Source organism: Mastacembelus armatus, chromosome 6 (genome assembly GCF_900324485.2).
Source record: "Mastacembelus armatus chromosome 6, fMasArm1.2, whole genome shotgun sequence".
NCBI classification, from domain to species: domain Eukaryota; kingdom Metazoa; phylum Chordata; class Actinopteri; order Synbranchiformes; family Mastacembelidae; genus Mastacembelus; species Mastacembelus armatus.
Genome location: NC_046638.1, coordinates 18,618,620 through 18,681,092, shown reverse-complemented (window position 1 = coordinate 18,681,092; position 62,473 = coordinate 18,618,620). Strand labels below are relative to the sequence as shown.

At 41.7% G+C, this 62,473-nt stretch overlaps 6 protein-coding genes, 2 long non-coding RNA genes and 1 pseudogene across 11 annotated transcripts; 2 read left to right on the top strand and 7 right to left on the bottom strand.

Annotated features, from left to right (window-relative positions):
- Positions 1–1,752: 1,752 nt before the first annotated feature.
- Positions 1,753–15,708, bottom strand: LOC113133615 (probable polypeptide N-acetylgalactosaminyltransferase 8). The gene is made up of 11 exons (XM_026312546.1): positions 15,482–15,708; positions 14,972–15,308; positions 6,903–7,069; positions 6,039–6,225; positions 4,319–4,516; positions 4,027–4,141; positions 3,689–3,874; positions 3,383–3,520; positions 3,205–3,297; positions 2,929–3,099; positions 1,753–2,705 (listed from the first exon to the last, which is right to left on the bottom strand). The coding sequence occupies exons 1-11, from the start codon at positions 15,663–15,665 to the stop codon at positions 2,586–2,588; spliced, it is 1,896 nt and encodes a 631-aa protein (XP_026168331.1). The 5' UTR covers positions 15,666–15,708; the 3' UTR covers positions 1,753–2,585.
- A 616-nt stretch (positions 15,709–16,324) lies between these two features.
- On the bottom strand, positions 16,325–32,276 carry LOC113132844 (probable polypeptide N-acetylgalactosaminyltransferase 8). The gene is made up of 12 exons (XM_026311220.1): positions 32,098–32,276; positions 30,772–31,123; positions 30,514–30,680; positions 29,650–29,836; positions 28,997–29,194; positions 28,731–28,809; positions 26,871–27,041; positions 20,021–20,164; positions 18,318–18,455; positions 17,966–18,061; positions 17,719–17,886; positions 16,325–17,560 (listed from the first exon to the last, which is right to left on the bottom strand). Exons 1-12 carry the CDS (start codon positions 32,273–32,275, stop codon positions 17,426–17,428), a joined length of 2,013 nt encoding a protein of 670 aa, XP_026167005.1. The 5' UTR covers position 32,276; the 3' UTR covers positions 16,325–17,425.
- LOC113133150 (adenosine deaminase 2-A-like) lies at positions 19,019–21,752 on the top strand. Its single transcript, XM_026311748.2, has 6 exons — positions 19,019–19,807; positions 19,927–20,146; positions 20,557–20,770; positions 20,852–20,979; positions 21,079–21,169; positions 21,623–21,752. Exons 1-6 carry the CDS (start codon positions 19,504–19,506, stop codon positions 21,749–21,751), a joined length of 1,086 nt encoding a protein of 361 aa, XP_026167533.1. The 5' UTR covers positions 19,019–19,503; the 3' UTR covers position 21,752.
- Positions 21,022–23,578, bottom strand: LOC113133152 (uncharacterized). 2 transcript variants are annotated; one of them, XR_004463096.1, is made up of 3 exons: positions 23,393–23,578; positions 23,081–23,137; positions 21,022–21,752 (listed from the first exon to the last, which is right to left on the bottom strand). It is a non-coding gene; the product is annotated as an uncharacterized LOC113133152 (long non-coding RNA). The 2 variants fall into 2 exon arrangements; XR_004463095.1 differs by lacking the exon at positions 23,081–23,137.
- LOC113133151 (probable polypeptide N-acetylgalactosaminyltransferase 8) lies at positions 26,410–28,815 on the bottom strand. The gene is made up of 3 exons (XM_026311749.1): positions 28,038–28,815; positions 26,871–27,041; positions 26,410–26,660 (listed from the first exon to the last, which is right to left on the bottom strand). Exons 1-3 carry the CDS (start codon positions 28,041–28,043, stop codon positions 26,541–26,543), a joined length of 297 nt encoding a protein of 98 aa, XP_026167534.1. The 5' UTR covers positions 28,044–28,815; the 3' UTR covers positions 26,410–26,540.
- A 2,979-nt stretch (positions 32,277–35,255) lies between the features above and the next one.
- LOC113133149 (probable polypeptide N-acetylgalactosaminyltransferase 8) lies at positions 35,256–42,672 on the bottom strand. 2 transcript variants are annotated; one of them, XM_026311747.1, is made up of 12 exons: positions 42,446–42,672; positions 41,936–42,272; positions 40,592–40,758; positions 39,728–39,914; positions 37,951–38,148; positions 37,659–37,773; positions 37,321–37,506; positions 37,014–37,151; positions 36,836–36,928; positions 36,560–36,730; positions 36,174–36,336; positions 35,256–35,356 (listed from the first exon to the last, which is right to left on the bottom strand). In XM_026311747.1, the coding sequence occupies exons 1-11, from the start codon at positions 42,627–42,629 to the stop codon at positions 36,217–36,219; spliced, it is 1,896 nt and encodes a 631-aa protein (XP_026167532.1). In that variant the 5' UTR covers positions 42,630–42,672; the 3' UTR covers positions 35,256–35,356; positions 36,174–36,216. The 2 variants fall into 2 exon arrangements, with proteins under 2 accessions (XP_026167532.1, XP_026167531.1); XM_026311746.1 differs by lacking the exon at positions 35,256–35,356 and having other exon boundaries at positions 35,590–36,336.
- A 1,940-nt stretch (positions 42,673–44,612) lies between these two features.
- On the bottom strand, positions 44,613–46,300 carry LOC113132843 (probable polypeptide N-acetylgalactosaminyltransferase 8). Its single transcript, XM_026311218.1, has 5 exons — positions 46,289–46,300; positions 45,640–45,777; positions 45,288–45,383; positions 45,041–45,208; positions 44,613–44,699 (listed from the first exon to the last, which is right to left on the bottom strand). The coding sequence occupies exons 1-5, from the start codon at positions 46,298–46,300 to the stop codon at positions 44,613–44,615; spliced, it is 501 nt and encodes a 166-aa protein (XP_026167003.1).
- A 452-nt stretch (positions 46,301–46,752) lies between these two features.
- LOC113133341 (adenosine deaminase 2-A-like) lies at positions 46,753–49,491 on the top strand (annotated as a pseudogene).
- LOC117152667 (uncharacterized) lies at positions 48,761–54,584 on the bottom strand. 2 transcript variants are annotated; one of them, XR_004463099.1, is made up of 3 exons: positions 54,399–54,584; positions 54,087–54,143; positions 48,761–49,491 (listed from the first exon to the last, which is right to left on the bottom strand). It is a non-coding gene; the product is annotated as an uncharacterized LOC117152667 (long non-coding RNA). The 2 variants fall into 2 exon arrangements; XR_004463100.1 differs by lacking the exon at positions 54,087–54,143.
- Between the last annotated feature and the right edge of the window lie 7,889 nt (positions 54,585–62,473).

Sequence of the window (62,473 nt, the reverse complement as noted above, 5' to 3'; positions counted from 1 at the left end):
CGGGTGAAAAACTCTCATACATGCACCACAAAGCCCAGTCGAAAGCATGTGCTGCTGGACTGTACTTAAAAACCCTGAGGTCATCAAAGTTGACTCTGTCAAATACAGGGGACACCACCACTGTTCTGTCGCCTTTAATCTGTGTAAGCAGTGGTTCAGCCCTGCATAAAGGCAAAAGAAGAGAAGCATCATTGCAACAACTTCTTTGATCTGAAACTCCACACAGTGCTTTTCTGTGTGTCATTTTCTTTGTTGAATAAATAATGATGAGACCGTTCATTTAAAATTTCCATCCCTTTGTGCAACATGACTTATGACCACACATCTGCTGTTTCTTTGTAAAGTGCCTTGAGATGATTTCTATTGTGATTTAGTTTGGTTGGTTTGGTTTGATTTGCAAATGAAGTGCTGCAAATTCAATGACTACGTATCTTAAGCTCTTCATTGCATGAGAATTTAAAGCTAGTTTATGTTCTTGCCTAATTGCTAAGTAACTGTAAATAGTCCTTCACTTTTATTACCATTTTACTTATTGTAGCTTCTAGTGGTGCTAATGAGAGATCAACAAGCTACACTTGGTTGGACTAAGCTTCAGTTGGAGGTGGACTGATTGATTGATTGATGATAGGTATCACGTAAGGAGTTTTTACAGAGGATAGACAGTATTCACAGAGAGGCAACACTATAACAACAGATTGGCCATGAAAGACATTTAGACCACTTTTATATTTTGAAAAGCTGTCTGAGAAAATGCTATTTTTGTGGAAATAATGAGAAATTGTAACTTTTGTAAACATATTTATATTTAGGCACCCACAGTAGGTATTTAATGACAAAATCCTGGATAAGCAGAGATCTGTTTTCTTGTTGGCTCAGACTTAGCCCCCGACCAGAAAAGGAAGAGATGGATGAAATGGTGGAATCGATTAAGGAGTCAGTCAGTCAGTGATGGAAGTGGTGGAGGAGACAGTGAAGGAAGCAGTGGAGGAAAGATTTGAGGAGTCAGTAAAGGAGACTGTTAAAAAGTAAAGTGCATTAAGTGGAGCAGCTACCTATAAGTGTAACTCTAAAAGTGAATAGCAATAACCAAACAGCCATTCTTCACTGTAGGCACCACCAGGTCCACCAGTACTGCCATGGTAAACATTTAAAAACACATATGGGATATTAATGGGTTTTTGTACTGCAGCCTACTTTTAATTATTGTTTTTAATCACTGGTATTAACTGCATGCTATATATTCATGTGTTGATTCTGTAATTATTTTACAAATTCTATATTCAGTATGTTTTTTGTTTATATTTCCAATCATGACCAGCTGGTGGTAGCTGAATTGTGTATTAGAAAAGCTGGAATAATGTAAAACATTACTCTCACTTGGAGTAAGTTAACCGAAGTTAAATTGTAAGTTGGATAAATGCAAACCCCAAACCGAGAAGTACTGAAGTTATTTATTGTTATTTATCTTCTACTCATACAAAAATTTAGAACTTGCAAATAGACAATGAGATTTTACTAAATGTTCTTCCTTATGTGACTTTTTTTGCTTTAAATTCAATTCAATTCAATTCAATTCAATTCAATTTTATTTGTATACTGCCAAATTACAATACAATCATCTCAAGGCACTTTACAAAAAAACCCCAACAAATCCCTTATGAGAAAGCACTTGGTGACAGTGGAGAGGAAAAACCTCCAGAAGAACCAGGCTCCGTTTTGTGGCAATCTGCCTCAACCGGTTGGGGTGAGTGAATAGAGGAGAGACAAAAGAACAGCATGTTAAAGTCGTGTAAATGTTAAAGTCCTTTGACTTGATGGTTTGATATGAACTGCAAGTATGAGGAAATGAACCAGCTGTCTGACAGCTTCTGCAAACTCAACAGGAAGGGAGAAACAGAAACTCAGTCTAAAAACAGTCTAACTCAGGTTAGTTTCAAAGTGTAAGTTACAATGGTGACTGATTACAAGTTTAAATGATTTCTGTTTCTGAAACAGTTTCCTTCAACTCAGAGTTAAACTACTCTGAGTTTTCACTAAACCTTCTTTCTGGAATACCCCCCAGGTAAAAATACACTAACTAAATGAACACAGGTGAAAACAGTCAGATATTTATTTATTTTTGACAAATCATTCCAGCACATTATTTAAAAGACAGTGGACATTTTTGGTCTTGACCCAGGCTTCCCTGATGTTGACAGCTCTGCTCCACATGCTCAGTTAATGGACATTCAGATGCCAAAAGAACATTTACCATCAGTTTAGGCTTAAGTATTCATATTTTTCACTTAATGTAATAAATGTTTAATAAGGTAAGCAGTTGATCGAAAATGTCATAATAAAAATTATTTATAGCTTTAATTTGACAAATAAGAAGATTTGCAAAATGTTTTAAAGGAGTCCCTTTCACTTAAGAATTAAAAAATTCAGTTATTTGTTTTTTCACCCAAAGTAACAGAAGAATCAAATAATTAAAATACTCATATAACAGTTGTCACACTTGACTGACTACATTTCCCATATTGTGGTATGGTTAACCACTGACCTATGAGCTGAGAAGTGCACTTGTTGTTGCCCACACAGATGTTTTAAAAGGCTTTGATTATGTTTTGGATTTCCCATCTTTGGCCAGAGCATTCCTGTATTAGAAGTTTTCCCTTTATAATCTCCAGACATCTTTTTGTCTGTCTGTTCTTCAGTTCTTTACCCTAGAAAAGAGAAAGGTGTCAAAAATACTGTGGTGCAGTATTTGATCTTTTCATACTGACACAGCCACAGTAAAGACTTTTAAGCTATATGGTCAACTACACCTAAACTAAACTATGCTCTAATTGCAGAGAGGCAACAGACACTTTGTTGACCCTTTTATTAACGTACATATTTCTTCAGCATTTTCTGTGACATCAATATACGACTTGTATTTTATATTACCTGAGTGAAGTCCCAGTATATCCCCATTCCTTTCTGCAAAGCCTCTTTGCAATTGTAAAGGCCCGGCTCAGTTTCTTTATTGCCGGGGTCACTTAGACACCTGTTGTCACTGTTCTTGTGGGACTTGATGCCGCCGATGTAGAGCTCACCGTTTGCACGATAATAAGTAAACTAAAAAGAGAAAAAGGTCAGAAGGTAGATTGCGCAGTAGAAAGACAAGGATTCTGATGATCTAATATAATCATCTTAAGAAAACCCCTTAGCTACATAACTTACCTGAGGTCCATAATAGTGGCAAGGGTAGGCGATGGGTGTGTGACCTGGTACTGGACCTTGGTCTAAACACATGCTGGCATTAAGATTCTTCATCTGTCAGTGGGGTAATGAGGCTTGTTGTCAGTGAAACTTGTCATGAACACCCACCCCCCAGTACCAGCACTTTAACTCAACTTACTCCTCCATAGGCAAGCAGGTTGTCCCAGGGATCTAACTTAGGATACACATTTTCCAGGTACCATTTAAAAGGTTTACATTTTAACCTCTCTCTGAGTTTTTTCCTCTCAGAGATATCTCCTATGTCAATTCCATGATTCTGCAGAGGCAAAGATTTTTACTATTATTTTACTTAAATTTAAGTTATTATTTACAGTCAGTCATAAGTATCTACTTACAAGAAAAGCTTTTAATTATTTATCTCTTGACTATCATGCAGTGTGTAAGTTTCATGTCATAAGAGGATATCATCATTTTTGCTCAGTACCTCAAATGGCAATTTCCAAGCCAAGTTGACGTTGTGTTTGTACTCATCCATCCAGACTTCTGCTACTCTCAGAGCATTTCTCTTCATGGCATGAGTCAGATCTCGCATGTAGGGTTTGTGGAGTCTTTCAATGTGAGCGATCTTGGAGCATGGGACTACTTCAATACTGCCTCCACATGTCCACACCTATTTGAGTTACAATGTACTCTTTTCACTTTATCCTATTCATTAAAATGGACTACACATAAGAGCACATAACCCTCTGTAAAACCATAACACACTGGGACTCTTCAGATTTTGTTAGTGAATTTAGTATTAAATATGCAACGTTAACTTACACGAATTCCCAGCTCAACATTTTCTCCACCATACACCTTCATTCCTTCATCAAGGACTCCAATTTCCCCGAGAAACTTCCTATCAGCAACCATTATTCCCATGACAGATGGGCTCCTGAGGAGACAGATGAAAACTGTTACCACTGTGCCATTTAAAAACATTCATCCATTTCCTATACCTGCCTATGCCTATTTAGACTCACAGGGATCTGCTGGAGCCTATCATTTCAAAACAATTAATAAGACCATGACATTATATTTATTCATAAATCAGAAGACTGATTTAACTTACTTCCCAGGCAGTGACCCATCGTTGACCTTGTAGTACTCGGGTGAAAAACTCTCATACATGCACCACAAAGCCCAGTCGAAAGCATGTGCTGCTGGACTGTACTTAAAAACCCTGAGGTCATCAAAGTTGACTCTGTCAAATACAGGGGACACCACCACTGTTCTGTCGCCTTTAATCTGTGTAAGCAGTGGTTCAGCCCTGCATAAAGGCAAAAGAAGAGAAGCATCATTGCAACAAACTTCTTTGATCTGAAACTCCACACAGTGCTTTTCTGTGTGTCATTTTCTTTGTTGAATAAATAATGATGAGACCGTTCATTTAAAATTTCCATCCCTTTGTGCAACATGACTTATGACCACAACAAACTGGTCTGTGTGACCCTTCCATGCACTTGGTGGACCATTGTGCAGAAAGTGTTTGCTTGAGACTGAAAAATGTTGAATACTGATACAGATAGTGTTCAACAATTTGAATTATTTAACCTGGTCACTACTTTACAAATGAGTCTGTAACTAGACAGTTGGCAGTTTGAAGAGCACCCACCCTCATTATTACCACTGCAGTGCTCCAACTGTCACAACAGAGCTGCTCAGTGGCCAGTCGATCAGACTGGTTGTTTTGGCATCAGACAGTGGCTGTACTGGGTAGTCACAAATGTGTATATCTGTGTGAGTGTAAACAGGGTGTGAACTCCTACTAAAACTATTCTGGTTAAGGAAAAGCAAAAATGTGAGAAAGAGCATCATCTCACTAGAGGTTGTTTCCAGGGGAAGTGCGTCTAATTCCCAGTAAAAATAACTGTGTAGATGTAATAAACCTGTCAGTGCTTGTAATCAGTTGTGGTATGTCAGGATCCTGCCTTGGACTTCCTGTTATGGACTTTTATTTTGAAAGACTCTGCAGGATCCAGGATTGCTTCACCTGTGTCTTGTTTTCCCTTTTAGTTTAAATACCCCTCCTTTTCCCTTTGTTCTTTGTCAATTGCCGTTTGTGGTTTCGTTTCCCGTCAGAAAATTCATGATCCGTTTTAAATAGCACACAGTTTTGGTTTCCAGCCCTGCCTGATTTTTTCCATCTGGATTTTGTCTGTGGAGCCTTGTGTGTGTTAAGTAATCTTTTTCATGTTTCTTTGAGTTTTCCGTCCATGTCTTGTGTTGTGCTCCGTGCGTATGTCTGTGTAGCCTGACGTGTCCCCAGTGTGTGCGTGACCCAGGCAGCTCCAAGTTCTGTGTTTAGTAGTTCTCCGTGAGTGAATCTGTGTCCCCGTGAGTATGTGTGACCAGACCCTCCTATGAGTTCAGCATTTTGAGTCTGTGTCCCCATTGGTGTGTGCGACCAGACCGAATTCTTAGTTTTCCCCGTTTTTCTGTGTTCGTCCGAGTTCTGTGTCCGTGTGTCTGTATTCTGTGCTTCGTCTTGCTTGGTCTTTACCCTTTGTTTTCTCAAAGCCTTTGTTCCTGTGTTGATTGATTTCTGTTAATAAAATTCCCCTGCCCTGAGTACCAGTTCTCTGTGAGTGTATTTGGTCTTTTCAAACTAAAACCGCAAATCGTGACATGGTAAGCTTGAAAACATTAAGCAAATCTCAATATAAAATATATATTTTTTATAATTACAAAGTTCTTTAGGAAGACAAGTTAGCATGATAGAACTTATATAAAAATTCTTACATGTAATCCAGTGTATACAAGTACATGCAGTAGTTTAGCCATATTCTCACCACATCTCATGGACTTCGATGTGTGCATCCAGGATGGCCACCACGTCAGCAGTAGCAGCCCTCCACCCAGAGGCTCTGGCATGAGCGAGCCCTCGCTGCTCAGTGTGCCTCACTCGAGCAATGCGAAGAGATGGGTTCTGCTCCTCAAGCGACTTCACGTATATGTCAAGTTCCCCCTTCAGGTTTTCTGAGTTGAAGGAGAATATGGACCTACATTAGGGAGAAAGAGTTTAACAGAGGGGAAAGCACAGTGGATGAGTGGTTAGCACTGTTGCCTCACAGCAAGAAGGGTCTGGGTTCACGACCCATTAGGGGTCTTATGTTGGGTTCTGACGAGATGAAGATTTTGGGAAAATATGCTTACTTTCTCTCTTGCTGAGAGGCAGATGATTAAGATCACTACCACTCTCATATGTGTCTTGTAAAATAAGGCTATTGCCAGAAACCAGTTAGCTTAGCAAAACAATTAGAAGCAGTTGGAAACAAGCAGTGGGTAATAATCACCTACAAGAACCACATGAGGCCGATTATGTGCTGAAGAATTCCAGGCTGTGAAAGTGCAGGCAGGTGTTTTTTTTCTTTCACTTTGGACAGAACCAGGTTAGCTGTTTACTCTGTATGTCATGTATAGTGTGTTCGTATTCGACCTGAAATCTAATATTAGAGTGCTGTATGCTCCTTTAAATGGCTGATTACTGTCAATGGTTGTTTGCAAAAACTGCATAGGAAAATCAGTAGCAGTGACATTTGCACAATAAAACTGTTTTTCAACATCTCCTGCCTCTGTCTATAAACACTACATGAGCTTGTCTTTAGCTAATGTGTGTTTACACAATCTGATCCGTTTGCAACCAACTAACTAACCATTAGAGCTGTTGTCATCCACCATTATTATCTCCTTGAGTAGGTTTTTAGGAGTGCGGTCAATGATGCTGCGCAGGGCTCTTTGGATGACAGACAGGGCTTCATTCAGGTAGATCAACACCACTGCGAGACTTGGCAGGTCCTTTGGATAGCTCTTTTTCAAACACCTGAAACATCAACAGGAAGGTGAAAGATATAATCAAGGAACCGCGTTTTGGTGAATCAATATCCTCCTGTGAGTCAGCAATTCATATTTGTTATCCTCCTGTGAGTCAGCAATTCATATTTGTTATCCTCCTGTGAGTCAGCAATTCATATTTGTTATCCTCCTGTGAGTCAGCAATTCATATTTGTCTGTTGACAAGAGGACATCCTGGGCTTTCTAGTCGCTTAAATTGAAGTGAGGCCAAAAGAGCATGTGTTTTGGCTTTTTAAAATGGTGCCAATTGCTGTGCTAATTGTTTTATAATTATAATGACGTATTTTTCATATTTATGAAAGTCTTAACCGTATTTTATTACATTTTTAGAAATGCATCTTAAGGTTAAACCTGACAATACACATTTATTCCAGGGAAGTGTTGAGTTCGCATTTAACTTACCCAGGTCCGTTTGATGAGGAAGTACACAAAGACGTCTGGAGTGGTTCAGCTGATCATAGGTTTTATTTAAAACTATACAGAGCGCTCTGGAGATCAACCCTCATGGGACACACGGAGAGATCTGAGCTATAGGGGGAAACTATAGAATAGATACCGCCCCAAATACCAGTACTTTTCCAGAAAAGGAATTTGGACTATTACCATATATGGAGTTGTCATTCCCTTTACCTTCCCTCATGGTAAAGACATAGTGAAGAGCGGTGACCTTGTCACGTGTCTAAAACATACAGGAGTACACTTTACACACTATGCTGCATACTAGTCACACAAAGTGTGTCTGCATTCCCACAATTCCCCCTTTTGGGCTCTCCTAAGAGCCCACCCCCACTATGTAAATGTCAAAATTTGATATCCCCCTTTTGATCTCCCCTAGGAGATCACACATCAATAGGCCTCAGTATGGCAACACCACTATTGAGATCATCAGGATCAGTAGCCAATAAAGGCATGAGGACCTTCAGGTCCTGCTTCTCTAATGCGGATGAAATTACCCGAAGCGCCAGGGATCTCATACAGGGAATGCAGCAACACCCACATGTGACCAGTATGCCTACAAATACAAAAATCGAAACTCATAGTGAACCAAACACAAAACAACAATCATTACAGTCAGGGTCGTAAAGACCCCCAATACCTTCCCAAATCCAAACATCTCCTTTTATTTCCCCACTCGTTGACTAAATTATCTGGCAATAACTAAACATACACTATAAACTAAATAGATCTACAGCTGAAACCACCGCTCAAAATCACAACCAACAATCCCTCGACGCTGCCTCCCTCGGTGCTCTTATTCGTCGGCTGGAGGCTTGGCACGGCCCTTGTCGGAGAGGGGCGCTCTTTCTTACCCCCTTCCTTTTCGGACGGCTTCTTCTTTCTTCGGACTGAGGGTGGACTACCTCAATACCTGACTCACTCCCCAGGGATTATTCTGCCCCTTTCTGAGGAGGGTCCTTCTCTGCCTCAGCCGAGACAGAGGTATGTTGTTACAGGTCCTCCTGGACCTTAGTCAAGGATCTGGATGGCGGTTGTCCTAGTACACACTGCGACCAGTGGTACCAGGTATCGCCTTTCCCTGCAGCCTCACTGCGTGAGATGTTCTCTCCGTGACCTTATAAGGTCCTGTCCAATGTGGTTCGGACCACGTCCTTTTGATGACCATCAGAAGCACCCAGTCGGCTTCTGGGACCGTCTGTTGTCCGGAGACCCCCTTGTTCGCCACCTGTTGAGGAAAAGCTGAAACGAGATCTTGCAAAAGGTTAAAATATGCTTTGGTTGACAGACCCTCATTCTCTACTGTGGTTATTGGGCTAATGGTATAGGACCCTGGAAAAGGTCTCCCTGTTTGGAGTTCGAAAGGTGTAAACCCAGTGGATTGGTTAACAGAAGAGCAGATGGACATAAGTGCCAATGGCAATGCATCAATCCAATTCAATTTGGTCTGTGCACAGATTTTTGCCAATTTGATTTTTACAATTCAATTCATCCTTTCCACCTTTCCTTAAGACTGTGGATGATACACCGTTCCAAACCCATGTTTCAACCCCATCATGGCCTCCACTTTCTACAAATCCTAATTCTTAAAATGCGTCCCATTATCTGACCTAATTTTCTCTGGGAAGCCATGGTTGGGGATATAATAATTTATCAGGCATTTGATTACCGTATTACTGTCTTCCCTCTTGGTGGGCCACGCTTCTGGCCACCCTGAATACACCTCCACACACATCAGTACGTACCTGTACCCTCGAACGGTGGTTCCCATATCTGTGAAATCAATAACAATCTCTCATCCAGGCCTGGTGATAAGTGGATACCTACCGATCTCTGGTTTCACTGTTGGTCTGGTGTTGTACTTGGTGCAGATGTCACATTCCCTGACCAACTCTCTGGCCATATCTTTGGGATATGGATGCCACCATTGCTCTAAGTTCTTCCACATTTGGGCTGCCTTTTTTTTTTCTGGTACAGGACGCCATTGGCCACGGCATCTGTGACAGACACATCCAAAAAGAATGGGAGTGAATAGTCCGGAATGGCCAACTCAGCTGCTGTAGCCAGTTCTTGTTTAAGGCGGATGAAGTTTTGCTCTGCCTCCGTCGTCCAAACAAGGTGGGCGGAGAGGTTCCTCAGACCTTGGTCTTTCACCATCCATCGGAGGGGGCTCGTGAGGTTCGTGAAATCCGGGACGTAGGAGCAGCTGTACCCTGTAAGGCCAAGGAAGGAGAGCATGTCCTTTACCAGCAGGGGCTTGGGGTGGTGCAGTATGGTGGATCTGTGGGCAGGGGACAATCCTGCCCCCTTTTGAGAGATCTAACGCCCCAGAAAGGAGACTTGTCTTCTACAGGTTTGGAGTTTCTGTTTACTAACCTTGAAACCCCTCTCTGCCAGAAGCATCAAGACTATCTTAGTGGCCTGTATACAGGCAGTCGCAGATGGTGCCGCCAGTACATAAAAGTCTGTATAGTGGGAGCGTATGAGACCTGCGATATTGAGGTGGGCTTCCAGTCTGAGTGAGCCAATGCCCTCTTAACGATACCTCCCAATTCTTTGGCCTCACGACTCGGGTGTAGTGCGAGAGACACATGGGGTGTAGAATCCTCCTCCATTTGATACCACGGTTGTTGTTCCGGAAGCAGCTTCACCGCTGCCGCCACACCTTCTGGTGCCACATAAATATTTTCCGTATTGATGCTCCAAGAATCTCCTACGACCTGATCGAACTCTCCCCTGTACCAATCGGTTTGGAGCCTGTCATAGAAGAGGGTGACACGGAGAGAGTCCGGGGGAGGGACCTAGGGGTCAAGGAGCGAGATCCAGGGGCGCCACCTTTGATATGCTGACCAGATGCCTCCCTGGTCTGGTGGTTCAGGGCAAAGTTTAGCCCAGTAAATATCTGCTCCCTCTTCCTCTGAGGGTCTAAGTAGGAACTGTGCACATTCCCCGGTAGAATACCGGGTACAAGGCAAGCATGTGCCATCTGGTAGAGTCACACTCAGTCCTTCAAGGGAGCAGAGAATAGTCGCCCCCAGTTTGATCAGTAAGTCCCTGCCCAGGAGGTTGACAGGAGTGCCCGGAGAGTAGATGTAAGTGTGGCGGACGCACTGGTGGCCCAATTGTGTGAGTAGTGGCAGTGTCACCGGCAGAGTCTGTTTCTTCCCCGAGAAGCCCATAACTGTGGTAGTCTGGGTCGACAGCGTAGATTCTGAGGTGGTGTTCAAAGTGGAGCATTTTGCCCCAGTGTCGACCAAAAACGACAACTTCATGTAATTGACCATCACGGGCAGCAGCGGATCCGCCGTAGTTTTACTGCTGTCCGGGCCTCTCGATGGGGTGTATCATTCTTGGTAGGGATCATCCCAGGTCACGGTAGATCCCCAGTTCATCACTGGCATGTTGCAGGATGGAGGGCCACCTCGTCCACGATACGAACCGGCACCCTGTCCCCCCTGGGCTCTTCCTCGGGCGAAGTAACCTCTGTGAGGACAGTCTTTTACCCAATGTTCTGTGTCCCCACATAGGAAGCATACATTTCGAGGTGGGCCCCCACGCCCCCCGCATCCTCTCCATCCATTTCCCCCCTCGGAGCTCCCCTGTACCCCCTTCTGTTCACCGGTAAACGGCGATTCGGCTCCCAGGGCGGTATGGGAAACAGGTCCGGGGATTCTGGAGCATCCATTCCCCATTGCCACATCAATTTCTTTGGTTCCTCGTTGTTCTCCTTCTTTTTTCTGAATTAACCCTTTCCCGGGCCTCTGACAGCTGTATTTTTTTAAAAGCTGAGTTTGGAGGCCCTTATTCTGCTCGTCTTCCTTTTGCAGTTGTTGCTGAACACGAGTCAGATGGTGCACCAGATGTCTCTCCCACACTACAGAGTCAGCCCCCTGTAAATCAGAATTGTCACACATAGCAGTTTTTACCTTCTCCGGTACTCCCTCCAACACCGCCTGTCTATAAACCACTCCCTCTGGGGCCCTGGTTTGCCAGGATGACACCCAGTATGACGCACCCACAGTTCCTTAGTCTGATCCAAGAAGATCCTTGGATTTTCTTTCGAATTCCATGCCAGTTTGGGCACGGCGGATGAAGTGGGTAATGGATATTTTTCTCTAATCACCCTGCTCAGGTCACCAGCCCATTGCGCAAACGGCTTCTCATCCTGCTGGCGCAAAGTCCCTGCTGCCCTCTCAAGGTCTCGTGCATCTATACTGGTCAGGCACCTCTGACTAACCGCCCTAAAGTCTCCCAATGCCAATCTCTGCCCTGCGATCAGCTTGTCCAATTTGCCAAGCCACAAACCTCCTCCCTCTGCCACTGGGGGAAGTTGATCCACCAACACCTGCACATCCCCGAGCCCATACGGCCGATACTTCACACTTCCTTCCGAAGCCAACAAGGGTGGTTTTAAAGAATGATGCTGATTTACCTCCCCGTCCTCCAGTCGGTCCTTTTCATCCTCGCTGCTCTCAATGGATTGGGTGGACTGATTGGGGAAAGGTGGGGGACCCTTGGGGGGTCCCCATGATCTGAGCTTTTGGCAATTAGTTCTCACTAGGACCTGGATCCTCTAGTTTACCAGTCACCTTTCCAGCTGAGCCGTTCATTTCTTCTTCCTCAGCCTCCTTCATCTCTGGACCTCATGTTCCTTCCGCCCAGAGGACTATCTGTCCTGTCTTTGGGTGTCTTTGTGGGGTGAACTTCAGCAAAACTTCCCGGTCTAATATCTGTGGGTCTGTCCACCTATCAGTACTTACCTTCGTCTCAGGAGGTGTTTGAATATGAACGTTCCTGGGGCCTCCCTCTCTATGTGCTCTGTCTGCAAAAGGAACAGGTTCTGCCGCGTGATCCGGGGAGCTTCATCCACTTCCAGAGGGAGTTAACTTCAAAGTTTCCCAATCGATGTACTCTTTATAGCCTGATTTCTGTGTGTGGACCTGTGGACTAGGCTGAGGCAGATCAGGCACTTGCAATTCTCCTTTTTTGATCTCTATTACAGGATATAGAGTAGGAACCGAGGGTGCAGATGGACTACTTACGAAATAAGGTGGCGGCAATTTCTCATCAGTTCCCTCTTTGGCCTTCCATGTCTTATCCTTGTGTAGATGCTGGTTACTCTGCCACAGCAGGGCTATATTAATCCAGGTACTGGCCTCTGCCTCCTCTTCCTGTTTTCTCTGTCTGAACTTACCTTTACTAAGGATGGAAGCTTTTTCTCCTTCCATTCCTGCTTCCTTGGCCCGTTTCTCGTGTCCATGTGCCTTCTCCCATATCCATGGGATCAGGGCAGCTCGATCCTGTGGGTTTCTTCCTTTTTCCTTAATCAAACCATTAACTTCTTCCTATATTGTTCTTCCATTTCTTCTTTTGTATTCTTCTGCCCCTGCTTCAGCCGACCTGCCGCCAGGGTTGATGGCACCTGAGTTTCCAGTTTCACCCATTTTTCAGACGGGCCCCATTCCTCATCACTTACCTGTTGGTCCAGGTGTCTTTCCATTGTTATATTCAAGTCTGCCTTCCAAATTAATGCATGGTCTATCTTTATTTTGTATATTGTTGCTATTGTTATTCTTTATTATTCTTCTTATATTTATTTATTATCATTTATTCTTGTATTATATATTTATTTTATTTTTATTTATTTGTTTATTATTATTGTTATTATTATTTATTTATTTTATTCTATCTTATTTTATTTATTTATTTATTTATTTTATTTTATTAATTTATCCCCTCCTCACCAGAGGGGGCTCTATCTATAGTTATTATTATCCCTAGTTGTTTCAGGAGAGGGAGCCAAATAAATTATAATAGAATTCCCTCTTCCTCCAGTAGAGGGAACCAAATATAGGCGGAGCCTTACTTACCTTACCTTCTCTCACTTCCGCGTTTCTCTCTGTCTTCACAAACCCCGCGCCCCTACACTTCCTGTCTCTCTCTATCTCTGGCGCTTTCCACACACACACACTTACTGTCCTCACTCCCCACTCCTTAATTCACACTGACATAGATTCACTCAAACTTCCTCGAGATCCACACAAATGCACAATATTTAAAACCTAAAATTCTACACAACCTATCTAACACAGCGTCCTTTGTTTATGAGTCAATCCGACATGACTTATTATTTCGGGGTTCCCCAGTTCCCCGGGTCTTGCAACCCAGCTCTGCCAGTCCCCCGTCGGGAACTGGTGGGTCCGCCACAACCGGGAATAAAAGCTTAAAGCCCACCGATCCAACACGGTTTTTCTATTATTACCTATCCAACAAGGTTTATTTCTATTACCGATCCAACACGGTTTTATTTCTTTTTTTCGTCAATCGATCCAACACGAAATGACGACCTACCACCCCAAACCGTCCAAATTTATAACTATCCCGATTCACACATTGACAATTGTAATTTTAGAATATGCCAATTATGCAGAATTCATGAAAAGGTTTCTGCTAACCTGTCTGTGGCGCCAAGTATATTGTCAATGCGTTCCTCAGGTAGTCAGTCCAATTTTCCTCGTCCCCGTACGGGCCACCAAATTGTTGAGTTCGCATTTAACTTACCCAGGTCCGTTTGATGAGGAAGTACACAAAGACGTCTGGAGTGGTTCAGCTGATCATAGGTTTTATTTAAAACTATACAGAGCGCTCTGGAGATCAACCCTCATGGGACACACGGAGAGATCTGAGCTATAGGGGGAAACTATAGAATAGATATAGCTGATGGCCACCGCCCCAAATACCAGTACTTTTCCAGAAAAGGAATTTGGACTATTACCATATATGGAGTTGTCATTCCCTTTACCTTCCCTCATGGTAAAGACATAGTGAAGAGCGGTGACCCTGTCACGTGTCTAAAACATACAGGAGTACACTTTACACACTATGCTGCATACTAGTCACACAAAGTGTGTCTGCATTCCCACAGAAGAAAGATTGTTTCTTCTCATTTTCAACTTCTTTCCTACTTCAGGAGGAAAAAAACCAAAAACAAAAAAACTGATGATGAAACTTTGTGAATTGTGTAAAGTGCAAAATGTTTCTTTGTGTCTCAGAGACAAGAACTGCAACAATCAAGCCAGGACAGAAAATACTTGGCAAGTATCTTTGGCGTCTCAAATAGAAAGTAAATAATTTCTTTGGCACCGCTATGAGATGCCAGTACAAAGTCTGTGTGGTTAAACAGACATGTTTAGGTTTAGTAACAATAACTACATGATTAAATTTAGTCACACAACCTACATTGTTACGTTTAGGCAGAAAAACTGTATATGGTTGAATTTATAAAAGAACTGATATGTTAAAGAAATCAAAACCTTAAACCGTGCTCCTTTGGGTCTTAGGAAGTGTTACTTTCATCTTTCTTAGCGTATGAAGTAGAAAGTCAGGTCTGCCATCTTAGGAAATGATCATGTACCTTGGATCCCTGGTATCTGGAAGAGGTCGATCTAAAGGAAGGCGATCACTTAGAAAAACGTTGTATCCAAAGTTCTCAAAGAGAGCCTCTGCCTCTCTCTGGTCGTCCTCGGACAGATTGTGCCCCCAGTGCTTGAACAGGGCAGAGTTGGGGCGCAGTTTCTTTTGGGGGGCTTCATTTTTCTCCTGGATGTTTGCTTTGGGTTGCTCTTTCTGCTCTGGCTGCTTTTGGACTGGTGCCTCTTTGACCTCTGCAGCTTTCATCTTTCCGTCTCTGCCATCTTCAAGCATTTTCTTTATGGCATCCTGCCTCTCCTGGAAACCTCGGAGCGCGATGCCTTGACACGTGGGAGATGGAGGCGAAAGGAACAAAAAGAGAAAGGGGCATTACTCATTTTTGCTTATTAACAAATGCAGTGCGCATAATTGCCTGTTTCCCACCACAATCAAGAGCTAGTTAAAGTTCAGAGCAGCGTTCAGAGCATTGTAACCACTATAATCACTGACTCACTGAAATTGTTGATGCTTGCCTGCATGACAGAAAACCCCGCGGCCACGCGTAATGTGTCCGCTTCTTTGGACAGTCTGTCAGTCCTCGTTACACGTTTATATTCATTTATTAGAAAAATGCCCACCAAGACCAAAAGGAAAATCCCACCCAAAATGCAGATTTTCCGCTTCAACGTTGCTCTCATGTTGACAGAGCGCAGAGCAAGGCAACAGCCCTGACGCCAAATACGCACAAATAAATCCCCTACCTGACTCGTTCAGGATGCTCGGGATGCTTAGCGCAGGTGTGGGCTCGTTCTTCCATTCACCGAGGTGGGACCTATCACGTTTCCGCCGATTGTCCCAAATTACTGATGACGTCACTCTGACAAGGGTTGGACAGGTAAGTCTCAACGTCCAACAACAACAGATTCTCTCTGCGCCCGCATGAGGACAATATGAGTCTCAGTGTTTGTTATGTAGCAGCAGTACTGAATGTAGGATGACATACTGTTCAGTTTGATAATGATATCGAAACTAGTGTAAAACACACTGTGATTACCTTCAAAATGTTATTTATTCATTAGGCACCGACCGTTGACCCGCACCCCGCCATGCTCGTTATTACGCCGTTAATTACGCCATACATTCATTCTGAGCTTGGAGGAAGTGAATGGATCTGGTCAGTCAACTATCTACACCTCTTGTGGCAGACACTTTATCTGGTTCACTAAGGTTGCAATTGCGGAGTGTGCTTTGGTTAGAATGCCTGTATGACCCCCAGCAATGATGAGCCAGATTATGATTGTTTAATGTTCCTTTAATTTGAAATATTCATGTGTGTGTGTGTGTGTTTCTGCAAAAACAGAACAAACAAGCAGCATATCAGTCACAAACCCAAAGCACAGAACACAAAATGATGATATGAGTATACAACATATTACAGCCATATTCTGTCTCCAAACTTGCTTGCTGCAAGGCCTTCACTTATTAACATTAATAATTAAAATACCCAAACAACAACAGAAAGCAACTAAACATAAGTCACTCACTCTAGCAATCTTAGCTTAGTTTAGCTGCTAATAAGTACAATAAGCTTCACAACAAATGTCCAGAGCTACAGTACTCACTGAAAAGGCATCATCACTAACAGGAAACAACTCATCTGTCGCACACTTTAAGGAACAAACTATAAAAGACTGTTTCTAACACTTCTAATGTCAGAGTTCATGGAAGAAAACTATGTTTTTCTTGTCCTACTGAAAACAACAGCCATGGCCAACCAGTCCATCACAGTCCTGCCTTTAGAACAGCCCTTACATCATTTTGCTCATATAATACAAAGTCTCAGTACAAAGAAGCCCACAATCCATTACTGACAACCTTATGACTTCACCATTACTGGTGATCAGTTTCACAGCACATACTGTATATGTTGCTATATGTCAAACACTGTGTGACAAATTCCAAGATGTACACACCTTGCCAGGACCTTTGTTCTATGAAAATATGTTGATCTTCTTCTTATACGTACATGAAATGGTAACATATGTAGACATACATACCTGTACCTATAAGATTTTCCAGGACATGATGTAACAAACAGTGACTATAGCACAACGGGCTGATATGATGAAATGTGTATTTGTGTGTGTGTGTTTCTCGAAACTTGCTTGCTGCCAGTTGTTCTTGTGTTTCAAATACATGGGCCATGCGTAGTGATCAAACAGGCTGGGGGGGTCTGGCATCCCATATGAAGAATGCAAAAAGAGGAGGTGCTCTAGGAACTACACGGTGCCGCAGGCAATACAAAAGATGTAAACCTAATGCATTAGTTGAAAAGTCTTTCCACTGTGTCTGCCTGGACTTGGCATATTTGATTCCAAATGTCCATCCTTAAGCTGTACCCCTGTATCTGCTGAAGAGATGAGCAGAACAATAAAGGGTTATTACATCAAGTGCTTTCCTAAAAACTTGTGACGAGATGCTCAATCCTCCAGCCCTGTCCAGTGCATTGCTGAATGACGAGCTCATAGTAAGAGCTTTCTCCCTGGGCAACCTCAAGACATCTTTTTGTTGCTTTGTTTATGATTGCTTGGCCCTGCAAAAGTTTGATGGACACATATTTATTACATGGCAGCATGAAGTAAGAACTTCTCAAACATTAAGATATTAAAGTACTTATGTGTAGGACTGGAACATTTTCTACTTTGCCACCTTCTGTTGGTAGGATTCAAACAGATGCTTTATTGGTCTTACTTGTTTAAAGTCCCAGTGCATGTGTAGTTGCTTTAGTTTTGCCAGGTGACACTCGTGCAAGGTGGGAGCACTGCCAGAGCCTGGATCAACTAGGCAGCGGTTATTGTTATACTTGTGGGATTTAATCTCCCCAATGATAATTTCACCATCTGTATTGTAGTAGCAAAGCTGTTGAGAAGGATAAGTCAGGATTTATTATATGTGTTATTATATATCATTTCAGTATCAGTGTGTCTTTCTAGATTACCTGTGGTTGTTCAAAATGGCACTCATACAGAATGGGGATGCTTCCTGGGACAGCTCCCTGGTCCACACAATACTGCTGAAGAAGGGTGTTCTGCAGCTGTACAGTCAGGGTGGGGGGAGTGGGAGGTATTTGGACAACTATATGAATCTCATGAATTGTGTTTTGAGTTCAGCTGCAGCATGGCTACATTTGAAGGTGTCCCATTAGCATATAATTGTCTGCATTTAATTTAAATGAAGATAGAAATCATTAACTTCTATTTATCACCAGATCTCTGACTTGAATTCACTGTGTAAATACTTCAGGCTCACCAAAATAAGCTCAGCAAACTATTAAATAAGCTACACCTTACCACACCGTATCCCAGGATGTTATCTAGTGTTTCCAGACTTGGATAAACATTGTCCAGGTACCACTTGAAAGGTTTACATTGGAGCTTTTCTCTTAGCTTCTTTCTCTTGGACACGTCGCCAATATCGATTCCATGATTCTGTGTGTTACACCAGAAAATGCACGGACAACAAACTGTTTTAACTAAAATGTATATATATGAGTTTCAAAAGGCTTCATATAAATGTGGAAACATTTATGCGTTAATGACAGCATTAAATGTAAGCACTTCATTGAGTGAATGAACAGTAAAGAGATACAACATTGATTAAAAAAATTATAGTACTTCCTGTAGGCCTTTTCAGAGCATCAACCTTTAGACTTGTTAAAATATTCCATGAAAAGGCCTTTTATAGCTTCTCCATTAGGGAAATGTATTGCTGAGCAGCCAAATTTAGGTCAAAGTATAAGTGTTTTAAATAAAATGAGCACATAGATGATTTGTGAAGCCGTGACTTCATTTAATGATGATCCCAATGTGACAAGTAGTTATGACTGGAATATCATCAAAGTAGATATGATAGATATGAACAGAGTGTAGAGTGTAGAATGAGGTTTGGACAAATAATAGTTGTCTTAGTTACCTTGCTTTTTTACAGCAACTGTTTGTTTACAAGGTGGTCGTGGTCAGCTGTCGATGTGACCCATTGTGCTTTTACTCGTTACAGCGTTACTGTTAAAAGAGTAGCGTTATTTCGCCTATATTGACTTAACCTTCATAACCTCTAAACTCATTTTCAAAGTAAATGCTAATGTAGTTTAAGACTGTGTGTCGAGGTCTGTTTAGCTTGTTGACACGCTGCGTTTCTCGCTTTTTATTTATTGAACTATGAGTCTCCAGGTTTGGACATGACGTTAGATGTTTTCATCCCTGTGATTGGGGGCTTTAATATATGAACAATGATCCATAGTTCATCAGGGCACGTGTAACCATGGCAGAAACACACAACAGCACGTGGCACTTTGTGACGTTATTCCAGCGTATGTTGGACTAGTCACGTGTGTTTTTACCTCACTTACTGTTGTCAAAACCAGCTTTCCTGACTTCTCTGTGGAGGCTAATCCCTGTGATTGTGTTTTTTTCTCATAGCCAGTTCCACACGAACACACACACACACACACACACACACACACACACTCCCCGCACCATGTCAGTCCACCTACAGCGCCACCAGGCAGCTGTGGTCTTGTTGTTGCTGGCCTTCCTGCCCAGTGGCCTGACCATCCCAGACCCCAGGCAGAGAGAGGCTCTAATGCAGCTGGAGGCCTCCATGCAGACAGGTGGGCAGACGGTGCTGACTGATGCTGAGCTGCAGCTGGACACTCTTCTGTTTAAAATGAAGCAGGAGGAGATGCTGAGAGCAGACTTCCCTCCTGCCATGCACTTCTTCAAGGCCAGGCACCTCATCAGGACCAGTCCCATCTTCAGTCTGCTGCAGAAGATGCCGAAAGGTATGTTCAGTTAAGGGTATTTCTTGCTGTTTTGTCAGCGTTGTGGAAACACCTCTGTGTATATAATGAGAAGTTTGTTAAATTTCAAAGTGAATCTATTCAATAATTCACTGTTTTAGGGGGAGCTCTCCATGTCCATGACTTCTCCATGGTTGATGTAGAGTGGCTGGTAAAGAACGCGACCTATCGGCCACACTGCTACATGTGCCTTACTGACAACCAGTCCATCAGATTCATCTTCTCGTCTAGAAGGCCCAGGCCTCTGTCACATTGCTCTCCCTGGAACCTGCTGGAGACGGTCAGAGCCAAAATGGTCAACACCACAGAGCTAGACAACAGGTGACTTACTCTTTGATGCTGTTCAGAGAGCACAAAGATTTTATTCAGATAATATTGTAGAAATTAGAACAACCTAACACTATGTTTATCACATCCTGACATTGGGTTGTTTTGGAAGCTGCACATGGGAAATAGCTTATGCTTGTCTGCATTGCATATTCTGCGTGTGTTACGGCCACATTTAACAGCACAGACCAATTTTTTTGTAATGTGACATTGGCCAGTAAACACTTTACCAACGCTCGTTCCAGTGACATTTTGGATTACTTGGTTACCCACAAGTAACAAGATGGACTCTCTATTGAGAAATGTTGAGTAATATAATACACATATCACATCAACCTCAGTGAAGTGTAGGTGAGATCGTATAACGGTGCTAAATAACATCGACTTCCTGTCTGCACACTCAGCATCATGGCCAACCTGACACTCTTCACTCATCAGGATCCAGCAACAGTGTACCCCAGCCAGGATGTGGTATGGGACAGGTTTGAACAGATCTTCTTAGCACTGTGGGGTCTGGTCACCTATGCTCCTGTGTTCAGAGACTATTACTACCAAGGCCTCACCGAGATCTACACTGACAATGCCATGTATCTGGAACTGCGAGCTTTACTCCCAGAGGTAACTATATGTCATGTGTAGTGCACAGTCACTGGTCTGTTAACTTATCCCAGCTGTAATGTTGTAGTTTTCTCCTCTCAGATATATGAGTTGGATGGCAGCACTCATGATACAGCCTGGACTCTGAAGACCTACCAGGAGGTCACTAGGCAGTTCAGAGCAGACCACCCAGACTTCTTTGGAGCAAGAATCATCTTCACTGTCCATAGGTGACTACTTAGAAAGCCTTTGAAATGGATGTTGCACATTAGTCTGAAATGCACATCTTTATTTAGCTCACCAATAGACAAAAACATTGTTTTCTTCAGGGGAGTAAATATATCTGTGATGACTGACGCTGTGGAAGAGGCAATGAAGCTGCGGAGAGACTTCCCAGAGTTCCTAGCTGGCTTTGACCTGGTGAGAGGTCATTAGACTGATAACTGCCTGTGGTGCTAAATGTTGTTTGACTTGACTGTGTTGCTCATGACAGCGCAACTCATTAAATCTGTTAAACCAATTTGTGAAACATATAACTATATAGTTTCTGCCATGTACTTTATTTTAACACAATATTATAAAAAAAAGATAAAATTTATCTAGATATATTTAAATGTTGTGAACTGAATAAAGTGGGCGTACAGTCAATCAACAGCTGCTGACCAAATGTCAGACTGTGGTGCAGTTTATTCCACATTCTTCTCATGTAGCATCATTCTCAGGTCACAGTTGGCACAGTTTGTACTGATGAATTTCTGTTTCACTTAGGATGCACAGAAAGGAATTTAACACAAATTACGGACAACTTGCTGAAAGAGCACTTAAATGTGACAGTAATTTGTTGACAAAAGCTTTTACTTTCTGTCTGTACAGGTGGGCCGTGAGGACAAAGGCAGACCCCTGTGGTACTTCAGAGATGCCTTGTCACTGCCAGTTGAGAGAGGAGTCACGCTTCCTTTCTTTTTCCATGCTGGAGAGACAGGTGAGCTCAACACCACCTGATCTGTAGAGTCAGTTAAAAAAAAAACAAAAAAACAAAAAAGTCATTTCTCATACAAAAAAAATGTAAGTTTACTTGCACTTAATAACTTTGTTTAAACTTTATTGCCTAATGATGGTCTACAAGGGGTTTCAAGGGGTTTATTTATGAAAAGTGAATTTTATAGTCAGTGAATTGGGAATTGAATAACAGCCTTGAAATATGGACGTTTACTGGCCTCTTTATTCAACTGGCAATTTATTTTACAATTGGGAATTTAATACAACATATTTTGAACAGAATAAAGAAAATGAATACATGCAATTAATTTTGCTTTCATTTAAATTTTTAATTAAAATTATTTTCTAAGTTTTCATATTGAATTGTCAAACTTTACCTTATTTATTTTGTGCCTTGTGGCTGCTGGTTTCTGTGAGAGCTAAGACAAGTTTCAGTGACAATAATCTAATATCTTATATCTTCTTTTATTTTATCTTATACCATCTTATCTTGGTGTCATGGTGTCCTCACTTTTAATAGTAGGACTACTGGGGGGAGACTGACTTACTGTGAAAGGGGACGGTAGACTTTCAGGACCGTGGACAGAGACCCAGGCCTGCACCAGCAGGAGGCCAACTCTCCTTTCATCAGTTTCATCATCTGTTCATTTATCACTGTAATATCATTGACCTTCTCAATAAACCCTGTGTAATAAATCGTCTTCTCTGAGGACTGTTTCCTCTTCACAGCCACTTTGTCGGTGATCCTTTACCTCTCTCTAATGTTTTGACTCAGCGCAGTGTCTCTGCTATCTAACCTCTGGCCTCTAAACAGGTCAAAGAGTCTTAAGATATAATCAGCATCACAACTCCTCCATCTTAAAGGAAATCCCTTAGAGCCCCTCAACAATCACACTGAGCCACCAACAGCTCATACTGTAACTTAAGGAGGGCTCAATGATTCAGTTCATGTCATGAGTCTCTCTGGGAACTTCCTGCCAGAGGACTCTTATTTTGTGTGGCTTTCCTGTTTCCCCTGTTCTGGTCTCTGGCAGCTTTATGTTGGTAATTTGTGTTTATGAGCTTCACCTGTCCCCGTTATGTTCACCTGTGTTCTATCACCTTTTGTGTTCTCCCTATTTATACCTCCCTTGTTCCTTTGTTTAGTTGCAGAAGCATTAGTTGCCTTCAGTTGGTGGTCGCCAGCAGAAGTGCGTTTTGTGATGACCGTCTCACCCGGTCTCTCTTAGTTTTTTACCGTTTGATCCGGTTCTCTAGTTTTTGCATTGTCTTGAGCCCTGGATGTTCCAGGAGAGAATAAACGCTTCTGTTGTCCTGCATTTGGGTCCTCACCTTCTTCACACCACACCACCCACACCTCGCCCCTTGACAGTTCAACTTTATACGAGTCTAGGTCCAACACAGCAGAGAGATAAAGAACAAGGACAGGACAATACACACAATGAAATGATAAAAATACCAAGTTGGTGTAAGTTTCTCTTATAACAGATAATTATTGACCGAGCTTGGTTGTGCTTTTAACTAATTCGTCTGATCGAGCTCCGCGTCGTGTTTTGTGTTGCAGGTCAATGCGGAAGGCTGACGTTACACTACGATAGAACTTAGCATCCTTTGCTAGCGTTAACCTAAGCTGCGGACACTCACCCCAATGCTCCGGACTTTGTCATTAAAGATCCGTCCTTGTCTCTCAGTCTCCGTGTGTCGACGCCTCCGCAGAGTGGCCCTGTTGTTACAGTCTGAGGCTAGTTCAGCGTTAAGCATTTTGACGTAAACACTGAATAAACCGCGTTAACGCTGCAAAAGGACTCGTCCTTCCCGAGACACGACTAAACTAAAATTTCAAACACACTGGTTGCTAAGAGACCAGACTTTCGTGAACCCTCGGACGCTGTCGGCTTTTCCCGCTTTATTCGACGTCACATCTCGGATTGGACGAGTCCCATTGTCCATCAGGACCTCTCAGCAGTTATCTTTTATTTTTATTTTTATTTATTATTAATAATAAATTGTCATTTTTTAAATATCGCAATGTTCCTATGTACCACAAGAGGGAGCCCGCGTACCACAATTTGAACATCTGGGACATAAACGATAATGTTTGCATTGAGTTCTTGTCATTCATCTTAAGGAGCAAATAAATTTGCACATTGTCCACATCGCAGTGAAAAGAAAGATTACATTTGTCAATAACTGGTCCTGAAGATAGATAGATAGAAAAGAAAAGGAGAGGGCCAAAAATAGAACTTTGTGGTACCCCACAAGAGGGAGGGAGAGAGCCAACTGACCTCCACTGGAGAGAGGAGCACGTGAGGTAGCAACATCACTAAGCATAACGAAGTGTACCATTGCAAAACACTGCCCTAAACATCTAATCAAAGTCTTAAGAAAGAATGACATGGTACACAATGTCAAAAGCAGCTCTAAGGTCCAGAAGAACTCATAAAACCGGTTTCTTTGTGTTGACTGATAATACAAAATGATTATTCACTTTCAGTAGTGCTGTGGTGACATCTAAAACCTAACTGGAAATTCTCTAAAAGCGAATTTTTTAAAAATGACGACAACAGATTCAAAAATCATTTCTAAAACTTTTGATAAAATGGCAAAAATTTGCATTGTTGAATAAAACTGAAGGGTCAGTATGTTTTTTTTAAATTTTTTTTAAAGCATGAGCATGTTTTAAGAAAGTGAGTATCTGGAACCACTAAAAAAACTGCAGGCAAAGTTGAATAGAAGGGTTAGGATGCACAGGATAGGAACAGGAAAGACATCTTAAATTAAAATTGGATTTATATCTTTATATCAGTGTTATTTTAAATTGTCTGAGTTGTAGCTCAGTTTTAGTTTTTAATATTAACATTGTTTTGGCCTTCTTCTGTTTGTAAATTACTTTGTTTATTTGTGTGTGTATTGGAATATATATATATTTTCTGAAACTTGTATAGCTGCTGTCTTGGCCAAATCGTCAATGTAACAGAAATTCTTAGCCTCAATTGATGTCTACCTGGTTAAATCAAGATATATAGAGCTATTAAATTTAACAGGATTAATGTCCACAATAACTGCTGCACATTTCCTAGTTTGGGTGTCACCTTCTGATACCCAGATCGAATAATGAACAGAATATATTTGTTTTAAAAATACCATCTGTTAAGACAAATATATTCTGTAGGCTACATTATTTTCTCTGTAAAACACCTTTTGTACTATCCACCTTTCATTTGCAACTTTCTGACAGAAAGTTGCAAATGAAATATATTATATATATTATATTATATATATATAAATATATTATATATATAAAATATATATTATATATATATTTTAGAGGTCCTGACCATTGTATGACCCAATAAAGCTTTTGGCTCTTATTTTCTGTTAGAATTAAAACATCAGCCAGTTTTATAAATCCATTTTATTTCCAACTTGATAAAGAAAAAAACAATTGTTTGAAAACATTTGCTGGCCCACACTGAGCAGGGCTGAAAATAAATTTTTTTGAGAAAACAACCTGAATATCCCCATGGAGAAACAAAGGCTATTCGTTACTTTGGTGCAGCAAGCTCGCAGAAAACACCAAGATCCATTATATACTCAAAATAATATGCAATATACTGCACACTCAAGTCTTTATGCAGTACCTCAAGTACTGTTAATTCTACACAAGTGGAGCATTTATTTTGTTTCCTTTAACCACCCACACCATGTTTCAAAGCAAATAATCCAGATCCATGAGAAACACAACACTTTCACACACATGAAAATTCTATCTGACACATAAAATGTGTCATATCAATAAACCATTAAAATACAGTTGGGTTTTAAACAACTAAATGTTATTATATTGTATAAAAGTAACTGGTCAGTTATGAGATGGCTTACTGTAACAAAGCTAAGGACAAGGGGATTTTATATTTAATAGGTACTGATAATTACTATACAAGTAAATTCAATTTAACCATCTATCATGACTCTTACAAATATTCTCACAAGCACAAGCCTGAAAAGCCTGTTTAAATAACAGGTTATGAAAAGTGTTAAATTAAAATAGTTTACTAATTTATCCAGGTCTTCATGGGAAGGGTGAATTCTATGGCCTTCCCTGGTTACACCTCTATACTGATGAATTTCATATTGGGAATTCATGCTCAAATTTCAGAAAAAAACCCATTTTATTTTCTCTCAAGCCACATAACTTATAACTTCACTGGCCTTTCCTTTATTTTCAGAATGTATTGCTGGCCTGGATTTATGTGATAATGTAATCTGTAAAAGACAAAGTTGTGTTAATTATCTGTCATTGTCATAGTGTTAGACATAAACAACAAACTGTTGTCCTATTTAATCTGATCAGCACACCTGGTAAAAACACACATACATCTAATCATTGGTTATAATTTTGAACCCAGAAACATGAACAGAATCAAACCCAACACTATGGGATTTATTTTCACTTCTCCCAATTTACATATTGTAAAATGAAGACATATGGAATTTTTATTATTGGAGCAAAAGACCATTTAACATCAGTTTAGGCTTAATGTAATCACTTAATGTATTAATTGTTTAATAAAGTAAGCAGTTAATCAAAAATGTCATAATAAATAATTATTTATAGCTTTATTTTGATAAATAAGGTTTACAAAATGTTTTAAGGGAAATGTCAGTCAAATAATTAAAATACTTATATAACGGTTGTCACACTTGACTGACTACATTTCCCATATTGTGGTATGGTTAACCACTGACCTATGAGCTGAGAAGTGCACTTGTTGTTGCCCACACAGATGTTTTAAAAGGCTTTGATTATGTTTTGGATTTCCCATCTTTGGCCAGAGCATTCCTGTATTAGAAGTTTTCCCTTTATAATCTCCAGACATCTTTTTGTCTGTCTGTTCTTCAGTTCTTTACCCTAGAAAAGAGAAAGGTGTCAAAAATACTGTGGTGCAGTATTTGATCTTTTCATACTGACACAGCCACAGTAGAGACTTTTAAGCTATATGGTCAACTACACCTAAACTAAACTATGCTCTAATTGCAGAGAGGCAACAGACACTTTGTTGACCCTTTTATTAACGTACATATTTCATAACATCAATATACAACTTGTATTTTATATTACCTGAGTGAAGTCCCAGTATATCCCCATTCCTTTCTGCAAAGTCTCTTTGCAGTTGTAAAGGCCCGGCTCAGTTTCTTTATTGCCGGGGTCACTTAGACACCTGTTGTCACTGTTCTTGTGGGACTTGATGCTGCCGATGTAGAGCTCACCGTTTGCACGATAATAAGTAAACTAAAAAGAGAAAAAGGTCAGAAGGTAGATTGCGCAGTAGAAAGACAAGGATTCTGATGATCTAATATAATCAACTTAAGAAAACCCCTTAGCTACATAACTTATTTGAGTGCGAAGTGTGAGTAAAAATGAAGCTACTTAGACATTTACAATCAGTGTGCAGTACTGCCAATTCATATTTGCATTTAACACACTATTTGTAAGGCGCAGTTTAGGAGACCTTTGCTGCTGCCCCTAAATGATTTAAAACAAATTGTTAATCCCTAAACCATGACACATGGCAGCCATGAGACTACAAGGAGTTACCGTTCCAAGTACAATAAAAAACACAAAATATAACCACAAAATATTTTCACACTTTTTCAGATTTACTAAGCTATATAAAACAGCTTACATTTGTTGACTTGGTTGACTTGTTGACTTTTGTTGACTTGACTGGTGCTGGTAAGTGGATTTTGGTACCTGACTAGCCATTTCTCACTGGCTCTTTCTATTTATGAAGGTAAGTTAACTGGCATTAGCCTTATTTTTCCACAGTTATGACAGTGATTTTGAGAGTGGTATTAATCTCAACAAGAGAGCAAATAGATGTTATTTCCCAAAATATAAAACTAAGCACTTAAGCACAAATATCTGTTGCACTCATTACAAGTGTTTATGGTACCAATGTAAGCTAAATGGCTTCCAGTTATATTTTCATATTTACCCTGCAAATATTAGATAGGTAACTCTTAAGAAACGAAATCATTTTAATTCTCAAAACTGATTTCTTAAAGGATTATTAGCTTTCTGTAAGCTCTGTAGCTTTCTAGGAAGGTGTATTTTAGAAATCCATGGGTTTCAAAGCTTATCAGATGGCAAACATGCACAGCTGTTAATAAATAATAGTTTTACAATAATTTTACAATGCCAGAAAGATATTACAAGAGAAATCATATTATCCTTTAGTGCAGTGAGTGATTTTTCTCTTGCTGCAACTTGCTGACATTAACTTACTGTCATAACGATGTGAGGTGTGGTGTAGGATCTTGGTTCCCCACACAGAACACTCAGGAACGAAGTCAGAGGTACAACAACAAAATAGTTTATTTATGTCCAAAAGTCAGTGGTGAAATAATCCAGCGGTTATGGCCGGCACGGGCGCTTAAAACGATGAATCCAGGAGATGGCGCTGTGGTCCTTCCTGGGACTAATGCTTGCAGCAATCACAGGCACGGACCTCTACCCCAGGTCTCTGAACCGTCCTCACCAATGCTTGGAGTCCGAAACAAACAAAGAAAGGAAAAGAAGTTAGTGAAAGGAGTTTAACGAGTAACGCACCTGTTCCTTCTAGTAGAGGGTCGGGTGCCGTTCTCGCCTTGGCTGGGTGTTCAACCGTCAGCGGTTTTCCCCAGGTCTCTCTTTCTCTATAGCGTGGGCCCACAGGAGATCCCGACCACCCTCCACTTGGCGTCAAGTCGCGTAAGTGTTAGCGCAGGGTCGAGAAACGAAACTCACAATGGGATGGCAGCAGACAACCTGGCAGCTGGTTGCTGCCCAGGGTCTGCTATTTAAGCAGTGAAAAGACTCCCAGGTGAAATTCATTAACTAATGAGTCAGAGTGCTGCAGCTCTGGCATTGCAGAATCCTGTTGACCTTTCAGCATAAAACTCCCTCATCGGAAGTTTTAGCCCGGGACGTCACACTTACACGAATTCCCATCTCAACATTTTCTCCACCGTAAATTTCCATTCCTTCATCTAGGACTCCAATTTCCCCAAGAAACTTCCTATCAGCAACCATTATTCCCATGAGTGATGGCTCCTGAGGAGACAGATGAAAACTGTCACTACTGTACCTTTAAGCATCTTTTACATAATGTACCAAAACTGAACTCTTGGATCATCAAGGATATCTTGTTATCCAAGACCCTTTTGTTTTATTTATTTATAAATCAGAAGACTGATTTAACTTACTTCCCAGGCAGTGAGCCATCGTTGACCTTGTAGTACTCGGGTGAAAAACTCTCATACATGCACCACAAAGCCCAGTCGAAGCCTTGTGCTGCCGGATAGTAATTTGTAACATTGAGGTCATCAAAGTTGACTTTGTCAAATACAGGGGACACCACCACTGTTCTGTCGTCTTTGATACGTGCCAGCAGTGGTTCAGCCCTGCAATTAGGAGAAAGGAAGATAAGCCATTCACACATCACTGCAACAAACACCCTTAGTAACATTTTTTAATGTGTCATTACTGAAGAGTTACTGGTGAGACCTCTGGTTCAAAATGTCTATCTTCTTATGCAACATGGTTGTAACTTATAAAACAGGCACAGAAAGTGTTGGGTGATTGAGCTAAAAAAAGGTTCACTACTGATGCTTAGATGTAGCTAATGTCAATCAAATAAACCAAATAAATAAAACAAAAAAGTTTTTTCCATATAGCATGCCACACTGCTGCAATTGATTGCCACTTTACAAATGAGTCTGTAACTAGATGGTTCCTAGGCTGAGCAACACTCTCATTACCTTCTTATAGCATCTTTAATGTCCTTAGTATCAGTGACAGAAAGTGCTACACTATACAGTGTATACACGCATGTGCAATAGTTTAGCCATATTCTCACCACATCTCATGGACTTCGATGTGTGCATCCAGGATGGCCACCACGTCAGCAGTAGCAGCCCTCCACCCAGAGGCTCTGGCATGAGCGAGCCCTCGCTGCTCAGTGTGCCTCACTCGAGCAATGCGAAGAGATGGGTTCTGCTCCTCAAGCGACTTCACGTATATGTCAAATTCCCCCTTCAGGTTTTCTGAGTTGAAGGAGAATATGGACATACATTAGGGAGAAAGAGTTTAACAGAGGGGAAAGCACAGTGGATGAGTGGTTAGCACTGTTGCCTCACAGCAAGAAGGGTCTGGGTTCATGACCCATTAGGGGTCTTATGTTGGGTTCTGACAAGATGAAGATTTTGGGAAAATATACTTACTTTCTCTCTTGCTGAGAGGCAGATGATTAAGATCACTACCACTCTCATATGTGTCTTGTAAAATAAGGCTATTGCCAGAAACCAGTTAGCTTAGCAAAACAATTAGAAGCAGTTGGAAACAAGCAGTGGGTAATAATCACCTACAAGAACCACATGAGGCCGATTATGTGCTGAAGAATTCCAGGCTGTGAAAGTGCAGGCAGGTGTTTTTTTTCTTTCACTTTGGACAGAACCAGGTTAGCTGTTTACTCTGTATGTCATGTATAGTGTGTTCGTATTTGACCTGAAATCTAATATTAGAGTGCTGTATGCTCCTTTAAATGGCTGATTACTGTCAATGGTTGTTTGCAAAAACTGCATAGGAAAATCAGTAGCAGTGACATTTGCACAATAAACCTGTTTTTCAACATCTCCTGCCTCTGTCTATAAACACTACATGAGCTTGTCTTTAGCTAATGTGTGTTTACACAATCTGATCCGTTTGCAACCAACTAACTAACCATTAGAGCTGTTGTCATCCACCATTATTATCTCCTTGAATAGGTTTTTAGGAGTGCGGTCAATGATGCTGCGCAGGGCTCTTTGGATGACAGACAGGGCTTCATTCAGGTAGATCAACACCACTGCGAGACTTGGCAGGTCCTTTGGATAGCTCTTTTTCAAACACCTGAAACATCAACAGGAACGTAAAGGCTTTAATTATCAAACTAGAACTAAAACAGTCTAACTGAAAGACAGTAAATATAAAGCCAGTGTACCTTGGATCTCTGGTTTCTGGGAGAGGTCGATGTAGGGGAAGGCGATCACTGAGAAAAACATTGTATCCATACTTCTCAAAGAGACTCTGTGCCTCTTTTTGGTCATCCTCAGAAAGATTGTTCCCCCACTCTGACCAAATGAAGAGAACAGAGTTGGGGAACAGTTTTTTGGGTGTTTTCTCTTTGGGGGTCTCTTCTTTGTTCTGGATGTTTGTCTTGGGTTGCTCATTCTGCTCTGGCTGCTTTTGGACAGGTGGTTTTTGGACTGCAGCTTTCATCTTTCTGTCTCTGTCATCTTCAAGCATTTTCTGAATGGCATCCTGCTTTTTCTCAATAGCTTGGAGTACAATGTCTTGATACATTTGAGAGAACATGGGTGACAGGGAGAAAACAAAATGAGCCAGAAGCAGTATCCTTTAAGCAGTATCCCTTAAGCAGTATCCCATCACATAAATGAGATGTTATCATAAAAAGTACAGTATTTGGTGAAATTGATCCATGTTGAACTCATTATGGAAACATCATAGGTGTATTGGATGAACTGGTAAAATCAGGGGAGGATTAAATATTTGGTGAAATGCAGTGCACATACAGTATCTCACAGAAGTGAGATTTTTGTAAATAATTTATTATATTTTTTCATGTGACAACATTGAAGAAATGACACTTTGCTACAATGTAAAGTAGAGAGTGTACAGCTTGTATAACAGTGTAAATTTGCTGTCCCCTCAAAATAACTCAACACACAGCCATTAATGTCTAAACCGCTGGCGACAAACGTGAGTACACCCCTAAGTGAAAATGTCCAAATTGGGCCCAATTAGCCATTTTCCGTCCCCGGTGTCATGTGACTCGTTAAGTGTTACAAGGTCGCAGGTGTGAATGGGGAGCTGGTGTGTTAAATTTGGTGTTATTGCTCTCAGTCTCTCATACTGGTCACTGGAAGTTCAACATGGCACCTCATGGCAGAGAACTCTCAGAGGATCTGAAAAAAAGAATTGCTGCGCCACATAAAGATGGCCCAGGCTATAAGAAGACTGCCAAGACCCAGAAACTGGGTTTCCTCAGAGAAAGACAAAATAATAGATCGCAGCATCTACTCCAAAAGTTGAAACATTTTTTTTAATCGAACCATTAACCAAGTGAAGAGCGACCCGACCAGCACCAACATCCCTCTGAAGCTAAATCAAATTTAATCATATTTTATATGATTTTTATACATTTTTTGATTTTATACATCTTTCCAATTGCTATAAAGTGAGTAACTGGTTAAACCCAAAAGGAACTTACACTTTGGTTAGAGGAGAAATAATTGCTGTTACTCACAGAGATTGCTTTCTTCTTCTTTAGGAAAACTCTCGGGGGCTGTCCCACGTGGCTTATCTGCCTCTTTTTCGGTCGATGTTTTGCACTCAGAGCCGCTTTTTAAATACATTCCCACGTAAACCAAGAGCCCAACGCCCCCTAATATGAAGACTGACCGCTGTAAACACACTGCTCTCATGTTGGAAACGCACTGACTGGCACCCAGCAGAGAGGGACACCTGGTATTTCATAGGCGGGGTTTGCATCCCCTACAGCTGAACACTGTCAGCACATTGAGTGTAGGTCATATACATTTATATCACCTATTCTACACTATTTATTACTAGCTGGGATGCGCAAAGATATTGACTTGTACATTCAGTGATTCAGCTCTGTGAGTACTTAAACACAATCAGCAGGTTCAAGTCAACTTCTAACAGCAGTTAAACAAGAGCAGCACCCGCCAGCCGGCGAGGCAATGTGAAGACACACACACACACACACACACACACACACTGATTCCATTCTCAGTGAAAAATATGAAAGACAGACAATACCATTAGAGCACTAGAGTGGCAGGACAAGTAGCTTTATGATGTTAATGGCTGTCTGGAAAATACATAGAATTTTTTTTCTTTCAGCTGCTCCCATTCTTGGGAACCACAGCGGATCAATTTGTCCACATGATCGATTTGGCACAAGCTTTACTCTGAATGACCTTCCTGACCCCATGTCTCCCATCCAGGTATTGGCCAGACACAGCCACACTTAGCTCCCGAGGCTATCAGGCGCTCGGCTACTCTAGAACACATAATAAAGTAAAATGCAATTTATAGTACAACGACATCAAAGATTTTGAATTCAATTCAAGATTTAACATGGTATTTATTGTTATATTATTATTGCATTGTTTTTGTTGTTAAACACCGCAGTGAGATTTTGTTAATATAGTATTGAAAACATAACACAGCTGATCACACTGGTTGCTTTACAAACTGCAACACTGATTTTGGCTTTTGTATCTCCTCTTCTCTTAGCAGTCCATTCAAACATTGTATGAAACCTCTGATATCAATTCCACAAAGGAAAAATACTCCAGTTTAAAAGTTCTGAATTCAAAATATACTTTGAGTAGGAAATTAGTACACTTGAACCTTTTTATAATCCTGCTTTTCTTGCTACATGAATACATTAGCTTTTCACTAACATCACACAAACTATGTTTTATGTTGTTTTTTTTTGTATATTTGTTTGGTTTTTAAACTGAAAACACAGTTTGTAAGAACAATGGGGAAGTACATACTCATGATTCATTGTTGTATCAAAGCAAACCTGTCCTGGGTTCAAACCTGATGACTGTATTATGTATAGGATCTTATCAGTATGTCTACAAGTGAATACATGCTAAAATGGGTGTGTGCCTTGTAAAGTCAACAAAATCGCATAATGATGCCTGAAGATGTATTCAATGCAATGGAAAAATTCCCTTGAAACTAGTTCAACTGCCTCAACTGGTTGGGTTATGGGGATAGAAGAGACAAGCCATCAATCATATAAAAAAAAGGACAGACAGACAGAGAGCACAGACTACAGGAGAGAGAAGGCACAAAGTCAGTGACCTGTAATGATGGCACAGACATATGAGGGGGGAGGAGAGGACTGAGGACAGGGATGTAAATGGACGAGGAGAGTAGAGAGGAGCTTCATGCATCATGGCGATCCAGTCAAGACCATTATGGTTCAGGATCATTTATGATCTACTATAATTTACTCTACGCTCTGATCGAATATTTTCAATTCATTCCTGTGCAGGTGGTCACATAGCTGCTTGGCAACAGCTTTCTCAAGGCTTTCCTCTCCGCAGTCACTAAGTGATGCTCATGAGGGATTTGTTGGGTTTCTTTGTAAAGTGCCTTGAGATGATTTCTATTGTGATTTAGTTTGGTTGGTTTGGTTTGATTTGCAAATGAAGTGCTGCAAATTCAATGACTACGTATCTTAAGCTCTTCATTGCATGAGAATTTAAAGCTAGTTTATGTTCTTGCCTAATTGCTAAGTAACTGTAAATAGTCCTTCACTTTTATTACCATTTTACTTATTGTAGCTTCTAGTGGTGCTAATGAGAGATCAACAAGCTACACTTGGTTGGACTAAGCTTCAGTTGGAGGTGGACTGATTGATTGATTGATGATAGGTATCACGTAAGGAGTTTTTACAGAGGATAGACAGTATTCAACAGAGAGGCAACACTATAACAACAGATTGGCCATGAAAGACATTTAGACCACTTTTATATTTTGAAAAGCTGTCTGAGAAAATGCTATTTTTGTGGAAATAATGAGAAATTGTAACTTTTGTAAACATATTTATATTTAGGCACCCACAGTAGGTATTTAATGACAAAATCCTGGATAAGCAGAGATCTGTTTTCTTGTTGGCTCAGACTTAGCCCCCGACCAGAAAAGGAAGAGATGGATTAAAAGGTGGAATCGATTAAGGAGTCAGTCAGTCAGTGATGGAAGTGGTGAAGGAGACAGTGAAGGAAGCAGTGGAGGAAAGATTTGAGGAGTCAGTAAAGGAGACTGTTAAAAAGTAAAGTGCATTAAGTGGAGCAGCTACCTATAAGTGTAACTCTAAAAGTGAATAGCAATAACCAAACAGCCATTCTTCACTGTAGGCACCACCAGGTCCACCAGTACTGCCATGGTAAACATTTAAAAACACATATGGGATATTAATGGGTTTTTGTACTGCAGCCTACTTTTAATTATTGTTTTTAATCACTGGTATTAACTGCATGCTATATATTCATGTGTTGATTCTGTAATTATTTTACAAATTCTATATTCAGTATGTTTTTTGTTTATATTTCCAATCATGACCAGCTGGTGGTAGCTGAATTGTGTATTAGAAAAGCTGGAATAATGTAAAACATTACTCTCACTTGGAGTAAGTTAACCGAAGTTAAATTGCAAGTTGGATAAATGCAAACCCCAAAACCGAGAAGTACTGAAGTTATTTAAAATCTTTTTTATCTTCTATTCATACAAAAATTTAGAACTTGCAAATAGACAATGAGATTTTACTAAATGTTCATCCTTATGTGACTTTTTTGCTTTAAATTCAATTCAATTCAATTTTATTTGTATAGTGCCAAATTACAATACAACCATCTCAAGGCACTTTACAAAAAAACCCCAACAAATCCCTTATGAGAAAGCACTTGGTGACAGTGGAGAGGAAAAACCTCCAGAAGAACCAGGCTCCGTTTTGTGGCAATCTGCCTCAACCGGTTGGGGTGAGTGAATAGAGGAGAGACAAAAGAACAGCATGTTAAAGTCGTGTAAATGTTAAAGTCCTTTGACTTGATGGTTTGATATGAACTGCAAGTATGAGGAAATGAACCAGCTGTCTGACAGCTTCTGCAAACTCAACTGGAAGGGAGAAACAGAAACTCAGTCTAAAAACAGTCTAACTCAGGTTAGTTTCAAAGTGTAAGTTACAATGGTGACTGATTACAAGTTTAAATGATTTCTGTTTCTGAAACAGTTTCCTTCAACTCAGAGTTAAACTACTCTGAGTTTTCACTAAACCTTCTTTCTGGAATACCCCCCAGGTAAAAATACACTAACTAAATGAACACAGGTGAAAACAGTCAGATATTTATTTATTTTTGACAAATCATTCCAGCACATTATTTAAAAGACAGTGGACATTTTTGGTCTTGACCCAGGCTTCCCTGATGTTGACAGCTCTGCTCCACATGCTCAGTTAATGGACATTCAGATGCCAAAAGAACATTTACCATCAGTTTAGGCTTAAGTATTCATATTTTTCACTTAATGTAATAAATGTTTAACAAAGTAAGCAGTTGATCGAAAATGTCATAATAAAAATTATTTATTAGCTTTAATTTGACAAATAAGAAGATTTGCAAAATGTTTTAAAGGAGTCCCTTTCACTTAAGAATTAAAAAATTCAGTTATTTGTTTTTTCACCCAAAGTAACAGAAGAATCAAATAATTAAAATACTCATATAACAGTTGTCACACTTGACTGACTACATTTCCCATATTGTGGTATGGTTAACCACTGACCTATGAGCTGAGAAGTGCACTTGTTGTTGCCCACACAGATGTTTTAAAAGGCTTTGATTATGTTTTGGATTTCCCATCTTTGGCCAGAGCATTCCTGTATTAGAAGTTTTCCCTTTATAATCTCCAGACATCTTTTTGTCTGTCTGTTCTTCAGTTCTTTACCCTAGAAAAGAGAAAGGTGTCAAAAATACTGTGGTGCAGTATTTGATCTTTTCATACTGACACAGCCACAGTAAAGACTTTTAAGCTATATGGTCAACTACACCTAAACTAAACTATGCTCTAATTGCAGAGAGGCAACAGACACTTTGTTGACCCTTTTATTAATGTACATATTTCTTCAGCATTTTCTGTGACATCAATACACAACTTGTATTTTATATTACCTGAGTGAAGTCCCAGTATATCCACATTCCTTTCTGCAAAGCCTCTTTGCAATTGTAAAGGCCCGGCTCAGTTTCTTTATTGCCGGGGTCACTTAGACACCTGTTGTCATTGTACTTGTGGGACTTGATGCTGCCGATGTAGAGCTCACCGTTTGCACGATAATAAGTAAACTAAAAAGAGAAAAAGGTCAGAAGGTAGATTGCGCAGTAGAAAGACAAGGATTCTGATGATCTAATATAATCATCTTAAGAAAACCCCTTAGCTACATAACTTACCTGAGGTCCATAATAGTGGCAAGGGTAGGCGATGGGTGTGTGACCTGGTACTGGACCTTGGTCTAAACACATGCTGGCATTAAGATTCTTCATCTGTCAGTGGGGTAATGAGGCTTGTTGTCAGTGAAACTTGTCATGAACACCCACCCCCCAGTACCAGCACTTTAACTCAACTTACTCCTCCATAGGCAAGCAGGTTGTCCCAGGGATCTAACTTAGGATACACATTTTCCAGGTACCATTTAAAAGGTTTACATTTTAACCTCTCTCTGAGTTTTTTCCTCTCAGAGATATCTCCTATGTCAATTCCATGATTCTGCAGAGGCAAAGATTTTTACTATTATTTTACTTAAATTTAAGTTATTATTTACAGTCAGTCATAAGTATCTACTTACAAGAAAACCTTTTAATTATTTATCTCTTGACTATCATGCAGTGTGTATAGTTTCATGTCATAAGAGGATATCATCATTTTTGCTCAGTACCTCAAATGGCAATTTCCAAGCCAAGTTGACGTTGTGTTTGTACTCATCCATCCAGACTTCTGCTACTCTCAGAGCATTTCTCTTCATGGCATGAGACAGATCTCGCATGTAGGGTTTGTGGAGTCTTTCAATGTGAGCGATCTTGGAGCATGGGACTACTTCAATACTGCCTCCACATGTCCACACCTATTTGAGTTACAATGTACTCTTTTCACTTTATCCTATTCATTAAAATGGACTACACATAAGAGCACATAACCCTCTGTAAAACCATAACACACTGGGACTCTTCAGATTTTGTTAGTGAATTTAGTATTAAATATGCAACGTTAACTTACACGAATTCCCAGCTCAACATTTTCTCCACCATACACCTTCATTCCTTCATCAAGGACTCCAATTTCCCCGAGAAACTTCCTATCAGCAACCATTATTCCCATGACAGATGGGCTCCTGAGGAGACAGATGAAAACTGTTACCACTGTGCCATTTAAAAACATTCATCCATTTCCTATACCTGCCTATGCCTATTTAGACTCACAGGGATCTGCTGGAGCCTATCATTTCAAAACAATTAATAAGACCATGACATTATATTTATTCATAAATCAGAAGACTGATTTAACTTACTTCCCAGGCAGTGACCCATCGTTGACCTTGTAGTACTCGGGTGAAAAACTCTCATACATGCACCACAAAGCCCAGTCGAAAGCATGTGCTGCTGGACTGTACTTAAAAACCCTGAGGTCATCAAAGTTGACTCTGTCAAATACAGGGGACACCACCACTGTTCTGTCGCCTTTAATCTGTGTAAGCAGTGGTTCAGCCCTGCATAAAGGCAAAAGAAGAGAAGCATCATTGCAACAGACTTCTTTGATCTGAAACTCCACACAGTGCTTTTCTGTGTGTCATTTTCTTTGTTGAATAAATAATGATGAGACCGTTCATTTAAAATTTCCATCCCTTTGTGCAACATGACTTATGACCACAACAAACTGGTCTGTGTGACCCTTCCATGCACTTGGTGGACCATTGTGCAGAAAGTGTTTGCTTGAGACTGAAAAATGTTGAATACTGATACAGATAGTGTTCAGCAATTTGAATTATTTAACCTGGTCACTACTTTACAAATGAGTCTGTAACTAGACAGTTGGCAGTTTGAAGAGCACCCACCCTCATTATTACCACTGCAGTGCTCCAACTGTCACAACAGAGCTGCTCAGTGGCCAGTCGATCAGACTGGTTGTTTTGGCATCAGACAGTGGCTGTACTGGGTAGTCACAAATGTGTATATCTGTGTGAGTGTAAACAGGGTGTGAACTCCTACTAAAACTATTCTGGTTAAGGAAAAGCAAAAATGTGAGAAAGGTTATTTTTAGCATCATCTCACTAGAGGTTGTTTCCAGGGGAAGTGCGTTTAATTCCCAGTAAAAATAACTGTGTAGATGTAATAAACCTGTCAGTGCTTGTAATCAGTTGTGGTATGTCAGGATCCTGCCTTGGACTTCCTGTTATGGACTTTTATTTTGAAAGACTCTGCAGGATCCAGGACTGTCTATTCGATTCACCTTGTTTTGATTTTTGATTTGCTTCACCTGTGTCTTGTTTTCCCTTTTAGTTTAAATACCCCTCCTTTTCCCTTTGTTCTTTGCCAGGTTGTTTGTCGATTGCCGTTTGTGGTTTCGTTTCCCGTCAGAAAATTCATGATCCGTTTTAAATAGCACACAGTTTTGGTTTCCAGCCCTGCCTGATTTTTTTCCATCTGGATTTTGTCTGTGGAGCCTTGTGTGTGTTAAGTAATCTTTTTCATGTTTCTTTGAGTTTTCCGTCCATGTCTTGTGTTGTGCTCTGTCTGTATGTCTGTGTAGCCTGACGTGTCCCCAGTGTGTGCGTGAACCAGGCAGCTCCAAGTTCTGTGTTTAGTAGTTCTCCGTGAGTGAGTCTGTGTCCCCGTGAGTATGTGTGACCAGACCCTCCTATGAGTTCAGCATTTTGAGTCTGTGTCCCCGTGGGTGTGTGCGACCAGACCGAATTCTTAGTTTTCCCCTTTTTTCTGTGTTCGTCCGAGTTCTGTGTCCGTGTGTCTGTATTCTGTGTTTCGTCTTGCTTGGTGTTTACCCTTTGTTTTCTCAAAGCCTTTGTTCCTGTGTTGATTGATTTCTGTTAATAAAATTCCCCTGCCCTGAGTACCAGTTCTCTGTGAGTGTATTTGGTCTTTTCAAACTAAAACCGCAAATCGTGACATGGTAAGCTTGAAAACATTAAGCAAATCTCAATATAAAATATATATTTTTTATAATTACAAAGTTCATTAGGAAGACAAGTTAGCATGATAGCACTTATATAAAAATTCTTACATGTAATCCAGTGTATACAAGTACATGCAGTAGTTTAGCCATATTCTCACCACATCTCATGGACTTCGATGTGTGCATCCAGGATGGCCACCACATCAGCAGTAGCAGCCCTCCACCCAGAGGCTCTGGCATGAGCGAGCCCTCGCTGCTCAGTGTGCCTCACTCGAGCAATGCGAAGAGATGGGTTCTGCTCCTCAAGCGACTTCACGTATATGTCAAGTTCCCCCTTCAGGTTTTCTGAGTTGAAGGAGAATATGGACATACATTAGGGAGAAAGAGTTTAACAGAGGGGAAAGCACAGTGGATGAGTGGTTAGCACTGTTGCCTCACAGCAAGAAGGGTCTGGGTTCACGACCCATCAGGGGTCTTATGTTGGGTTCTGATGAGATGAAGATTTTAGGAAAATATACTTACTTTCTCTCTTGCTGAGAGGCAGATGATTAAGATCACTACCACTCTCATATGTGTCTTGTAAAATAAGGCTATTGCCAGAAACCAGTTAGCTTAGCAAAACAATTAGAAGCAGTTGGAAACAAGCAGTGGGTAATAATCACCTACAAGAACCACATGAGGCCGATTATGTGCTGAAGAATTCCAGGCTGTGAAAGTGCAGGCAGGTGTTTTTTTTCTTTCACTTTGGACAGAACCAGGTTAGCTGTTTACTCTGTATGTCATGTATAGTGTGTTCGTATTCGACCTGAAATCTAATATTAGAGTGCTGTATGCTCCTTTAAATGGCTGATTACTGTCAATGGTTGTTTGCAAAAACTGCATAGGAAAATCAGTAGCAGTGACATTTGCACAATAAACCTGTTTTTCAACATCTCCTGCCTCTGTCTATAAACACTACATGAGCTTGTCTTTAGCTAATGTGTGTTTACACAATCTGATCCGTTTGCAACCAACTAACTAACCATTAGAGCTGTTGTCATCCACCATTATTATCTCCTTGAGTAGGTTTTTAGGAGTGCGGTCAATGATGCTGCGCAGGGCTCTTTGGATGACAGACAGGGCTTCATTCAGGTAGATCAACACCACTGCGAGACTTGGCAGGTCCTTTGGATAGCTCTTTTTCAAACACCTGAAACATCAACAGGAAGGTGAAAGATATAATCAAGGAACCGCGTTTTGGTGAATCAATATCCTCCTGTGAGTCAGCAATTCATATTTGTCTGCTGACAAGAGGACATCCTGGGCTTTCTAGTCGCTTAAATTGAAGTGAGGCCAAAAGAGCATGTGTTTTGGCTTTTTAAAATGGTGCCAATTGCTGTGGGTAAATAATTGTTTTATAATTATAATGACGTATTTTTCATATTTATGAAAGTCTTAACCGTATTTTATTACATTTTTAGAAATGCATCTTAAGGTTAAACCTGACAATACACATTTATTCCAGGGAAGAAAGATTGTTTCTTCTCATTTTCAACTTCCTACTTCAGGGGGAAAAAAAACAAAAACAAAAAAACTGATGATGAAACTGTGAATTGTGTAAAGTGCAAAATGTTTCTTTGTGTCTCAGAGACAAGAACTGCAACAATCAAGCCAGGACAGAAAATACTTGGCAAGTATCTTTGGCGTCTCAAATAGAAAGTAAATAATTTCTTTGGCACCGCTATGAGATGCCAGTACAAAGTCTGTGTGGTTAAACAGACATGTTTAGGTTTAGTAACAATAACTACATGATTAAATTTAGTCACACAACCTACATTGTTACGTTTAGGCAGAAAAACTGTATATGGTTGAATTTATAAAAGAACTGCATGCACTGAGATAGTAACCAAAGCTATGTGGTTAAGGTAAGAACTAAAAACTACTACAGGGTACTTTACAAAGCATCAGTGTGTGGAGCCTTGGGAATGTGGACAGGCAGGGAACTGGTTTCTAATGTACTATTCATAATGCACAGGCAAGATCGTGTCATTTGCAGGTTTTGAATAAAGTGAATACTTTTGTGTTGAAGATGTTTGAGGAATGACTGAGATTTTCTATTAGTTTCTGATGCTTAGATTAGACAGAACTGAACAGAAAATGCAACCTTATCATTACCAAACTAATCCTCAAGACACAGTGTCCAGTAACATGGACGTGTTATTATGAAAGAATTAATACTTTTTTTTTTACATCAAAAGGTGTATGATATGTTAAAGAAATCAAAACCTTAAACCGTGCTCCTTTGGGTCTTAGGAAGTGTTACTTTCATCTTTCTTAGCGTATGAAGTAGAAAGTCAGGTCTGCCATCTTAGGAAATGATCATGTACCTTGGATCCCTGGTATCTGGAAGAGGTCGATCTAAAGGAAGGCGATCACTGAGAAAAACGTTGTATCCAAAGTTCTCAAAGAGAGCCTCTGCCTCTCTCTGGTCGTCCTCGGACAGATTGTGCCCCCAGTGCTTGAACAGGGCAGAGTTGGGGCGCAGTTTCTTTTGGGGGGCTTCATTTTTCTCCTGGATGTTTGCTTTGGGTTGCTCTTTCTGCCCTGGCTGCTTTTGGACTGGTGCCTCTTTGACCTCTGCAGCTTTCATCTTTCCGTCTCTGCCATCTTCAAGCATTTTCTTTATGGCATCCTGCCTCTCCTGGAAACCTCGGAGCGCGATGCCTTGACACGTGGGAGATGGAGGCGAAAGGAACAAAAAGAGAAAGGGGCATTACTCATTTTTGCTTATTAACAAATGCAGTGCGCATAATTGCCTGTTTCCCACCACAATCAAGAGCTAGTTAAAGTTCAGAGCAGCGTTCAGAGCATTGTAACCACTATAATCACTGACTCACTGAAATTGTTGATGCTTGCCTGCATGACAGAAAACCCCGCGGCCACGCGTAATGTGTCCGCTTCTTTGGACAGTCTGTCAGTCCTCGTTACACGTTTATATTCATTTATTAGAAAAATGCCCACCAAGACCAAAAGGAAAATCCCACCCAAAATGCAGATTTTCCGCTTCAACGTTGCTCTCATGTTGACAGAGCGCAGAGCAAGGCAACAGCCCTGACGCCAAATACGCACAAATAAATCCCCTACCTGACTCGTTCAGGATGCTCGGGATGCTTAGCGCAGGTGTGGGCTCGTTCTTCCATTCACCGAGGTGGGACCTATCACGTTTCCGCCGATTGTCCCAAATTACTGATGACGTCACTCTGACAAGGGTTGGACAGGTAAGTCTCAACGTCCAACAACAACAGATTCTCTCTGCGCCCGCATGAGGACAATATGAGTCTCAGTGTTTGTTATGTAGCAGCAGTACTGAATGTAGGATGACATACTGTTCAGTTTGATAATGATATCGAAACTAGTGTAAAACACACTGTGATTACCTTCAAAATGTTATTTATTCATTAGGCACCGACCGTTGACCCGCACCCCGCCATGCTCGTTATTACGCCGTTAATTACGCCATACATTCATTCTGAGCTTGGAGGAAGTGAATGGATCTGGTCAGTCAACTATCTACACCTCTTGTGGCAGACACTTTATCTGGTTCACTAAGGTTGCAATTGCGGAGTGTGCTTTGGTTAGAATGCCTGTATGACCCCCAGCAATGATGAGCCAGATTATGATTGTTTAATGTTCCTTTAATTTGAAATATTCATGTGTGTGTGTGTGTGTTTCTGCAAAAACAGAACAAACAAGCAGCATATCAGTCACAAACCCAAAGCACAGAACACAAAATGATGATATGAGTATACAACATATTACAGCCATAGTCTGTCTCCAAACTTGCTTGCTGCAAGGCCTTCACTTATTAACATTAATAATTAAAATACCCAAACAACAACAGAAAGCAACTAAACATAAGTCACTCACTCTAGCAATCTTAGCTTAGTTTAGCTGCTAATAAGTACAATAAGCTTCACAACAAATGTCCAGAGCTACAGTACTCACTGAAAAGGCATCATCACTAACAGGAAACAACTCATCTGTCGCACACTTTAAGGAACAAACTATAAAAGACTGTTTCTAACACTTCTAATGTCAGAGTTCATGGAAGAAAACTATGTTTTTCTTGTCCTGCTGAAAACAACAGCCATGGCCAACCAGTCCATCACAGTCCTGCCTTTAGAACAGCCCTTACATCATTTTGCTCATACAATACAAAGTCTCAGTACAAAGAAGCCCACAATCCATTACTGACAACCTTATGACTTCACCATTACTGGTGATCAGTTTCACAGCACATACTGTATATGTTGCTATATGTCAAACACTGTGTGACAAATTCCAAGATGTACACACCTTGCCAGGACCTTTGTTCTATGAAAATATGTTGATCTTCTTCTTACACGTACATGAAATGGTAACATATGTAGACATACTGTTGCGCCCTCGTGGCGGTGACAAGGGAAAAAACAGGTGAGGACCCAAATGCTGGACAACCAGGCTTTTATTCTCCGCTACTCGGCGGGCAGGCAGACAGACAGGGGAACAGAAACAAAATAACACACTTCGGCCAGGGAACAGTAACTAACTAAACAGGGTATGTAAGTAATGTTCCGGCGGGGAACAAAGGAGGACCAGGGACATATATACACAAATCAAGACACAGGTGAAGACAATCTAACTAATGAGCACAAACAAAGCTGACTAGGATTAACACTGAACTGAACTACAACACCGGAACTTACCAAAATAAAATACAAAACAGGAAACTAAGACTTGGGGCCTAACACATACATACCTGTACCTATAAGATTTTTCAGGACATGATGTAACAAACAGTGACTATAGCACAACGGGCTGATATGATGAAATGTGTATTTGTGTGTGTGTGTTTCTCGAAACTTGCTTGCTGCCAGTTGTTCTTGTGTTTCAAATACATGGGCCATGCGTAGTGATCAAACAGGCTGGGGGGGTCTGGCATCCCATATGAAGAATGCAAAAAGAGGAGGTGCTCTAGGAACTACACGGTGCCGCAGGCAATACAAAAGATGTAAACCTAATGCATTAGTTGAAAAGTCTTTCCACTGTGTCTGCCTGGACTTGGCATATTTGATTCCAAATGTCCATCCTTAAGCTGTACCCCTGTATCTGCTGAAGAGATGAGCAGAACAATAAAGGGTTATTACATCAAGTGCTTTCCTAAAAACTTGTGACGAGATGCTCAATCCTCCAGCCCTGTCCAGTGCATTGCTGAATGACGAGCTCATAGTAAGAGCTTTCTCCCTGGGCAACCTCAAGACATCTTTTTGTTGCTTTGTTTATGATTGCTTGGCCCTGCAAAAGTTTGATGGACACATATTTATTACATGGCAGCATGAAGTAAGAACTTCTCAAACATTAAGATATTAAAGTACTTATGTGTAGGACTGGAACATTTTCTACTTTGCCACCTTCTGTTGGTAGGATTCAAACAGATGCTTTATTGGTCTTACTTGTTTAAAGTCCCAGTGCATGTGTAGTTGCTTTAGTTTTGCCAGGTGACACTCGTGCAAGGTGGGAGCACTGCCAGAGCCTGGATCAACTAGGCAGCGGTTATTGTTATACTTGTGGGATTTAATCTCCCCAATGATAATTTCACCATCTGTATTGTAGTAGCAAAGCTGTTGAGAAGGATAAGTCAGGATTTATTATATGTGTTATTATATATCATTTCAGTATCAGTGTGTCTTTCTAGATTACCTGTGGTTGTTCAAAATGGCACTCATACAGAATGGGGATGCTTCCTGGGACAGCTCCCTGGTCCACACAATACTGCTGAAGAAGGGTGTTCTGCAGCTGTACAGTCAGGGTGGGGGGAGTGGGAGGTATTTGGACAACTATATGAATCTCATGAATTGTGTTTTGAGTTCAGCTGCAGCATGGCTACATTTGAAGGTGTCCCATTAGCATATAATTGTCTGCATTTAATTTAAATGAAGATAGAAATCATTAACTTCTATTTATCACCAGATCTCTGACTTGAATTCACTGTGTAAATACTTCAGGCTCACCAAAATAAGCTCAGCAAACTATTAAATAAGCTACACCTTACCACACCGTATCCCAGGATGTTATCTAGTGTTTCCAGACTTGGATAAACATTGTCCAGGTACCACTTGAAAGGTTTACATTGGAGCTTTTCTCTTAGCTTCTTTCTCTTGGACACGTCGCCAATATCGATTCCATGATTCTGTGTGTTACACCAGAAAATGCACGGACAACAAACTGTTTTAACTAAAATGTATATATATGAGTTTCAAAAGGCTTCATATAAATGTGGAAACATTTATGCGTTAATGACAGCATTAAATGTAAGCACTTCATTGAGTGAATGAACAGTAAAGAGATACAACATTGATTAAAAAAATTATAGTACTTCCTGTAGGCCTTTTCAGAGCATCAACCTTTAGACTTGTTAAAATATTCCATGAAAAGGCCTTTTATAGCTTCTCCATTAGGGAAATGTATTGCTGAGCAGCCAAATTTTGTCATGAGGCGGCGGTACCAGCCGCCTGTCGGGAGAGGCGCTGCGCCTTTTCCCGGCTCCATTCCTCCTCCTCGTGTGTTCTCATTCCCTCTCCTTCCGTGTCTCTGTTAAGTGTTCACAGGTGCAGCAGGAGCAAGGGGGGTCCCAGTGATCATCGACACTATAATGCTGCTGGCTTTCCTCAGCCAGTTGCCAGATCGTCTATTCGACTCACCTGGTCCCGCATGCCGGTCACCCTTCCTCACCGCTCCTACCGCACCCGCGATTCTCGACCAAGTCCTGGTCCGCACTTCTGGAAGGACTCCCGAGTTGCCTCACGGACTCTGCTCCTAATGAATTGTTTTCCGTGCACAATAAAGAATTCTCAGTTCCTGATCTGCGTTTGGGTCTCTCGGTTCCCCAACACCTAACAAATTTAGGTCAAAGTATAAGTGTTTTAAATAAAATGAGCACATAGATGATTTGTGAAGCCGTGACTTCATTTAATGATGATCCCAATGTGACAAGTAGTTATGACTGGAATATCATCAAAGTAGATATGATAGATATGAACAGAGTGTAGAGTGTAGAATGAGGTTTGGACAAATAATAGTTGTCTTAGTTACCTTGCTTTTTTACAGCAACTGTTTGTTTACAAGGTGGTCGTGGTCAGCTGTCGATGTGACCCATTGTGCTTTTACTCGTTACAGCGTTACTGTTAAAAGAGTAGCGTTATTTCGCCTATATTGACTTAACCTTCATAACCTCTAAACTCATTTTCAAAGTAAATGCTAATGTAGTTTAAGACTGTGTGTCGAGGTCTGTTTAGCTTGTTGACACGCTGCGTTTCTCGCTTTTTATTTATTGAACTATGAGTCTCCAGGTTTGGACATGACGTTAGATGTTTTCATCCCTGTGATTGGGGGCTTTAATATATGAACAATGATCCATAGTTCATCAGGGCACGTGTAACCATGGCAGAAACACACAACAGCACGTGGCACTTTGTGACGTTATTCCAGCGTATGTTGGACTAGTCACGTGTGTTTTTACCTCACTTACTGTTGTCAAAACCAGCTTTCCTGACTTCTCTGTGGAGGCTAATCCCTGTGATTGTGTTTTTTTCTCATAGCCAGTTCCACACGAACACACACACACACACACACACACACACACTCCCCGCACCATGTCAGTCCACCTACAGCACCACCAGGCAGCTGTGGTCTTGTTGTTGCTGGCCTTCCTGCCCAGTGGCCTGACCATCCCAGACCCCAGGCAGAGAGAGGCTCTAATGCAGCTGGAGGCCTCCATGCAGACAGGTGGGCAGACGGTGCTGACTGATGCTGAGCTGCAGCTGGACACTCTTCTGTTTAAAATGAAGCAGGAGGAGATGCTGTGAGCAGACTTCCCTCCTGCCATGCACTTCTTCAAGGCCAGGCACCTCATCAGGACCAGTCCCATCTTCAGTCTGCTGCAGAAGATGCCGAAAGGTATGTTCAGTTAAGGGTATTTCTTGCTGTTTTGTCAGCGTTGTGGAAACACCTCTGTGTATATAATGAGAAGTTTGTTAAATTTCAAAGTGAATCTATTCTATAATTCACTGTTTTAGGGGGAGCTCTCCATGTCCATGACTTCTCCATGGTTGATGTAGAGTGGCTGGTAAAGAACGCGACCTATCGGCCACACTGCTACATGTGCCTTACTGACAACCAGTCCATCAGATTCATCTTCTCGTCTAGAAGGCCCAGGCCTCTGTCACATTGCTCTCCCTGGAACCTGCTGGAGACGGTCAGGGCCAAAATGGTCAACACCACAGAGCTAGACAACAGGTGACTTACTCTTTGATGCTGTTCAGAGAGCACAAAGATTTTATTCAGATAATATTGTAGAAATTAGAACAACCTAACACTATGTTTATCACATCCTGACATTGGGTTGTTTTGGAAGCTGCACATGGGAAATAGCTTATGCTTGTCTGCATTGCATATTCTGCGTGTGTTACGGCCACATTTAACAGCACAGACCAATGTTTTTGTAATGTGACATTGGCCAGTAAACACTTTACCAATGCTCGTTCCAGTGACATTTTGGATTACTTGGTTACCCACAAGTAACAAGATGGACTCTCTATTGAGAAATGTTGAGTAATATAATACACATATCACATCAACCTCAGTGAAGTGTAGGTGAGATCGTATAACGGTGCTAAATAACATCGACTTCCTGTCTGCACACTCAGCATCATGGCCAACCTGACACTCTTCACTCATCAGGATCCAGCAACAGTGTACCCCAGCCAGGATGTGGTATGGGACAGGTTTGAACAGATCTTCTTAGCACTGTGGGGTCTGGTCACCTATGCTCCTGTGTTCAGAGACTATTACTACCAAGGCCTCACCGAGTTCTACACTGACAATGCCATGTATCTGGAACTGTGAGCTTTACTCCCAGAGGTAACTATATGTCATGTGTAGTGCACAGTCACTGGTCTGTTAACTTATCCCAGCTGTAATGTTGTAGTTTTCTCCTCTCAGATATATGAGTTGGATGGCAGCACTCATGATACAGCCTGGACTCTGAAGACCTACCAGGAGGTCACTAGGCAGTTCTAGGCAGCAGACCACCCAGACTTCTTTGGAGCAAGAATCATCTTCACTGTCCATAGGTGACTACTTAGAAAGCCTTTGAAATGGATGTTGCACATTAGTCTGAAATGCACATCTTTATTTAGCTCACCAATAGACAAAAACATTGTTTTCTTCAGGGGAGTAAATATATCTGTGATGACTGACGCTGTGGAAGAGGCAATGAAGCTGCGGAGAGACTTCCCAGAGTTCCTAGCTGGCTTTGACCTGGTGAGAGGTCATTAGACTGATAACTGCCTGTGGTGCTAAATGTTGTTTGACTTGACTGTGTTGCTCATGACAGCGCAACTCATTAAATCTGTTAAACCAATTTGTGAAACATATAACTATATAGTTTCTGCCATGTACTTTATTTTAACACAATATTATAAAAAAAAGATAAAATTTATTTAGACATATTTAAATGTTGTGAACTGAATGAAGTGGGCGTACAGTCAATCAACAGCTGCTGACCAAATGTCAGACTGTGGTGCAGTTTATTCCACATTCTTCTCATGTAGCATCATTCTCAGGTCACAGTTGGCACAGTTTGTACTGATGAATTTCTGTTTCACTTAGGATGCACAGAAAGGAATTTAACACAAATTACGGACAACTTGCTGAAAGAGCACTTAAATGTGACAGTAATTTGTTGACAAAAGCTTTTACTTTCTGTCTGTACAGGTGGGCCGTGAGGACAAAGGCAGACCCCTGTGGTACTTCAGAGATGCCTTGTCACTGCCAGTTGAGAGAGGAGTCACGCTTCCTTTCTTTTTCCATGCTGGAGAGACAGGTGAGCTCAACACCACCTGATCTGTAGAGTCAGTTAAAAAAAAAACAAAAAAACAAAAAAGTCATTTCTCATACAAAAAAAATGTAAGTTTACTTGCACTTAATAACTTTGTTTAAACTTTATTGCCTAATGATGGTCTACAAGGGGTTTCAAGGGGTTTATTTATGAAAAGTGAATTTTATAGTCAGTGAATTGGGAATTGAATAACAGCCTTGAAATATGGACGTTTACTGGCCTCTTTATTCAACTGGCAATTTATTTTACAATTGGGAATTTAATACAACATATTTTGAACAGAATAAAGAAAATGAATACATGCAATTAATTTTGCTTTCATTTAAATTTTTAATTAAAATTATTTTCTAAGTTTTCATATTGAATTGTCAAACTTTACCTTATTTATTTTGTGCCTTGTGGCTGCTGGTTTCTGTGAGAGCTAAGACAAGTTTCAGTGACAATAATCTAATATCTTATATCTTCTTTTATTTTATCTTATACCATCTTATCTTGGTGTCATGGTGTCCTCACTTTTAATAGTAGGACTACTGGGGGGAGACTGACTTACTGTGAAAGGGGACGGTAGACTTTCAGGACCGTGGACAGAGACCCAGGCCTGCACCAGCAGGAGGCCAACTCTCCTTTCATCAGTTTCATCATCTGTTCATTTATCACTGTAATATCATTGACCTTCTCAATAAACCCTGTGTAATAAATCGTCTTCTCTGAGGACTGTTTCCTCTTCACAGCCACTTTGTCGGTGATCCTTTACCTCTCTCTAATGTTTTGACTCAGCGCAGTGTCTCTGCTATCTAACCTCTGGCCTCTAAACAGGTCAAAGAGTCTTAAGATATAATCAGCATCACAACTCCTCCATCTTAAAGGAAATCCCTTAGAGCCCCTCAACAATCACACTGAGCCACCAACAGCTCATACTGTAACTTAAGGAGGGCTCAATGATTCAGTTCATGTCATGAGTCTCTCTGGGGACTTCCTGCCAGAGGACTCTTATTTTGTGTGGCTTTCCTGTTTCCCCTGTTCTGGTCTCTGGCAGCTTTATGTTGGTAATTTGTGTTTATGAGCTTCACCTGTCCCCGTTATGTTCACCTGTGTTCTATCACCTTTTGTGTTCTCCCTATTTATACCTCCCTTGTTCCTTTGTTTAGTTGCAGAAGCATTAGTTGCCTTCAGTTGGTGGTCGCCAGTAGAAGTGCGTTTTGTGATGACCGTCTCACCCGGTCTCTCTTAGTTTTTTACCGTTTGATCCGGTTCTCTAGTTTTTGCATTGTCTTGAGCCCTGGATGTTCCAGGAGAGAATAAACGCTTCTGTTGTCCTGCATTTGGGTCCTCACCTTCTTCACACCACACCACCCACACCTCGCCCCTTGACAGAATGCTTCTGCCACGAAAGGACCCAGCGGACACGAACGAGGAGGAACGGCTGATTTCCTGTTTTCTACAGTCGTTGTCGAGCGAGATTCAGGACGCCCGGTGTTACCGGGAGATTTTTGAGTTCTGTTCGGAGCTAGCCAGGAGCTTCTCTCACCCCTCCAGCTTCGTCTCGAGAAAGGGGGCTGATCAGATGCTCAGCCGCCTGTCCACCATCACATCGGTCCTGGAGAGGTGCCTGGAGCAGTGGACCCCCCTCGACGAGGCCTGGGAGGTGTGTGATTCCCTCGCCCTGTTCCAGTCGCCAGTCTCCCAACTCCCGGCTTCCCACTCCCCAGAGTCCCAGCCTCTGACACTGGTTCTCCCGCCACCAGCCCTTGATCTCCAGCCTGAGTCCCTCCTCGCCGCTGCCCAGCCCGAGTCCCCCCGCTTCGCTCGACGGGATTACCGACAGCGACGGCGTCGGAGCAGAGTGGCGGAATCTTCAGCTCGGCAGTCGGAGCTCCCCGCTACCACCTCGCCGCTGCCGCAGCAACCCGAACCCTCGTGTGCCGACGACAGCGTCCCCGCTGAGGATATCCCCAGGATCCTGCCGCCTTGCTGAGGTCCCGATCCGGATCCCCGAGCCTCCTTCAGCTCCAGCCCCGCGGCGTCACGTTGTTGACGTCCGCATTTGAGGCCCAGCTACCAGCGCCACCGGAATCCCCTGGATCGTCCGGACCACCACCTGAGCCAGAGCCTCCGCAACAGCTGCCGTTTCCCGAGCAGCCGTTTCCCGAGCAGCCGTTTCCCGAGCAGCCGACTCCCGAGCAGCCGACTCCCGAGCAGCCGACTCCCGAGCAGCCGACTCCCGAGCAGCCGACTCCGGAGGATCCTGAGCCACAGCCGCCGCAGCAGCAGCAGCCGTCTCCGGAGGATCCAGAGCCGCAGCAGCCGCTGCCTTCGTCCCCGGTGCCGCAGCAGCCGCTGCCCTCGTTCCCAGTGCTTCGGCGCCGCAGCCAAGCCACACGCGCTGAGGCTCAGCCCGCTCCTCTCCGGCCAATCCCCGCGCCTCGGTGTCGTGTGCGGGGCGCCCACGTCGAGGCCCAGCCACTAGCACCACCGTGGCAAGAACTGCTACCGTGGCCCGAACCTCTGTGGCCGGCGGATTGGCCCGAACCTCCAGAGCCGTTGGAGTGGCCTGGACCTCCGGATGGGTTAGAGTTCCCGGACCCGCCTCCGTCTCCTGTGCCGCAGCAGCAGCAGCAGCCGCTGCCTTCGTCTCCAGTGCCGCAGCAGCCGCTGCCTTCGTCTCCAGTGCCGCAGCAGCCGCTGCCTTCGTCTCCAGTGCCGCAGCAGCAGCAGCCGCTGCCTTCGTCTCCAGTGCCGCAGCAGCAGCAGCCGCTGCCTTCGTCTCCAGTGCCGCAGCAGCAGCAGCCGCTGCCTTCGTCTCCAGTGCAGCAGCAGCCGCTGCCTTCGTCTCCAGTGCCGCAGCAGCCGCTGCCTTCGTCTCCCGAGCCGCAGCAGCAGCAGCCGCTGCCTTCGTCTCCAGTGCCGCAGCAGCAGCAGCCGCTGCCTTCGTCTCCAGTGCCGCAGCAGCAGAAGCCGCTGCCTTCGTCTCCAGTGCCTCAGCAGCAGCAGCCGCTGCCTTCGTCTCCCGTGCCGCAGCAGCAGCAGCAGCCGCTGCCTTCGTCTCCCGTGCCGCAGCAGCAGCAGCAGCCGCTGCCTTCGTCTCCCGTGCCGCAGCAGCAGCAGCCGCCGCTGCCTTCGTCTCCCGTGCCGCAGCAGCAGCCGCTGCCTTCGTCTCCCGTGCCGCAGCAGCAGCAGCCGCTGCCTTCGTCTCCAGTGCCGCAGCCGCAGCAGCCACTTCCAGTCCCAGTTCCTCGGCGCCGCAACCAACCTACGCGCGCTGAGGCCTGGCCCGCTCCTCTCCAGTCAGTCCCTCAGCACCCGGCGCCCTTAGTCCCTCAACAACCGGCAGCCTCAGTCCCTCAGCCACCGGCGCCCTCAGTCCCTCAGTCTCCAGTTTCCCCGAAGAGGCAGCCAGAGCTTCCTCAGCAGCCTCCAGACTTCCCAGAGCCACCGCCGCGACACCCATCTCAGCTGCTGCCGCAGCCTCCAAGGTCAGTGCCGCAGCCGGGCCCTCTGGCGCCGCCTCTCAGGTCTTCGGCTCCAGAGCCTCTATGGCGGCCGTCTCAGCCGCCTCTGCCGCGGCTTCCCCGGCCGTCTCAGCCGCCTCTGCCGCGGCTTCCCCGGCCGTCTCAGCCGCCGCTGCCGCGGTTTCCCCGGCCGTCCCAGCAGCACGAGCCGCAGCAGCCTCCCCGGCCGTCCCAGCAGCAGCCTCCCCGGCCGTCCCAGCAGCAGCGTCCCCGGCCGTCAGCATCCCCTGCATCTCCTCGGCCGCCATCTCCAGAGTCCCCGGAGCCGTCGCCGCCAATGCAGTGGCTACCTAGGTCTCCCGAACGGCTTCGGACCCACGCTTGCCTGCGAGGCCGTCCTCCCGAACGGCTTCGGACCCACGCTTGCCTGCGAGGTTGTCCACCCGAACTGCACCGGACCTTCGCCCGTCTCAGAGGCCGTCCTCCCGAACGGCCCCGGACCTTCGCCCGTCTCAGAGGCCGTCCTCCCGAACGGCCTCGGACCCATGCTTGCCTGCGGAGCCGTCCTCCCGAGCGGCTCCGAATCTTCGCCTGCCGGAGGGGCCGTCCGCCGGAACGGCCTCGGACTTTGTGTGCCCCAGGAGCCGATCAGTGGATCGACCCAGAACTCTGCCCTGTTAGGGGTCATAAACTGTGTTCCCACCCTCCCACCCTGGACTTCTGGTGGAACTCGTGGGCCGTCTGGAATTCGGCCTTGAGGGGGGGGTCCTGTCATGAGTCTCTCTGGGGACTTCCTGCCAGAGGACTCTTATTTTGTGTGGCTTTCCTGTTTCCCCTGTTCTGGTCTCTGGCAGCTTTATGTTGGTAATTTGTGTTTATGAGCTTCACCTGTCCCCGTTATGTTCACCTGTGTTCTATCACCTTTTGTGTTCTCCCTATTTATACCTCCCTTGTTCCTTTGTTTAGTTGCAGAAGCATTAGTTGCCTTCAGTTGGTGGTCGCCAGTAGAAGTGCGTTTTGTGATGACCGTCTCACCCGGTCTCGCTTAGTTTTTTACCGTTTGATCCGGTTCTCTAGTTTTTGCATTGTCTTGAGCCCTGGATGTTCCAGGAGAGAATAAACGCTTCTGTTGTCCTGCATTTGGGTCCTCACCTTCTTCACACCACACCACCCACACCTCGCCCCTTGACAGTTCAACTTTATACGAGTCTAGGTCCAACACAGCAGAGAGATAAAGAACAAGGACAGGACAATACACACAATGAAATGATAAAAATACCAAGTTGGTGTAAGTTTCTCTTATAACAGATAATTATTGACCGAGCTTGGTTGTGCTTTTAACTAATTCGTCTGATCGAGCTCCGCGTCGTGTTTTGTGTTGCAGGTCAATGCGGAAGGCTGACGTTACACTACGATAGAACTTAGCATCCTTTGCTAGCGTTAACCTAAGCTGCGGACACTCACCCCAATGCTCCGGACTTTGTCATTAAAGATCCGTCCTTGTCTCTCAGTCTCCGTGTGTCGACGCCTCCGCAGAGTGGCCCTGTTGTTACAGTCTGAGGCTAGTTCAGCGTTAAGCATTTTGACGTAAACACTGAATAAACCGCGTTAACGCTGCAAAAGGACTCGTCCTTCCCGAGACACGACTAAACTAAAATTTCAAACACACTGGTTGCTAAGAGACCAGACTTTCGTGAACCCTCGGACGCTGTCGGCTTTTCCCGCTTTATTCGACGTCACATCTCGGATTGGACGAGTCCCATTGTCCATCAGGACCTCTCAGCAGTTATCTTTTATTTTTATTTTTATTTATTATTAATAATAAATTGTCATTTTTTAAATATCGCAATGTTCCTATGTACCACAAGAGGGAGCCCGCGTACCACAATTTGAACATCTGGGACATAAACGATAATGTTTGCATTGAGTTCTTGTCATTCATCTTAAGGAGCAAATAAATTTGCACATTGTCCACATCGCAGTGAAAAGAAAGATTACATTTGTCAATAACTGGTCCTGAAGATAGATAGATAGAAAAGAAAAGGAGAGGGCCAAAAATAGAACTTTGTGGTACCCCACAAGAGGGAGGGAGAGAGCCAACTGACCTCCACTGGAGAGAGGAGCACGTGAGGTAGCAACATCACTAAGCATAACGAAGTGTACCATTGCAAAACACTGCCCTAAACATCTAATCAAAGTCTTAAGAAAGAATGACATGGTACACAATGTCAAAAGCAGCTCTAAGGTCCAGAAGAACTCATAAAACCGGTTTCTTTGTGTTGACTGATAATACAAAATGATTATTCACTTTCAGTAGTTCTATGGTGACATCTAAAACCTAACTGGAAATTCTCTAAAAGTGAATTTTTTAAAAATGACGACAACAGATTCAAAAATCATTTCTAAAACTTTTGATAAAATGGCAAAAATTTGCATTGTTGAATAAAACTGAAGGGTCAGTATGTTTTTTTAAAATTTTTTTTAAAGCATGAGCACGTTTTAAGAAAGTGAGTATGAAGAAGGGTTAGGATGCACAGGATAGGAACAGGAAAGACATCTTAAATTAAAATTGGATTTATATCTTTATATCAGTGTTATTTTAAATTGTCTGAGTTGTAGCTCAGTTTTAGTTTTTAATATTAACATTGTTTTGACCTTCTTCTGTTTGTAAATTACTTTGTTTATTTGTGTGTGTATTGGAATATATATATATTTTCTGAAACTTGTATAGCTGCTGTCTTGGCCAAATCGTCAATGTAACAGAAATTCTTAGCCTCAATTGATGTCTACCTGGTTAAATCAAGATACATAGAGCTATTAAATTTAACAGGATTAATGTCCACAATAACTGCTGCACATTTCCTAGTTTGGGTGTCACCTTCTGATACCCAGATCGAATAATGAACAGAATATATTTGTTTTAAAAATACCATCTGTTAAGACAAATATATTCTGTAGGCTACATTATTTTCTCTGTAAAACACCTTTTGTACTATCCACCTTTCATTTGCAACTTTCTGACAGAAAAATCTGTTATATATTATATATATATTTTAGAGGTCCTGACCATTGTATGACCCAATAAAGCTTTTGGCTCTTATTTTCTGTTAGAATTAAAACATCAGCCAGTTTTATAAATCCATTTTATTTCCAACTTGATAAAGAAAAAAACAATTGTTTGAAAACATTTGCTGGCCCACACTGAGCAGGGCTGAAAATAAATTTTTTTGAGAAAACAACCTGAATATCCCCATGGAGAAACAAAGGCTATTGTTATTTTAGTGCAGCAAGCTCGCAGAAAACACCAAGATCCATTATATACTCAAAATAATATACAATATACTGCACACTCAAGTCTTTATGCAGTACCTCAAGTACTGTTAATTCTACACAAGTGGAGCATTTATTTTGTTTCCTTTAACCACCCACACCATGTTTCAAAGCAAATAATCCAGATCCATGAGAAACACAACACTTTCACACACATGAAAATTCTATCTGACACATAAAATGTGTCATATCAATAAACCATTAAAATACAGTTGGGTTTTAAACAACTAAATGTTATTATATTGTATAAAAGTAACTGGTCAGTTATGAGATGGCTTACTGTAACAAAGCTAAGGACAAGGGGATTTTATATTTAATAGGTACTGATAATTACTATACAAGTAAATTCAATTTAACCATCTATCATGACTCTTACAAATATTCTCACAAGCACAAGCCTGAAAAGCCTGTTTAAATAACAGGTTATGAAAAGTGTTAAATTAAAATAGTTTACTAATTTATCCAGGTCTTCATGGGAAGGGTGAATTCTATGGCCTTCCCTGGTTACACCTCTATACTGATGAATTTCATATTGGGAATTCATGCTCAAATTTCAGAAAAAAACCCATTTTATTTTCTCTCAAGCCACATAACTTATAACTTCACTGGCCTTTCCTTTATTTTCAGAATGTATTGCTGGCCTGGATTTATGTGATAATGTAATCTGTAAAAGACAAAGTTGTGTTAATTATCTGTCATTGTCATAGTGTTAGACATAAACAACAAACTGTTGTCCTATTTAATCTGATCAGCACACCTGGTAAAAACACACATACATCTAATCATTGGTTATAATTTTGAACCCAGAAACATGAACAGAATCAAACCCAACACTATGGGATTTATTTTCACTTCTCCCAATTTACATATTGTAAAATGAAGACATATGGAATTTTTATTATTGGAGCAAAAGACCATTTAACATCAGTTTAGGCTTAATGTAATCACTTAATGTATTAATTGTTTAATAAAGTAAGCAGTTAATCAAAAATGTCATAATAAATAATTATTTATAGCTTTATTTTGATAAATAAGGTTTACAAAATGTTTTAAGGGAAATGTCAGTCAAATAATTAAAATACTTATATAACGGTTGTCACACTTGACTGACTACATTTCCCATATTGTGGTATGGTTAACCACTGACCTATGAGCTGAGAAGTGCACTTGTTGTTGCCCACACAGATGTTTTAAAAGGCTTTGATTATGTTTTGGATTTCCCATCTTTGGCCAGAGCATTCCTGTATTAGAAGTTTTCCCTTTATAATCTCCAGACATCTTTTTGTCTGTCTGTTCTTCAGTTCTTTACCCTAGAAAAGAGAAAGGTGTCAAAAATACTGTGGTGCAGTATTTGATCTTTTCATACTGACACAGCCACAGTAGAGACTTTTAAGCTATATGGTCAACTACACCTAAACTAAACTATGCTCTAATTGCAGAGAGGCAACAGACACTTTGTTGACCCTTTTATTAACGTACATATTTCATAACATCAATATACAACTTGTATTTTATATTACCTGAGTGAAGTCCCAGTATATCCCCATTCCTTTCTGCAAAGTCTCTTTGCAGTTGTAAAGGCCCGGCTCAGTTTCTTTATTGCCGGGGTCACTTAGACACCTGTTGTCACTGTTCTTGTGGGACTTGATTCCGCCGATGTAGAGCTCACCGTTTGCACGATAATAAGTAAACTAAAAAGAGAAAAAGGTCAGAAGGTAGATTGCGCAGTAGAAAGACAAGGATTCTGATGATCTAATATAATCAACTTAAGAAAACCCCTTAGCTACATAACTTATTTGAGTGCGAAGTGTGAGTAAAAATGAAGCTACTTAGACATTTACAATCAGTGTGCAGTACTGCCAATTCATATTTGCATTTAACACACTATTTGTAAGGCGCAGTTTAGGAGACCTTTGCTGCTGCCCCTAAATGATTTAAAACAAATTGTTAATCCCTAAACCATGACACATGGCAGCCATGAGACCACAAGGAGTTACCGTTCCAAGTACAATAAAAAACACAAAATATAACCACAAAATATTTTCACACTTTTTCAGATTTACTAAGCTATATAAAACAGCTTACATTTGTTGACTTGGTTGACTTGTTGACTTTTGTTGACTTCACTGGTGCTGGTAAGTGGATTTTGGTACCTGACTAGCCATTTCCCACTGGCTCTTTCTATTTATGAAGGTAAGTTAACTGGCATTAGCCTTATTTTTCCACAGTTATGACAGTGATTTTGAGAGTGGTATTAATCTCAACAAGAGAGCAAATAGATGTTATTTCCCAAAATATAAAACTAAGCTCTTAAGCACAAATATCTGTTGCACTCATTACAAGTGTTTATGGTACCAATGTAAGCTAAATGGCTTCCAGTTATATTTTCATATTTACCCTGCAAATATTAGATAGGTAACTCTTAAGAAACGAAATCATTTTAATTCTCAAAACTGATTTCTTAAAGGATTATTAGCTTTCTGTAAGCTCTGTAGCTTTCTAGGAAGGTGTATTTTAGAAATCCATGGGTTTCAAAGCTTATCAGATGGCAAACATGCACAGCTGTTAATAAATAATAGTTTTACAATAATTTTACAATGCCAGAAAGATATTATCCTTTAGTGCAGTGAGTGATTTTTCTCTTGCTGCAACTTGCTGACATTAACTTACACGAATTCCCATCTCAACATTTTCTCCACCGTAAATTTCCATTCCTTCATCTAGGACTCCAATTTCCCCAAGAAACTTCCTATCAGCAACCATTATTCCCATGAGTGATGGGCTCCTGAGGAGACAGATGAAAACTGTCACTACTGTACCTTTAAGCATCTTTTACATAATGTACCAAAACTGAACTCTTGGATCATCAAGGATATCTTGTTATCCAAGACCCTTTTGTTTTATTTATTTATAAATCAGAAGACTGATTTAACTTACTTCCCAGGCAGTGAGCCATCGTTGACCTTGTAGTACTCGGGTGAAAAACTCTCATACATGCACCACAAAGCCCAGTCGAAGCCTTGTGCTGCCGGATAGTAATTTGTAACATTGAGGTCATCAAAGTTGACTCTGTCAAATACAGGGGACACCACCACTGTTCTGTCGTCTTTGATACGTGCCAGCAGTGGTTCAGCCCTGCAATTAGGAGAAAGGAAGATAAGCCATTCACACATCACTGCAACAAACACCCTTAGTAACATTTTTTAATGTGTCATTACTGAAGAGTTACTGGTGAGACCTCTGGTTCAAAATGTCTATCTTCTTATGCAACATGGTTGTAACTTATAAACAGGCACCGAAAGTGTTGGGTGCTTGAGCTAGAAAAATGTTCACTACTGATGCTTAGATGTAGCTAATGTCAATCAAATAAACCAAATAAATAAAACAAAAAAAGTTTTTTCCATATAGCATGCCACACTGCTGCAATTGATTGCCACTTTACAAATGAGTCTGTAACTAGATGGTTCCCAGGCTGAGCAACACTCTCATTACCTTCTTATAGCATCTTTAATGTCCTTAGTATCAGTGACAGAAAGTGCTACACTATACAGTGTATACACGCATGTGCAATAGTTTAGCCATATTCTCACCACATGTCATGGACTTCGATGTGTGCATCCAGGATGGCCACCACGTCAGCAGTAGCAGCCCTCCACCCAGAGGCTCTGGCATGAGCGAGCCCTCGCTGCTCAGTGTGCCTCACTCGAACAATGCGAAGAGATGGGTTCTGCTTCTCAAGCGACTTCACATATATGTCAAGTTCCCCCTTCAGGTTTTCTGAGTTGAAGGAGAATATGGACATACATCAGGGAGAAACAGATATAGATGCTACTACAGCAAGATTAGAGAAAGAGTTTAATTCTTGCACTTTCCTTGCCTGTGGAGTACTACAGGGCTCTGTATTAGGTCTTTTTTCACTGTACACTGTATGCTGCCTCTGGGGTTGATGATAAAAACAGTAATCTTTCACTTCATTTCTACACGGATGATAAACAGCTTTATCTGCCACCGACCTTAACGGCTAGGAACGAATTGGTGTAGAATGCTGTGGCTTGTCTGTTGGGCCAGTTATTGTTAGATGTTCGTAGTTCAAGATGTAGTAGATCGAGTTGATAGATTGTAGATTGTGCATTTGCCATCGCAGGTCCTATAGTATGGAAAGCCTTTAGATATCTATAGTGCCATAGACTTTGCCCATTTCAAATCCAAATTAAAAACAGTGTATTAATTGGCTTTTATATCTAATTATAACTTTGAGTAATTGTTTCTCTGGCCTATTCTTATCCTATATTAAATTCATAGCTTTACTTTTTGTTTATGGCCTTTATTTCTGGCTGGATTCTTATGTTTTGTTATCTTTGAAATGCTTTTAGATATTTAAGGGATGAGGCAGCACAGTGGCTGACTGGTTAGCACTGTTGCCTCACAGTAGGAAGGTTCCTGGTTCTCAACCCGTCAGGCACCTTTCTCCGTGGAGTTTGCATGTTTTCTTCCGGTTTCCTCCCACAGTCCAAAAACATGTATGTCAGGTTGATTGGTGACTCTAAATTGCCCATAGGAGTGAGTGTGAGTGTGTGAGGTTGTTTGTCTCTATGTGGCCCTGTGATGGACTGGTGACCTGTCCAGGGTGTACCCCTGCCTTTCACCCAGAGAGAGCTGGGATAGGCTCCAGAAGATCCTTGTGACCCTAAATAGGAATAAGCGAGTATAGATAATAGATAATAGGTAATGGATATTTAACAGATGTCTGTTAACCACTTTGGTCGGTCAAAGTGTTAAACAAACACGTTCTGATTGATCAATCCCCTGTGCCTTAGGCTATGATGTTAATTCAGGATATAAATACCAGACAAAGAAATAATATTAACAGTGGCATTTGTACAATTGTTTTTTTGGCCTGTCCTGCCTCCCAATAATCTGTGTAGCCAAGGGTTTTCAATCGGTGGTCTATGGCCCACTAGTGTTCCATGAAGGACTTGCAGGTGTTGTCTTCTTTCTTTATTTTTTCTTTTAATAAAAACACAGTGCATTCAGAAAGTATTCACACCCTGTTCACTGTTTCAGTTGTGTTATGTTTCAGACTGATACCATTTTTTTCCTCATTAATCTACATTCAGAACTACATAATGACAAAGTGAAAACAGAATACTTTCTGAATGCACTGAATGTCCATGTATTCATTATTGGCTGTGCTTAACCAAATTCAATACATAAAATTTAGAAAATCCAAAGTGACTATCAGGATTCAGATACAGCTGTCTGGTCTATCCTTGGTAGCCTGTGCTTGTTTAGTGTAGCAATGCATCCCTAATGTCACATAAATACACATAAGTGCAAAAATAATATAACTTTTCCACCAACACACCCCACAACAGTGGTCCTGAGGATGCTTCTTGGTCAGATGGTGGTGCTTGAGTCATTATAAGGTGAAACCCCTGGTGCAGCCTATGAAGACTAGATGCAATTTTATTTGTTTTGTAAATGATGTAGTGAGAGTGTTTATGACTTACAACAGTTAACTGATAATTGGTGGTGGTATTCGGCATGGACTTAGATAACACTAGTTTTTCTGGAGGAGGTTTTTGGATATATAGCTCCCCTCAAATGTGATTTCAAATATTGTAAATGTTTAACTCTGATCTGTTTGCAACCAACTAACTAACCATTAGAGCTGTTGTCATCCACCATTATTATCTCCTTGAGTAGGTTTTTAGGAGTGCGGTCAATGATGCTGCACAGGGCTCTTTGGATGACAGACAGGGCTTCATTCAAGTAGATCAACACCACTGCGAGACTTGGCAGGTCCTCTTCTCTTAGCAGTCCATTCAAACATTGTATGAAACCTCTGATATCAATTCCACAAAGGAAAAATACTCCAGTTTAAAGGTTCTGAATTCAAAATATACTTTGAGTAGGAAATTAGTACACTTGAACCTTTTTATAATCCTGCTTTTCTTGCTTCATGAATACATTAGCTTTTCACTAACATCACACAAACTATGTTTTATGTTTTTTTTTTTGTATGTTTGTTTGGTTTTTAAACTGAAAACACAGTTTGTAAGAACAATGGGGAAGTACATACTCATGATTCATTGTTGTATCAAAGCAAACCTGTCCTGGGTTCAAACCTGATGACTGCATTATCTATAGGCTCTTATCAGTATGTCTACAAGTGAATACATGCTAAAATGGGTGTGTGCCTTGTAAAG

What these genes read in the sequence shown, in the direction of transcription:
- LOC113132843 (XM_026311218.1), bottom strand. An exon ending in GCCATTTTGAACAACCACAG is followed by an intron (nt 45,209 to 45,287) that starts GTAATCTAGAAA and finishes CCTTCTCAACAG; the next exon opens with CTTTGCTACTACAATACAGA. An exon ending in TGCACTGGGACTTTAAACAA is followed by an intron (nt 44,700 to 45,040) that starts GTAAGACCAATA and finishes TCATCTCTTCAG; the next exon opens with CAGATACAGGGGTACAGCTT.
- LOC113133615 (XM_026312546.1), bottom strand. Translation starts at nt 15,665, where the DNA reads ATGAGAGCAACGTTGAAGCGGAAAATCTGCATTTTGGGTGGGATTTTC. An exon ending in CTTGGAAATTGCCATTTGAG is followed by an intron (nt 3,521 to 3,688) that starts GTACTGAGCAAA and finishes TTGCCTCTGCAG; the next exon opens with AATCATGGAATTGACATAGG. An exon ending in TATACTGGGACTTCACTCAG is followed by an intron (nt 2,706 to 2,928) that starts GTAATATAAAAT and finishes TCTCTTTTCTAG; the next exon opens with GGTAAAGAACTGAAGAACAG.
- LOC113132844 (XM_026311220.1), bottom strand. Translation starts at nt 32,275, where the DNA reads ATGAGAGCAGTGTGTTTACAGCGGTCAGTCTTCATATTAGGGGGCGTT. An exon ending in ATCGAAGTCCATGAGATGTG is followed by an intron (nt 29,195 to 29,649) that starts GTGAGAATATGG and finishes TCCTAATTGCAG; the next exon opens with GGCTGAACCACTGCTGGCAC. An exon ending in TGCACTGGGACTTTAAACAA is followed by an intron (nt 17,561 to 17,718) that starts GTAAGACCAATA and finishes AAACTTTTGCAG; the next exon opens with GGCCAAGCAATCATAAACAA.
- LOC113133150 (XM_026311748.2), top strand. Translation starts at nt 19,504, where the DNA reads ATGTCAGTCCACCTACAGCGCCACCAGGCAGCTGTGGTCTTGTTGTTG. An exon ending in ACCACAGAGCTAGACAACAG is followed by an intron (nt 20,147 to 20,556) that starts GTGACTTACTCT and finishes CTGCACACTCAG; the next exon opens with CATCATGGCCAACCTGACAC. An exon ending in TCCTAGCTGGCTTTGACCTG is followed by an intron (nt 21,170 to 21,622) that starts GTGAGAGGTCAT and finishes CTGTCTGTACAG; the next exon opens with GTGGGCCGTGAGGACAAAGG.
- LOC113133151 (XM_026311749.1), bottom strand. An exon ending in TATACTGGGACTTCACTCAG is followed by an intron (nt 26,661 to 26,870) that starts GTAATATAAAAT and finishes TCTCTTTTCTAG; the next exon opens with GGTAAAGAACTGAAGAACAG.
- LOC113133149 (XM_026311747.1), bottom strand. Translation starts at nt 42,629, where the DNA reads ATGAGAGCAACGTTGAAGCGGAAAATCTGCATTTTGGGTGGGATTTTC. An exon ending in ACCTGCTTGCCTATGGAGGA is followed by an intron (nt 36,929 to 37,013) that starts GTAAGTTGAGTT and finishes CCCCACTGACAG; the next exon opens with ATGAAGAATCTTAATGCCAG. An exon ending in GCCACTATTATGGACCTCAG is followed by an intron (nt 36,731 to 36,835) that starts GTAAGTTATGTA and finishes TTCTCTTTTTAG; the next exon opens with TTTACTTATTATCGTGCAAA.